Below are 66133 nucleotides of genomic sequence, written 5' to 3'. Positions count from 1 at the left end.
ACATCTACACACACAAGCATGCCACACAGTGCACATACACACATCTACACACACAAGCATGCCACACAGTGCACATACACACATCTACCCACACAAGCATGCCACACAGTGCACACAGACACATCTACACACACAAGCATGCCACACAGTGCACATACACACATCTACACACACAATCATGCCACACAGTGCACATACAGACATCTACACACACAAGCATGCCACACAGTGCACATACACACATCTACACACACAAGCGTGTCACACAAGTGCACATACACACATCTACACACACAAGCATGCCACACAGTGCACACAGACACATCTACATGCACAAGCATGCCACACAGTGCACATACAGACATCTACACACACAAGCATGCCACACAGTGCACATACACACATCTACACACACAAGCATGTCACACAGTGCACATACACACATCTACACACACAAGCATGCCACACAGTGCACACAGACATCTACACACACAAGTGTGTCACACAGTGCACACAGACACATCTACACACACAAGCATGTCCCACAGTGCACACAGACACATCTACACACACAAGCATGCCACACAGTGCACATACAGACATCTACACACACAAGCATGCCACACATGTGTACACAGACACATCTACACACACAAGCATGCCACACAGTGCACATACAGACATCTACACACACAAGCATGCCACACAGTGCACACAGACATCTACACACACAAGCATGCCACACAGTGCACATACAGACATCTACACACACAAGCATGCCACACAGTGCACACAGACACATCTACACACACAAGCATGCCACACAGTGCACATACAGACATCTACACACACAAGCATGCCACACAGTGCACACAGACACATCTACACACACAAGCATGCCACACAGTGCACATACACACATCTACACACACAAGCATGCCACACAGTGCACACAGACACATCTACACACACAAGCATGCCACACAGTGCACATACAGACATCTACACAGACAAGCATGCCACACAGTGCACACAGACACATCTACACACACAAGCATGCCACACAGTGCACATACAGACATCTACACACACAAGCATGCCACACAGTACACACAGACATCTACACACACAAGCATGCCACACAGTGCACACAGACATCTACACACACAAGCATGCCACACAGTGCACATACAGACATCTACACACACAAGCATGCCACACAGTGCACATACACACATCTACACACACAAGCATGCCACACAGTGCACATACAGACATCTACACACACAAGCATGCCACACAGTGCACATACACACATCTACACACACAAGCATGCCACACAGTGCACATACAGACATCTACACACACAAGCATGCCACACAGTGCACACAGACATCTACACACACAAGCATGCCACACAGTGCACACAGACACATCTACACACACAAGCATGTCACACAGTGCACATACAGACATCTACACACACAAGCATGCCACACAGTGCACACAGACATCTACACACACAAGCATGCCACACAGTGCACACAGACACATCTACACACACAAGCATGCCACACAGTGCACATACAGACATCTACACACACAAGCATGCCACACAGTGCACATACAGACATCTACACACACAAGCATGCCACACAGTGCACATACACACATCTACACACACAAGCGTGTCACACAGTGCACATACACACATCTACACACACAAGCATGCCACACAGTGCACATACAGACATCTACACACACAAGCATGCCACACAGTGCACATACACACATCTACACACACAAGCATGCCACACAGTGCACATACACACATCTACACACACAAGCATGCCACACAGTGCACACAGACACATCTACACACACAAGCATGCCACACAGTGCACATACAGACATCTACACACACAAGCATGCCACACAGTGCACACAGACACATCTACACACACAAGCATGCCACACAGTGCACATACACACATCTACACACACAAGCATGCCACACAGTGCACATACACACATCTACACACACAAGTATGCCACACAGTGCACATACACACATCTACACACACAAGCATGCCACACAGTGCACATACACACATCTACACACACAAGCATGCCACACAGTGCACATACACACATCTACACACACAAGCATGTCACACAGTGCACATACACACATCTACACACACAAGCATGCCACACAGTGCACACAGACACATCTACACACACAAGCATGCCACACAGTGCACACAGACACATCTACACACACAAGCATGCCACACAGTGCACATACAGACATCTACACACACAAGCATGCCACACAGTGCACACAGACACATCTACACACACAAGCATGCCACACAGTGCACATACAGACATCTACACACACAAGCATGCCACACAGTGCACATACAGACATCTACACACACAAGCATGCCACACAGTGCACATACAGACATCTACACACACAAGCATGCCACACAGTGCACATACAGACATCTACACACACAAGCATGCCACACAGTGCACATACAGACATCTACACACACAAGCATGTCACACAGTGCACATACACACATCTACACACACAAGCATGCCACACAGTGCACACAGACACATCTACACACACAAGCATGCCACACAGTGCACACAGACATCTACACACACAAGCATGCCACACAGTGCACACAGACACATCTACACACACAAGCATGCCACACAGTGCACATACAGACATCTACACACACAAGCATGCCACACAGTGCACACAGACACATCTACACACACAAGCATGCCACACAGTGCACACAGACACATCTACACACACAAGCATGCCACACAGTGCACATACAGACATCTACACACACAAGCATGCCACACAGTGCACACAGACACATCTACACACACAAGCATGCCACACAGTGCACACAGACACATCTACACACACAAGCATGCCACACAGTGCACACAGACATCTACACACACAAGCATGCCACACAGTGCACACAGACACATCTACACACACAAGCATGCCACACAGTGCACACAGACATCTACACACACAAGCATGCCACACAGTGCACACAGACACATCTACACACACAAGCATGCCACACAGTGCACACAGAGATCTACACACACAAGCATGCCACACAGTGCACATACAGACATCTACACACACAAGCATGCCACACAGTGCACACAGACACATCTACATACACAAGCATGCCACACAGTGCACACAGACACATCTACACACACAAGCATGCCACACAGTGCACATACAGACATCTACACACACAAGCATGTCACACAGTGCACATACACACATCTACACACACAAGCGTGTCACACAGTGCACATACACACATCTACACACACAAGCATGCCACACAGTGCACATACACACATCTACACACACAAGCATGTCACACAGTGCACATACACACATCTACACACACAAGCATGCCACACAGTGCACATACACACATCTACACACACAAGCATGCCACACAGTGCACACAGACACATCTACACACACAAGCATGTCACACAGTGCACATACACACATCTACACACACAAGCATGCCACACAGTGCACATACACACATCTACACACACAAGCATGCCACACAGTGCACATACACACATCTACACACACAAGCATGCCACACAGTGCACACAGACATCTACACACACAAGCATGCCACACAGTGCACACAGACACATCTACACACACAAGCATGCCACACAGTGCACATACAGACATCTACACACACAAGCATGCCACACAGTGCACATACACACATCTACACACACAAGCATGCCACACAGTGCACACAGACACATCTACACACACAAGCATGCCACACAGTGCACATACAGACATCTACACACACAAGCATGCCACACAGTGCACACAGACACATCTACACACACAAGCATGCCACACAGTGCACATACAGACATCTACACACACAAGCATGCCACACAGTGCACATACAGACATCTTCACACACAAGCATGCCACACAGTGCACATAGACACATCTACACACACAAGCATGCCACACAGTGCACATACAGACATCTACACACACAAGCATGCCACACAGTGCACACAGACACATCTACACACACAAGCATGCCACACAGTGCACACAGACACATCTACACACACAAGCATGTCACACAGTGCACACAGACACATCTACACACACAAGCATGCCACACAGTGCACATACACACATCTACACACACAAGCATGCCACACAGTGCACACAGACACATCTACACACACAAGCATGCCACACAGTGCACATACAGACATCTACACACACAAGCATGCCACACAGTGCACACAGTCATCTACACGCACAAGCATGTCACACAGTGCACATACACACATGTATTAGGTAAAAGAATTTGCTCATAAAACGTCCTACTTTGTTGTTGTTTCCATCAACTTGACACACATGAGAGTTACCTGGGAAGAGGGAACATCAGCTGAGAAAATGTCTCCATCACATTGGGACGTTTTCTTGATTGAGAAAAGATGTTTGAAGGCCCAGTCCACCGTGGGTGGTACCATCCCTACAACAGGTGGTCCTGGCTGTATAAGGAAACTAGCTGAACAGGCTAGGAGGAGCACACGCTCCAGTAAGCAACACTCCCAGTGGTCTCTGCTTCAGGTTCCACCTCCAGGTTCCTGTCGAGTTCCTGCCCAGGCTTCCCCTGATGATGGATCACATGTAACCTATAACCCCAATCAAATCCTTTCCTCCCCATGTTGCTTTTGGTCGTGGACATTATCACAGCAATGGAGAGCAAAGTAAGGCATAAAACCACCCCCAAAAGACAAGTATGCGAGACGGTAGATCGGGGTGCAAGAGCTCACACTCAGCATCTGGCTGATGGGGCAGCTTCTGCTTTCCGGTAGGCCATGTCATCGAGGTCTAGTGAACCCTCTCTCTGGGGCTTTTCTTCATCTGTGCTGGGAGGGTTCCCCAGAGCTCACACACAGGCTTCTTCTGTGGGATCAAAATAATATAAGAATTTGACGGTCCAGTCCTAAAACACAGTGTATGGCTGCCTGTCTCCTAAGCAGACCCTTGAGGGATTTTTAATCACTCCTTGGGGTTTAATGGAAAGTAACCTTTGACCTGGAGATTTCCTGCCTCTCTTACTGGGAATCTAGGTCATGTTTCTCAAGTGATGCCTCACATCAATGAAGGTTTCAAGCCAGGGAGGGTGAAGGGCAGGGCAGGGCACAGGTTTTCTGACCCCTTGGTGGCCCTGCCTGTCCCGCTTTCATCACAATCTGCCCTTCATCTACTCAGTGTTCACATCACCCTGTCTCAGGAGCCCTGACTTCCGCATTCTGGCCCTGAAGATCCATTTGCCTGCTGACTGGGTCCTCCTGAGCCAGTTTTTGGCATAACCTCAAACCAAAACTGAATTTAAGAACTTATGTAGCATCTCTGGAACTGTCCTCTGCTGGGGAACCCTGAACACCCTGCTTTCAGGTACCTCTTGAACTGTGCTAGGGGTTCAGGAGGAGTGGAGGAAGCATGCATGTCCCACGATCTGTGCATCTCACGTCGTCTATTGGCAGGGGCAGGGCGCTGAGCGCGTTAACAGATCCAGCCTACATCTGTCGGACGTGGGCCATGGCCAGGTCATTGTGGACATTGCAATACTTGTCACATCACCAAGTGACTTTTCTTCTCATTGCTCTGGCCTTGGCCATCTTGGGCTACTGGCACCAGAAGAGTCAGATTCACAAGACTGAGCTAATCAGGGCAGTCGTGGCTGAGAGAGAACAGTATTGGCTGCAAGATAAACCATTACCAAAACTGATATATCCCCAGCCAAGTGCACTGAAACCCGCTAGGAGAGATGTCCTTGTGTTGACCAGTTGGCTCGCCCTGATTGTGTGGACATTCAATGTTGACATCTTAAACGAACAGTTCCAACTCCGGAATGCTACCATTGGGTTGACTGTGTTTGCTTCTCAAAACTACATGGCGTACCTGGAGCAGTTCCTAAGGTCCGCGGAGACATTCTTCATGGTGGGACACAGGGTGAACTAGTACATCTTTACTGACCAACCTGGCGCGGTTTCTCGGATCCCCCTCCAGAGCGGAAGAAAAGTGATCACCTTCCAGATCCCGAGTTTTGAGCACCAGAAGGACATCTCCAGGCAGCACCTGGAGTTCATCAGCATCCATTCCAAACAGCATTTTCACAAGGAGGTGGCTTATCTGGTGTGTTCCGATGTGGACGTCACCTTCCAGCACGACGTGGGTGTGGAGATTCTCTCTCCTCTGTTTGCCGCCCTCCACCTTCTACGTGGCCAGCCGGGAGGCATTACCCTACGGACGGCGGCCTAAGTCACAAGTTTACATCCCAAACGATGAGGGGGACTTTTACCACACAGGGTCCTTGTTTGGGGGATCAGTGGCAGAGATACACAGGCTCACTGCGGCCTGTCACCAGATGATCGTAACAGATCAGTCCAATGACATTGACACCCTGGGGCACGGCGAGAGTCACCTGAACAAGTACCTGCTTTACCACAAACCCACCAAGATCCTCTCTTTAGAGTACATGTTCAATAAGAAGACGGCTTTTGAGAGGTGGGTGGGTGAACACGTCAATTTGTTCAGCCTCGTTAAGCATGTTAAAATTCTGGAGTTGCCCAAGGATTATATGCAGACACATAATAAAGACATTGTCACAAACTATTCAGAGAGAGAGAGAGAGATAGGCTGGTCACCTCTACACTCTAACCATCCTCTTAGTATGCTCTCTCTCTCTTTAAAGATTTATTTTATGTGTAGGAGTGTTGGAATATACATACCTGCACCACATGTGTGTAATGTCCACAGAGACCAGAAGAGGGCGTCTGACCCCACGGAACTGGAGTTAAGGATGCCTGAGCAGCCATGTGAGTGCCTGGGAACAAACTCTGCTTATTTGCAGGGACCGCGAATGCTCCGACCACCAAACCATCTCTCCAGTCCCCACCCTCAGCACACTCTCTTCATTTAAAACAAGCTTGACAGAAAGGGTAGCCCCACTTTTCCCTGCACGCTGAGAAAAGTTGTCAACAAAGTCCCAAATGTGGCAGAGCACAATAACACACAGACACACACCACATACACATAGACCACACACAGACACACACACAAACACACAGACACACACCACATACACATACATAACCACACACCAACACACACACAAACACACAGACACACACACCACATACACATACATAACCACACACCAACACACACACAAACACACAGACACACACACCACATACACATACATAACCACACACCAACACACACACAAACACACAGACACACACCACATACACATACATAACCACACACCAACACACACACAAACACATAGACACACACCACATACACATACATAACCACACACCAACACACACACAAACACACAGACACACACACCACATACACATACATAACCACACACCAACACACACACAAACACACAGACACACACACCACATACACATACATAACCACACACCAACACACACACAAACACACAGACACACACACCACATACACATACATAACCACACACCAACACACACACAAACACACACACCACATACACATACATAACCACACACCAACACACACACAAACACACAGACACACACACCACATACACATACATAACCACACACCAACACACACACAAACACACAGACACACACACCACATACACATACATAACCACACACCAACACACACACAAACACACAGACACACACACCACATACACATACATAACCACACACCAACACACACACAGATACACAGACACACAATACACACAACCACACACAGATATACAGACATACAATACACACAAACACACACAGACACGTAGACACACACCTCATACACACACATACATCACACACCAACACACACAGACTCACACAGACATACATACACATAGACCACACACCACCACCACACACACACTCAGGGAGGCCAGTCTCCAAGCTCAGTTGTAAGTTCTTGCCCTGCCCTCATCGAGTTTCTCTAAAGACCCTAAAGAGAGAAGAGTGCCATCTCCGCTTGACGGAAGGTACCAGGCATCAGAGAAGACATTGCTCAGGGATTAGGGGGAAAGTCTCCTAGACACAGACTCTTGGTTCCTTCGTCCTGTTTTGTGCCACCTCCCTCCCCTTGGACAAACAAATGAGCACACTTTTATTTTTAGATTCTGTCTGAAGTGGAAAGATTCTATCAGCATGTGGAAGAGCATGATTCCAAAGGAAGGCTGCTGAGCCCTTGGCTGCCTCTCCGTCCCTGCGCAGTGTCCACAGTGCCAGGAGCCTCTGTCCAGAGTGCAGCCTGTCTCCCAGCCTTCTGCCAGGCTATGTCTGTCACCGTCAATGTCATGATTTGTCTGTTTCCCACCAGCAGGAAAATCGTACTTGTAGCAAATAGGAAGTTTATTGCCATGAAAGCCTGTCTCAGAGTTAAATATGATTTTTAATGGGGCAGCAGAAGTGGCTCAGGCAGTAAACTGCTGCACAGATGTGAGGACACGAGCATAAATGAACAGGTGTGTAGGCAGCCAGGTTATTGAGATTTCATGGGTGTGGCTTCTGGTCATATGTAGAAGGATACATTTTCAAAGTAGATGTTCAGGTCTTCTGACTCTTAGTTTTTCTGCCTCCTTTTCAGTGATGTTCCCTGGGCATTAAGGTGTTGTCTTGTAGATGTATCAAATGGATCTAACCACAACACCACCATCACCATTACCACCACCTACACCACATCCACCACCTCCAACCACCATCTCCACCACCTCCACCTCCACCACCACCTCCACCACGTCCACCTCCACCATCACCACCACCACCTCCACCATCACCACCTCCACCACCACCATCACCACCTCCACCTCCACCACCACCACCACCACCACCTCCACCTCCACCACCACCACCACCTCCACCATCACCTCCACCATCACCACCTCCACCATCACCACCTCCACCACCACCACCACCACCACCTCCACCTCCACCACCACCTCCACCACCACCTCCACCACCACCTCCACCACCACCACCTCCACCACCTCCACCTCCACCACCACCACCTCCACCACCACCACCTCCACCATCACCACCTCCACCACCACCACCACCTCCACCACCACCACCTCCACCACCACCACCTCCACCACCACCACCTCCACCACCACCATCACCTCCACCACCACCACCTCCACCACCACCACCTCCACCACCACCACCTCCACCACCACCATCACCACCTCCACCTCCACCACCACCACCACCACCTCCACCTCCACCACCACCTCCACCATCACCTCCACCACCACCACCTCCACCATCACCACCACCACCTCCACCATCACCACCTCCACCACCACCACCTCCACCTCCACCACCACCACCTCCACCACCTCCACCACCACCACCTCCACCACCACCACCTCCACCACCACCACCTCCACCACCACCACCTCCACCACCTCCACCATCACCACCTCCACCATCACCACCACCACCACCATCACCACCACCACCACCTCCACCACCTCCAACTCCATCTCCACCACCTCCACCACCATCACCACCACCTCCATCACTATCACCACCATCAACTCTATCACCTCCACCATCACCACCACCACCACCTCCACCTCTATCACCTCCACCACCACCACCTCCACCATCACCACCTCCACCATCACCACCTCCACCACCACCTCCACCACCACCACCTCCACCATCACCACCTCCACCACCACCACCTCCACCACCTCCACCATCACCACCTCCACCTCCACCATTACCACCACCACCTCCTCCACCACCACCTCCACCATCACCACCTCCACCACCTCCACCTCCACCTCCACCACCTCCACCTCCACCTCCACCACCTCCACCTTCACCACCACCACCTCCCCCACTGTAGTAATATGAGCGGCGGCGGGGCTGCGTCCCCAAACACCCCAGCCGCCTGCCCTGCCCGGCTAGCTTATGCCCCGAAATAATTACACAGACACTGTATTCATTTAAACACTGCTTTGGCCCTTAGCTCTAGCCCTTACTAGCTAATTCTCACATATTAATTTAGCCCATTTCTAATCATCTGTGTAGCGCCCCTAGGTGCGCTTACCGGGAAGATTCTAGCCTAAGTCCATCCTGGGTTGGAGCTTCATAGCGTGCGTCTTCCCTGGAGCGGGCAGCATGGTGTCTCTCTGAAGTGTCTGCTCCGGAGAGGAGAGCTGCGGAGTCTGACCTCACTTCCTCTTCCTCCCGGCATTCTGTTCTGTTTACTCCACCCACCTAAGGGTGGGCCTATCCAATGGGCCTAGCAGTTTCTTTATTGCTTAGCTAATGAAATCAACAGATTGATATATGACACTCCCACATCACTTCCCCTTTTTCTGTTTAAACAAAAAAAGGAAGGCTTTAACCTTAACATAGCAAAATTACATATAACAAAACAGTTATCAAGTAAAAGTTACATCAGAAACATTTATACATATAACAAAATTGACCGTAAATCTCTATCAATATAGCAAAATCTATACTAATGCAAATTATTCATGTCTATATCATATCCCCCTTTAAATGTAAAAGAACATTTATAAACTATATTTGGGAACATGGGCGCAGTTTTTTCTCTCCAAACTGCTTCCTGCTGAATGGGGACGTCGTTAATTAGGTCTTTCATGGTATTTCATGTGTGCTAGTTTCATCTCAGTTGGCAGTTGAGCAAAGCAATTTTCTGAAGATGTTCACAGCAACCCTTCAGGAGGACGTGGTCCATCATACCAAATCGGAATAGAAGAAATCCATAGAGTCTCATCCTCTGTGAAAACAAAAGAAGACTCTCTCCAAAGCATCATATCCTTAGACCCAAATTCCGAAATCATAATACCCTTATATCCATTCTGGTTTAGCTTGACAGCCCATGTAATGAAATGTCTCTCTGTACTTAGCTCCTTCACAGTCAAAAATTTTAAAGAAAACACAATGTACATAATCCAGACTCTCTGTGAATTTTTCATTTTTACGCGGCTTATTTTTTTTTATAACTATCTGTACTCTGTCTCTTTAAAGACTTTACTTTTACTTTTTTCTTTTTAAACCATTAACTTTATTCTCTATATTCTTTTTCTTCTCTCTCCCAAGCCTACGTACATTCAACCAACAGTGTGACTCGTTTAGCGGTCTGAATCTGTCCTATTGTGAATCTGCAATTTTTTACTATCCAGGAGCACTTTTGATTTGCGCCTTTAAATCATTAGGCGCTTAAGAATCTAAGCTGAGACATTTCTAGGTTAACTTTTTGCTTTTTGAGCTTATATCTTTGACCTGGAATAACCCTGTAGACCAGGCTGTCTTTGAACTCTCAGAGATCCGCCTGTCTCTGCCTCCCAGGCATTGGGATTAAAGGTGTTTGCTACTACACCTTGAACTCACAGAGATCTGTTTGTCTCTGCCTTCTAGGCACTGGGATTAAAGGCGTGTGCTACCACACCTTGAAGTCACAGAGGTCTATCTCCCTCTGCCTCCCAAGTGTTGGGATTAAAGGTGTGTACACACAACAACTCTCTTCCTTTTTTTTTAAGAACTTCAACTTTTAGCTTGCATATATTTTTAACACACAGTAAACCATTTAGAAATTTTCTCTGTCTTTGAATCTCTCTTTACTGTATATCTCTCTTTTTCTGACCACAAGAGCCTTTAATTTACCAAGCAATATCAGTAGGACTAAAGGCGTGGCTTTGCCAGCTAGATCCAGTCCATTCCTTAGCTTTCCAGCCTCATGGCGGAAATACTGGCTGTAGCCATGTTTATAACATTTCAAGGTCCCTGCCAGCCAGCAAGCTACAACAGACAACACTCAAGTCCTCTCTCGGTAGCCGGCCCTCCTGCCTCAAACAGTCAGAGTTTGCCCTGGCAGGATGGCCCAGAAAGCCGGCATTTTTAAATGGCACAGCTTTTTTCCTGCTACGGCTGAAAACCGAAAAGCATGCGTTCGGCTTTTCATCAACACCGTTTAAGTGTTTTGTGGCAGGACCTCTTAATGAGCCGCAGGGTTTTGCAGCTAAAGCTGAGTCAGGAAGCCTCTTGGGGCTACCAGGTAGGAGCGGCACTCAGCACTTTAATTCTGAGACTGAGCGTGCAGCACAGAAATTCTTTTCATCCAAGTAACATCCAAATCTGACAGGCAGAGCACTGCGCAGTCTGAAAACACGTCTCTGTATGGCGGCAGGAATCCGCCATGCTCTTCCGCCTGCCTAAACCTGATTCTGCCTTCTGCCCAGGAGCAGGCGGGGAGCTCTGAGTCATCGTCACGGTCTCAGAGCACTCTCCTTCAGATCCCAAGCGGGAACACAAACATAAAGCCAGAGTTTGCACTGGCGGCACAGCCCCAGGAAGCCACGCTTTGAAATGACACAGCGTTTTTTCTGCTGCTGTTGCCGAATCAGGAAATCTCTCTACAGCACACCACCAACAAACAGCAAAAATCTGTGTTAAACTCTCTCTCCCTTATTTTTAAGCCTTCTCAGGTTTTTTAAGTGGGTTTAGTCCATCACGTCGGGCGCCAATTGTAGTAATATGAGCGGCGGCGGGGCTGCGTCCCCAAACACCCCAGCCGCCTGCCCTGCCCGGCTAGCTTATGCCCCGAAATAATTACGCAGACACTGTATTCATTTAAACACTGCTTTGGCCCTTAGCTCTAGCCCTTACTAGCTAATTCTCACATATTAATTTAGCCCATTTCTAATCATCTGTGTAGCGCCCCTAGGTGCGCTTACCGGGAAGATTCTAGCCTAAGTCCATCCTGGGTTGGAGCTTCATAGCATGCGTCTTCCCTGGAGCGGGCAGCATGGTGTCTCTCTGAAGTGTCTGCTCCGGAGAGGAGAGCTGCGGAGTCTGACCTCACTTCCTCTTCCTCCCGGCATTCTGTTCTGTTTACTCCACCCACCTAAGGGTGGGCCTATCCAATGGGCCTAGCAGTTTCTTTATTGCTTAGCTAATGAAATCAACAGATTGATATATGACACTCCCACATCACCCCCACCACCACCATCTCCACCACCACAACCTCCACCACCTCCACCACCTCCACCATCACCACCTCCACCTCCACCTCCACCATTACCACCACCACCTCCTCCACCACCACCTCCACCATCACCACCTCCACCACCTCCACCTCCACCTCCACCACCTCCACCTCCACCTCCACCACCTCCACCTTCACCACCACCACCTCCCCCACCACCACCATCTCCACCACCACAACCTCCACCACCACCACCACCTCCACCATCACCACCTCCACCTCCACCACCTCCACCATCACCATCACCACCTCCACCTCCATCACCTCCACCACCACCACCTCCATCTCCACCACCTCCACCACCACCACCTCCACCTCCACCACCACCATCACCTCCACCACCATCACTCTGCACCATGGTGAATTATTTGTAAGTAGAGTCTGCACGGTGGTTTCTCAGCTGCCCAGACCTGAATAATCACACAGAAACTATATTAATTACAACAGTTTGGCTGATCTCAGGCATATTTCTAGCTAGCTATAAGATTCTTATATCTTAAATTAACACATTTCTATTAATTTATGTATCATCACCAGAATGGTTCCAGCATCGTTCTCCTTCAGCAGCTACTCCTCAACTCCACCTACTCTCTCTCTCTACATCTCTGTTCAGATTTTCTGCCTGACTTTGCTAAGCCATTGGCCAAACAGCTTTTTTTATTAACTAATGGTAATAAAACATATTCCCAGCATACAGACGGGAATCCCACATCAATTATTCTCTGTAATGGTCTGTATCTGCTGCTTAAAGAAACTTCTTTAAGGAGAGGAGAGAGCTGCTCTTGGAAGTGGATATAAAGCTAGTATCCAGTACGCAGACTTTCCCTGCTTTAGGAAAGTGGCCGTAGTAGGTCCCCCTCTAGGTTCCATGACCTCACTGTCCAGGTAGTTGTAGGCTTATGGTACCAGGCATGAATTTCCATATTGTGTGTAGGTTGGAAGTCCAATTGGAGAGCTGTTAGGTGCCACCAAGATACAAGGCCACTATTGCTTCTTTGTAGACATCTTTCCAGGACAGTTGTAGTTGTGATTTGCTGGTATCACTGGGTAGACTAGGGATTTTGCTTTTCTCCCATGGTGGCTTGCATAGCATCTGCTGGTACTATGAAAACACATCCTTAGGGAGGGGGCTTCTGGGCCTAGGTTGATTCCTCCAAGTCCTGTGTCCATCGTGCATGGTGTCTTCAGCAAAAGGTATTCACCCTTGAGTTCTGGGAGGCAACTAGTGGACGCCACCTGACCAACAACCCAAAAGTGAGTTTCCCATGCCTGGGAGTGGGGTTGCGTTAGTCTGTGCTATTATAAGGAAGCATTGTAGTGTGACTTCCTTTAAACTCTACACATATGCATACCCACACACCTATATATTACATGTAGCCTTAGGTAAACACAAAGAAATATGCCCTGTGGCTTTTCCAAACAGACTTGGTGTTGCTTATTTCTCTTCTATCCCTCTCCTTTACTGTTATATTCCTCCCCCCCCCACATTTAAAGCACCCCTTGTTTGCACGTTTCAACTTCCACAGCACCCCTGCTCCTCCCTGCCTCCCACCATGGTCCTTTCTTTACTTTCCTGGTTTCTGTGGTTCCTTCAGGTTATAGACCCGCATCTGAAGAATTGGAGCTGGGAACCTCAGATATGACAGAACATGCAGTCTTTGTCTTCCTGGGTCTGAGTTACCTCACTCAGTGCCTATGTGAATTGGCAAAACCTTACCAGGCCCCAGATGAGGATGCACAGGCAAATAATGCCTCCTGAGAGAGGGAGAAGCAGTCTTCCCCAGGGGTGAATCCCCTTGTTGCTTGTCCAACACCCCAAGTGACCATCCCTAAAAGCAAAACATATAAACAACACTAAATGGACTCAGCAGGTTGGGTTTACATATTAATTAATTTATATATATAAGTGTGTGTGTGTGCGTGCACACAAGCATGCATGTGTGTGTGTGTAACAGTAACAACTAAACCAAAGGAGGCCATGAGTTACAGGGGGGAGGGACACGGTAGGAGTTGGAGGGGGAGGTGTTGTAAACACAATATACATACATGGAATCTGCAAGAACTGCGTGTTGCAGCCTGCTAACACTGCAGAGCGGAGCAAGACGGTCCTGGGGCTTAATGGCCAGCCCAGTCTAGCTGAATCTGTGGGGTCCAGGCTTAGTAAGAGACCCTGACAGAAACTAAAGTGGAGACTGATAGGGAAAGACTCACACATGTGCAAAACACACACATATGCGCACATACACATATGCACACTCACACACACTTTAATGTGAAACACGTCATATTGACTTACACACACACATACACACACACACACACACACACACACACACTTTTATGTAAGCCCCTTGTCATACTAGCTGTACAAAGCCTGCAGAGAAGTCAGTTATTCTCTTAGGTGGCTGATAGATTTAACAACTCAGGACCCTTTTAAATTTTTTAAAAAATATTTTATACATTGAATGTTTAAACCTGCATTATATCTGCATGCCACATGTGTGGCCTCCTGCCTGTGAAGGTCAGAAGAGAGCATCAGAACCGCTGGAACTGGAGTTACAGATGGTTGTGAACCTCCATCTGCGTTCTGGGAATTTGACCTGGGTCCTCTTAACTGCTGAGCCGTTTTGCCAGCCCCCAGATTTTTACTTTAACGACCACCAAAATTGTCAACCTTCTCTCTTAGGCATCCTCACTGCTTTCGGTGTCTTATCTGAAAGGTGACTCTCTAAGTCCAATATCACTTGAGTATCTCCTATATATTACTTCAAGACGTTTACATGGTTTTGTTTTGCTTCACATTTATGCTTTTATGCATTTTGAGGTTTTTTTTGTTTTTGTTTTGCAAGACAGTGTTTCTCTGTAGATTTAGAGCCTGTCCTGGAACTAGCTCTTGTAGACCGGCCTGCTGGGCTCTGCCTCCCAAGTTCTAGGATTAAAGGCATGCACCACCACCATCCAGTGAGTTAATTTTTCTTAAAAAAAAAGTAATATCTGTGACCAATTAAAAACTTTTAGGTCAGGCAGTGCTGGCATATGCCTTTAAGCCCAGCATTTGGGAGACAGAGGCAGATGGATCTCTGTGAGTTTGAGGCCAGCCTGATCTACAAAGTGAGTCCCAGGACAGCCAGGGCTGTTACACAGAGAAATCCTATCTCAAAACAACAACAACAACAATTTAGTTTTATTTTTTCTATGTGTATGTCTCTGTATGGGTTTGTGCTCACGAGTGCAATGCCTACAGGGGGCAGAACAGTGCAGAAGACCCTGGAGCTGAGGTTCCAGAGGGTTATGAGCCTCCTGACCTTGGCTGTGAGAACTACTCAGGTCCTCTGGGAGAACAGCAGGAGCTCTTGTCTGCTGGGCACTGTCCCTCCTCCACCTCTATTCTTGATGCCTGCCCGCATCTTTCCTAATGTACACTGTGCTGGCCTCAAAGAATGCTCTGCTTCGTTTTATCTTTGTGCCTCTGTGCCTGTTCTTTGTGCTTTTTGCTGTTGTTGTTTTTGTATAAGGGTATCCAGTTCTTTTAGCATTATTGTCAAAATTCTGTTTAATATACTTAAGGAAGTTCATTCCCAAACTTTGTATTTTGTTTATTGAGTGCTTTGTCTATTATTCCACCAATGCCACATCATTTCGATTAATGTGGCTTTATTGTATATCTTGGATTAGATGGAAAAAAAATCTCCAGCTTCCCTTTCAACATTGCAGATATTGTACAAATTTTAGAATTAGGGTTGACTGTTTGAGTCACTAGCCTGAGTTTATTTTGAGATTAGGAACTGTCAGCCAAGTGTGGTGGCCTACACCTTTAATCCCACCACTCAGGAAGTAGGTAGAGGCAGGAGGATCTCAGCACAATCAAAGTCACACAGGAAAAACTCCGTCTCAAACCCCCACAAAATTAAAAAGGATTAGAAGCAATCTTGTACAAGGTCAAAATAAGTTCACTTTCTGTAAGACTTGGATTTGACCATGTCTTGACCCATTTTTTGGGAGGGGGAATTTGACATGTCCCATATCCTATAACCTGACCTCCACTCTGATAATACAAGATGTTCTGCCAAATATTTTGAGATGTTCTGCCAAGTTCCTATGTAACCAAAACCCCTTGGGAACCCTCTAGTCTTGCAGTTTGGGGGCTGACAGAAACCCTACTTTCTCCTGTGTTCGATACTATTTTTCTCAAATCCCTTTTTATTTTTATTTAATTTTTTTCAAGTCCCTTTTTAGGGAGATAGCTCTGTCTGGCAGAAAACAAAGTTTGTTTAATTCGACTAAAAGAATTTTGGTAATGATCTTTACTCTCATTTGGTGGGATGAACACCACAAAACGGTTAACACATTCATACGTTCTGCTGTACTTCAGGACAGCAAGTAAATTTCAATCCAATTTGAGACTAAAGAGTGGAAGTATCGTCCTACTGAGTTGTTGTGAATGAGCCCGATATGGGAAATAACCAGGCCAGCTTAAGGATAACAATTATATTTTCAATGGTTACAATGGGAAACTCACAGCACAAGAATGGGGAGTCCGACTTCCTCTGTGTCCGGCAGGAATGGCGCAGAGAGAGCGTGCACCTGGTCCCTTTCAGTTTTTCTTCTTCAGTTCCAGGTAGCCACGCCTTAACTGGATGTAACTGGTTAACAGAGCTTCCCCACCATTGAGTCAAGGCCAGCTTGGGCTATATAAGATAATGTCTTAATAAATAATAATAAGCAAACAAAAACTATTTTGTGAAACATTCATCAAAACCACATGTGCACACCAGTGTATACTGAGCTGGCCTCTAAGAATACCCAATTTTGTTTTTTTTTTTTATCATTTTTATTAGAGGAATATGTTTACAGTACCATATTCTACATTTTGAGATGAATACCCTTTGCAGATGCAATTACCAATTTAAAACTTTTAGGTCAGATGTTTCTCTATTAAAGACACTTTGCACATATTAAGCACAGACTACATATAGTTGAGGCAACCGAGCTAATGGTTACTCTGGGTTATGATCTCACTAGCAATGTCAGCAGGGACACACTTTTGTTAAGAGTGCACCCAGCTGGGCAGACACAACGAATGGCAACCAAAAGCAGGATCTGCAGGTGTACCAGCCCGAGCTGAGGACTGCCGGCAGGGCTTGGGAATGGGAGAGGAAACGGTGGAGGAGGCGGGATGGAGGTTGGGATGGAGTTGAGTGTAGGAAATGATCATAGAAACAGCACTGGCGTGGGAGATCTGCCCGAGGAAATGGCCCATGAGGAGCTATTTGTGCGCTGGCAGCGCTCAGGTGAGTGGGAATCTCAGAGGCTATTCTGGCCGGGACCTCTTCTACCCGCCATGGTTGGGACACGTGACTAGAGGGAGTACCAGGAAATGGAAGGCAAACTGAGGTGCAGCTGCTAAACCCCAGCCTGACTGCCGAGAGTTTCTGGCTTCCCAAATATTGTACATGCAGGGTATGGTCCCCATGTGGTCAAGTGAGCACCACACCACTTGGGGATTATTCTACCCAGGATGGAAGGCAAACCATGATAATGTTATGCCCAGATCTGCGGAGTTCCCCCAAAACCAACAAGGACACCTAGTTCTATATGTAAAAGCAAAGATCCTTTATTCTACACAAGTTTTGCAAACTTGGTCTCTCCGTGTGTCCAATGTATTGGAGTTATTGGAGAGCCTCGATCTCAGTTAGAGTTGGGTTTTTATAGTAGTAAATATGGGGGTGAGGGATATCTAAAGTTCAGGGCCCCTGATTGGCTGACATTTGTCTAGGGACATCTTGGTGAATGTGTGCTGGCAGGTGATCCTATCTACAGTGGTTAGAACATTAGCCATTTCCTTTGGATGGTCTGTGCCTAGGTGGTGCCTGGGCAGTCTTGTGGTCCTTTCTGCAACCAGGTATTGCCTTAGGATAAACTACAGAGACTCAGGCCTCCATCAGGCTTATCAGGGCTGGATCCTATACTGGAAGGCGATACTGGTTGGAATGTTAAGAAATTTCTTTAGACGATCTGTTCCTATTAAGTTTATCATGGTTGGGTCCTACAGTCCAACTGCTAAACCCCAGCCTGACTGCCCAGAGTTTCTGGCTTCCCAAATAGGGTAGGTGCAAGGTGTGTGTAATGGTCTGTCCTGTCTCTTTAAGAGACAAGCCCTGCCCACTCCCTCCCCCTTATGATTCCAGAAGAGGTAGCTTCTGCCTCTCTTCCTTCTCCCCACTTCTCCCCATCCCCCCTCTCTCTCCCACCTCTCTTTCTGCTCCTTCTCCCCTTCCCCCTTTCTTTTTACCCTCCATTCCCCATTAAATAAATACCCACTTTCGCTGCATGGCATGCCTATTAGGTCTCTGCCTCTCACCCTGGGACCGGCTGTCTTTGTGGCCCACCACAGTCTCGTGGCCCACTGCCCACTGCAGCCACTTGGGGACCTGTGGCATTTTATTTCTACCATAACACAAGGTGTTGACAAAGTGTGGTCAGGTCAGCACCACCCGACTTGGGGATTATTCAGATACACAGGCTCCTTGCTGACTGCTCACTTGTGGGTGAGGGGGAGATGTTTTTTGTGTAGCGGCGTAAACGAATGCAAACAGATTGTAAAATATATATATAGCTTTAATGGAGAAACAGACTTACAGAACCACCGTTCCCGCGGAGACCAGGAAAGCAGAAGCAGTAGCTGGGAGCATGCTCGCCAAATTTGTAGGCAAACATTAGCCCGAGGCGAACACGCCCCCTAAGGGGCGGGACTTATCCCTACATCTCCCCTTTTTGTCTAAATAAGACAGAACTAAACCAGATACAACTATATACAATAATAACAAATAATAAATATAACAAACAATATTGAGAACAAAAGTTTTGCTAAACATTCTATCTCAAGGAGTCTAAACAATGTAGAGAGTAACTACAATTATATAATCTTCAACTCCGTCAAAGATCTGAGAAGGGAATAAATATTACTTAACAGACGAGATATATCCAAAATGTGCAACAACTGACAGAGACAACTGACTACCTAGGCAATCACCCAAAGTCTCATTTGCAATGTTGAGTCAACCAACTTTGGCTAAGGCCTAACATAACTGACATATCATTATTAAAGGAAGGAACTTTTCAAAACTATCTTACCCTGTCTTGGCAGGATTTGACAGTCCTGTTTTATCCATTGATGCACGCTCTGTATCTCTGTCAGTGGTTGAGGTATGGGCATTTCTTTGCCCAAAGGCCAGTTCTGCCAAATAGAAAGGCTCCAGGTGGAGTGTCTTTGGTGCTCAACATTCTCTCGGGAATAGAGCAGTGTTGCCAGGAGCAATTGTGTCTCACTATCACGAAACTCTGAGTTAGATTAAAGGCCATTTTCTACAGCTCTTTGAAGAGGTTGAAGATTATCTATCTATACTGAGTATAATCTCTATATATTTAGAGAACCTGATTAGTCTAATTATAAATGACAAACTTAGATGACTATTTATCTATATAATTCTCAATATCTATCTAACTTAAAGACTAAGACAATAAACAACTGTGTAACAAATGAGGATAATTACCTCCAAATATAAACACTGTACAAATATACATTGCAATATGGTAAATATATATCAATACACAAACATTATATAAGTATCTTAATCAGAGGTAGAAATGTACACTGCAATATGGTAAATATATACAATATATATTTATCAATACAATATATGTCAATACATAAAAAATGTTTTAAACAGAGATAGAAACATGCATGCATACAATAGTCAATATAATTTAACTTTGTATCAATATACAAGAATCGATACCAATATATTTGTCTAAAAGCAGTAACTCACAATTACAAATCTATTATCCCATCATTCCCTCTTTTTTTTTTCAAAATGATCCCTGAGCTTATAAAATTCCTCCCCCAACCTCCCAACCCCTAAACGATGTCCCTAAACCCAGGGATAAACTTTACTGGGAGAGGGGACGTTGTCCTCTAGAATTACTTCCAGCTGTCATGGGGGCGACGTTCTTTCTGGGGGATCTGATGGAGGAAGGTCATTGGTTAAATAAAAAGAAGCTGCTTGGCTCTCATTGGTTAGGAGATAGGTGGGAGGAGTAAACAGAACAAAACGCTGGAAGAGGAAGTGAGGTCAGACCCAACAGCTCTCCTCTCCGGAGCAGACGTAGGAGAGATGCCATGCTGCCCGCTCCAGGGAAGATGCACGCTATGAAGCTCCGACCCAGGATGGACATAGGCTAGAATCTTCCCGGTAAGCGCACCTAGGGGCGCTACACAAATGATTAGAAATGGGCTAAATTAATATGTGAGAATTAGCCTAGAAGAGGCTAGATAGGAATGGGCCAAAGCAGTGTTTAAAAGAACACAATTTCCGTGTAATTATTTCGGGGCATAAGCTAGCCGGGCAGGCAGCTGGGTGTTGGGGACACAGCCCCACCGCCGCTCCTTATTACTACAGGGATCCTGTGAAAGTAAAATGATGGTTAAATTTCAAGATCAATATCTTTTAAAATTGCAAATAGTCTCTGAGTATTTTGTGGAGGTCTGGCCAGAATGTTGTACAAGATGTGCACCATTTCAGCTAACTAAGTTGGGATCGTCTTGTGCAGCTGGTATCCAAAAACAGGTCTTGTAGTAGCGCTATCAGTATCATGACATCATATCAACCAGGTAGAGTTGTTGTTGTGGGGCCCCATCTTCTTCCTGGAAACTTCAAATGCCACTTCAGGAAAAACTCATTGTTCATTGTGAAAAACTTAAACATTAATCATATATATATATATATATATATATATATATATATATATATATATATATATACACACACACACATATATATATATACATATTCAATGAAAGGCATGATAGATATATTCAATAAAAAGTATGATAGATATGAAGAAAAGCAAAGATGTTTTCTAAACTCATATTTGTTTCTGTCCCATATCATGGCTCTTGACATGAGACAGAAACTCCAGAAACTCTGGGTTTTTCTCTTACTAACAGGCTTGGAATTGGAGAGGGACTGAGCCAGAGTCCAACTTCAAAACCAGCTCTACATATTTATAAAGAAATGTTTAATAAGACACACACACACACACACATATATATATAAATTAATACTTACAAAATGTGTCTATCCATCAGTAATTAAATATTCAGGGTCCCTTAATTTCTTTGAAGATGAGTATTTTCCTGTGGAGATAAGAAAAGAACCCTGCCTCCAACCTATCTGTATTTCTTACCATCAGTATGCTCGACATCCTTATGGAAGAATTGTTATTTATCTTTTCCAAGTGGCTTCTCTTCTTCAAACTAAACCTTTATTAATTTTGACGGTATCCACAATTTTTCCTCACCTGTGGAGATAAGAGCAAAACCCCTTCCCCAACGTAGCACATCTCCTGGCTTCCATTGTGAGGTCAGCAGATCCTTGAAATAAACTGGTTGATTTAGTTCAGAAGACTTTTCCATTATCCAATGTCTTTCTGCAGCCGTTGTTCCCTTCTCATTAGCGTTGAGAAAATTCAAGGTTAACAAAGCATTATGTAACCTATTTCTGGGGGGTGTTTTCCACCCCTTTCTGTTTGTTCAACATATCCTTTATAGTTCGATATGATCTTTCTATGACTGCTTGACCTGTAGGATTGTATGGTATACCTGTAACATGCTTGATATTGTAAAAAACCGTTTCATTTTCCTAGAAACGCAAGCAGGACCATTATCCGTCTTTACTTGTGTAGGTATACCCATGATAGCCATGACTTCTAGTAAATGAGTGATTACTGAATCAGCTTTTTCTGAACTTAAAGCAGTTGCCTACTGAAAGCCTGAATAAGTGTCAATGGTGTGATGAACATATTTTAATTTGCCAAATTCTGCAAAGTGGAACACATCCATCTGCCAGATTTCATTCCTTTGGGTGCCCTTTGGATTAGCCCCTGCAGGCAGTGGCATTTGGTTATAGAAAGAGCAAGTAGGGCATTTCTTTACAATCTCCTTAGCTTGTTGCCATGTAATTGAAAACTCTTTCTTCAAACCTTTGCTATTAACATGATGTTTTTATGAAATTCAGAGGCTTGTAGCACACTACCAATCAATAATTGATCAATTTCTGCATTACCTTGTGCTAGAGGACCTGGAAGACCGGTATGGGATCGGATGTGTGTTATGTACATAGGGCAAAGCCTGTTCCTGATCAAATCTTGAACCTGGAGAAACAATGAGGTTAGTTCTGTATCATCAGGTATAAATTCAGCAGTTTTAATATGTAAAATAACTCTTTCTGCGTATTGTGAATCTGTAAATATATTAATAGGTTCTTTAAAATCCCTTAGCACCATAAGAATGGCATATAACTCCACCTTCTGGACAGAATTATAAGGACTTTGTTCCACCTTACCCAAGTCTTCTGATTTGTAACCTGCCTTCCCTGATTTATTGGCATCAGTATAGAATGTACGGGCTCCAGTTATTGGAGCATCACGGACGATTCAAGGAAGAATCCAAGAAGTTCTCTTTATGAAGTTAAGCCTCTTGCTTTTTGGATAGTTGTTATTAATGTCTCCCAAAAAATTAGCACAAGCTCTTTGCCATGGTTCATTATCTTCCCATAATTTCTTTAGTTCATCAGCAGTGAAAGGCACTATAATTTCTGCTGGGTCTATGCCTGCTAGTTGACGAAGTCTCAGCTTGCCTTTTATAATTAACTCAGAGACTTTTTCCACATAAGTTTTCAGTTTCTTACTTGGTTTATGTGGTAAAAAGATCCATTTCAAAATGATATCATCTCTCTGCATTAAAATTCCTGTAGGTGAAATTTTTGATGGTAGTATGACGAGAATACAATCAAGCTCTGGATTCACCCTGTCCACATGTGCCTTTGTAATTTTTCCTCAATCATTGTCAGTTCCTTTTCTGCTTCAGCTGTTAATTCTCTGGGACTGTTTAAATCTTTATCACCATCCAAGGTTTTGTTCAAATGAATTATTAGATCAGGTGTTATTCCAATAGCTGGTCGTAGACTGGAAATGTCTCCTAACAGTCTTTGAAAGTCATTAAGAGTCCGTAGGTGATCTCTCCTAATTTGTGCTTTTTGTGTCTTAATGTTTTTTGCAAACCTATTTTATAACCTAAATAATTAACAGAATCTCCCTTCTGAATCTTTTCAGGAGCTATTTGCAATCCCCATTTAGGTAAAAGTATCTTTATTTCTTCAAACAGTCTGTTGAAGGTATCCATGTTTGAATCGGATAACAAAATGTCGTCCATGTAATGGTATACTATAGATTTGGGAAATTTCTTGCATATTATTAGCAATGGTTGGTTCACAAAATATTGGCAGAGGGAGGGGCTATTTAACATACCCTGGGGGAGGATGGTCCAGTGGTACCTCCTTGAAGGTTGAGAATTGTTATAAGTAGGCACTGTGAAGGCAAATTTTTCTCTATCTTCTTTTTGCAATCCTTTAAATCAATAACTATGAGAGGCCATCCTTTTGGTAATAAAGAGGGCAAAGGAATTCCAGATTGCAGAGGGCCCATAGGTTGAATAACCTTGTTGATGGCCCTGAGATCTGTCACAATTCTCCATTTACCTGATTTTTTCTTAACCACAAATACAGGAGAATTCCAAGGGCTGGTAGATTCTTCTATATGTCCAGCATCTAATTGTTCTTGTACCAGCTGTTCTAAAGCCTGTAACTTTTCCTCAGCTAAAGGCCATTGCTTTGTCCATATTGGTTTCTCAGTCAACCATTTTAGAGGCAAGGCTGTTGGTATCTCTGAAGGGACATCAATTGCTTGTTCTTGTACAGCCTGAATATCTGGTTTTTTCTGTTTGTAATATCTTTTAATATTATTTTCAGAAATATAGACTCTAGAAGTAGCAGGAATGTTAATTTCGGTATTCCATTGTTGTAATAGGTCACAACCCCATAAATTCATTGCGATATTGGCTACATATGGCCTTAATTTTTCTATTTGTCCCTCTGGCCCTATACATTCAACCCATCTCGTGCTCTGCCTTACTCGAGATAGGGTTCTAATTCCCAGGAGCTGAACATTTACATTCTGAAGAGGCCAATACGGATGCCAAGATTCTGGGGTAATGATACTTACATCAGCACCTGTGTCCAGCAGGCCAGTAATAAAAATGCCATTTACACACACTCTCAGTTTAGGTCTTTGATCATTTATAGAAGTTTGCCAAAACACACGTAACTTATCTTTCTGATCATTATTGCTTGTAACAGTAGGCATGGGGCTTCCTAATTGTCCTGACGAGGCATGTTCTCTGCAGAAACTGGAAATGACTGAACCATGTTTGCCATGGGGGCCTGTGAGACCCCCCTCTCACATTTCCCATCTGTATCAGATTGCCTTGTCTATCTCTTGTAGACCTGCATTCATTCGTCCAATGTCTGCCTTTTCCACATCTTCTACATAAACCTGAAGGCTGAGTCCTCCTATTTCTGTTATTTCTAGAAGATGCATTATTATTATTATTTCTGAAAGATGCATTATTATTATTATTTCTGAAAATCCGTTGTCTACAATTCCTTTTCATATGACCCATTTTGCCACAATTAAAACATTTGGTATTCTGGTGTCTCCTTTTACCATTGGAAATTGCTTCTTCTACCCATGCTTCAGTGCCATAATCAAATGTATCAACATTGAGTGTATGCAAGACCCATTCTTCCAAGGGCGCTGACCTGAGCTTTAAAGGGCCCAAAATCCTTTTGCATTCCACATTTGCATTTTCATAAGCCAAAGACTCAATCATTATACGTCTTGCTTCTGGGTCAGATATCCCTATTTGTACAGCCTTAGTTAATCTTTGTAAAAAGTCACCAAAGGGTTCTCTCTGACCCTGTTTAACTCTGACAAATGATTCCATTCTCTGTCCTGGGTCTTGTACCCTGTCCCAAGCCCTTAAGGCTGCTGTAGTACAAATGGAGAGTGTGTTTTCATCCAAATTAGCTGAGGGTCGGAAAAGAGTCCTTCACCTAGAATTTTATCTAGGGAAATGTCAATTCCCTTCGCTTTTTCCTGCTGTTCTAAGAGTCTAGCCTCTTGCCTGAATAAGCATTTCCATTTCAATTGCAGTCCACTCTCAAGTACCGCAGAGCTCAGCTGGAGCCAGTCCAAGGGGGTTGCTCTGTTTGTTGTGGCCCAAGATCTTAGCATCTCTTTAACAAAAGCGACTTGCATCCCAAAAGTCATGACAGCCTGTTTTATTTCCTTGAGATCATTCATATGGACAGGCTCCCATGTATCCTCCTTGATGACCCTAGGGTTTCTGGAACCAATCACCTTCTCTGTTGTTATTACTGGAAAGGCAGGTAGAGCTGTAGGTAGAGCTTTGTGGAAATTGTCCCGGAGAGATTTACCCATAGATGTAGTTAAAATTTGCCTTTCTTCCCTTTGCTCTTCTTCATCAGAATTTAGAAATTCCTCAATCTTTTCAATTCTATTCACCATTGCCTTCTGCAATATCTGAATCTCCCATCCAGAATTATGTTCCAAAGCCTTCATTGAGGATTCTAAAGTATGAAGTTTGTCCGTTAGAGATAACATCTCATCTTTGGACATAATTTTTTTTTTTTGGTTTTTTGAGACAGGGTTTCTCTGTGGTTTTGGAGCCTGTCCTGGAACTAGCTCTTGTAGACCAGGCTGGTCTCGAACTCACAGAGATCCACCTGCCTCTGCCTCCCGAGTGCTGGGATTAAAGGCGTGCGCCACCACCGCCCAGCTTTGGACATAATTTTTATGGCATAAACCGTGCCTTCTTGTATTGGCAATCTTTCTGCCAATCTGTCATAAGCTTTAGACAAAATCTGATTGTCACATTCAGCAGTTTTGATTCTCTCAGTTAATGTTTCATTTCCTACAGAAAGGGACTGAATCTTATGGTCCAAATCAGCTGTTCCCTCTTCCATAGTAATGAATTTCTCCTTAATATCAGCCACTAATGTTTCAGTTCCTACAGAAAGGGACTGAAACTTACGATCCAAATCAGCTGCTCCCTCTTCCATAGTAATGAATTTCTCCTTAACATCAGACTGGAGAACTTCAAACTAATTCTTGAGAAGATTGTTATCAATCTGGATAACTTCAAACTGATTCTTGAGAAGATTGTTGTCATTCTCAATTGTTTTTAAGCGTTCAATCTCTGCCTTAAGAATCCTGGATTCGTCTCATAAAGACTTTATCATATTTCTATTATCAAACCATTTAGTGCCAATGAAAACTACAAATCCCAGAAGGATCCATAGATGTGGGGTGATAGACGCTTCTTGTAAAATCTCCCACATGGTACAATTAAAAAAACTGTTAAATTCTTGAATACTAACGTGTTCAGACATTTTGTTTATAAAAGAAAATTTTTTTACCTGCAATGATAGGTTCCTGCCAGTGGTGGTCTCTGTGTTTTTGGAGCCTGTCCTGGAACTAGCTCTTGTAGACCAGGCTGGCCTCAAACTCACAGAGATCTGCCTGCCTCTGCCTCCCAAGTGCTGGGATTAAAGGCGTGCGCCACCACCACCTGGCCGCCCTCGAACTCACAGAGATCCGCCTGCCTCTGCCTCCCAAGTGCTGGGATTAAAGGCATGCACCACTACCATCCGGCCAAGTCACTTTGTATCAGACCAAATCTGCCGCTATGGCTGTGGCGGCTTTTGTTGCAAAACCGCAGGTACTTGAGTTTCTGCTAATTCAGGCAGTGGGGTTCCACTGCAAACTTAGCCAAGGCAGGCAGGGAGGGGTTAATTGCTCTGGCAAGCAGGTGGGGCAGAATGGGCCTGTGTGGCCGAGTGTGTCTCGGACTCGGCACTGGGGCCCGAGTCACGAACTAAAAACAGCACCTGGGAGTGTTCTGTGTTAGTTAGCGGGCTACGTGGTTGAGTTGGGGGCAAAATAGCCCAACGTTGGGTGCCAAAATGTAGCGGCGTAAACGAATGCAAACAGATTGTAAAATATATATATATATATATATATATATATATATATATATATATATACATAGCTTTAATGGAGAAACAGACTTACAGAACCACCGTTCCTCAGAGACCAGGAAAGCAGAAGCATCGGCTGGGAGCACGCTTGCCAAATTTATAGGCAAACATTAGCCCGAGGCGAACATGCCCCCTAAGGGGCGGGACTTATCCCTACATTTTTGTTGTTGTGTTTTTTGGTTTTGCTTCTGTTTTTTACAGACACTGCCCTAGCCTGATATTCCTCACAACAGACTCTCCCAGGCTGGAGGCTAGACTTGGCTGATATTTGACCAGACTCTCTAATCCTACAGATGGCCTTTTCCTGTGTCACCCTTATCTCTGCCCTCATTTGTGTATGGAAAGGTTTTCTTTCCTTGTTACTTCAACTCAAATGCTGACCACCTGCCTTCATGGAGTCTTGATCTCTTTAGGAATGCCAGCATCTTGGGGCTAGAGAGATTTCTCAGCAGTTAAGAGCACTGACTGCTTTTCCTAGAGGTCCTGAGTTCAATTCCCAGCACCTACATGGTGGCTCACAACCATCTGTAATGAGATCTGGTGATGTGGGAGTGTCATATCAATCTGTTGTGATCTTTGGCTAAGCAATAAAGAAACTGCTAGGCCCATTTGATAGGCCCACCCTTAGGTGGGTGGAGTAAACAGAACAGAACGCTGGGAGGAAGAGGAAGTGAGGTCAGACTCCACAGCTCTGCTCTCCGGAGCAGACGCCTCAGGAGAGACGCCATGCTACCTGCTCCAGGGAAGACGCACACCATGCCCCAGCTCCGACCCAGGATGGACTTAGGCTAGAATCTTCCCGGTAAGCGCACCTAGGGGCGCTACACAGATGATTAGAAATGGCCAGAGCAGTGTTTAAAAGAATACAGTGTCCGTGTAATTATTTGGGGCATAAGCGAGCCAGGCAGGCGGCTGGGGTGTTTGGGGACGCAACCCTGCCGCCGCCCATATTACTACAAATGACGCCCAGACGTGTGGCTAACTGAGTCCACAGAAAGCCTGAGAAAGCTTGGAAAAGAATAGAGTAAAGCGTGTTTCTTGTGGCAATTTCTCAGGTCTACTCTGCTTGCTAGAGGCAAGCAAGCGCCTCATCTAAGAGAGGCTTCCTGACTCAGCTTTAGCTGCAAAGCCTGCAGCTCATTAAGAGGTCCTGCCACGAAACACTTAAACGGTGTTGATGAAAAGCTGAATGCATGCTTTTCGGTTTTCAGCCGTAGCAGGAAAAAAGCTGTGCCGTTTAAAAATGCCGGGTTTCTGGGCCATCCTGCCAGGGCAAACTCTGACTGTTTGAGGCAGGAGGGCCGGCTACCGAGAGAGTACTTGAGTGTTGTCTGTTGTAGCTCTCTGGTTGGCAAGGACCTTGAAATGCCAGTTGTGGCTATAAACATGGCTACAGCCAGTACCTCAGCCATGAGGCTGGAAAGCTAAGGATCCAGCTGTCAAAGCCACGCCTTTAGTCCTACTGATATTGCTTGGTAAAGTAAAGGCTCTTGTGGTCAGAAAAAGAGAGATATACAGTAAAGAGAGATTCAAAGACAGAGAAAATTTCTGAATGGTTTAAAGTGTGTTAAAAATATATGCAGACTAAAAGTTAAAATTCTTAAAGTAAACCTCTGTGACTTCAAGGTGTGGTAGCACACGCCTTTAATCCCAGTGCCTAGAAGGCAGAGACAAACAGATCTCTGTGAGTTCAAGGTGTAGTAGTGTACGCCTTTAATCCCAATGCCTGGAAGGCAGAGACAGGCGAATCTCTGAGAGTTCAAAGACAGCCTGGTCTACAGGGTTATTCCAGGTCAAAGATATGCGCTCAAAAAGCAAAAAGTTAACCTAGAAATGTCGCAGCTTAGCGCCTAGTGATTTAAAGGTGTAAATCAAAAGTGCTCCTGGATAGTAAAAAATTGCAGATTCACAATAGGACAGATTCAGACCACTAAACGAGTCACACTGTTGGATGAATGTACGTAGGCTTGAGAGAGAGAAGAAAAGGAATATAGAGAATAAAGTTAATGGTTAAAAAAAAAAGGTAAAGTCTTTAAAGAGACAGAGTACAGATAGTTAAGAGATTAAAAGAAATAAAGAAAAATAAGCTACGTAAAAGATGGAAAATTCACAGAGAGTCTGGATTATGTACATTGTGTTTTCTTTAAAATTTTTGACTGTAAAGGAGCTAAGTACAGACAGACATTTCATTACATGGCCTGCCAAGCTAAACCAGAATGGATATAAGGGTATTATGATTTCAGAATTTGGGTCTAAGGATATGATGCTTTGGAGAGAGTCTTCTTTTGTTTTCACAGAGGATGAGACTCTATGGATTTCTTCTATTCCGATTTGGTATGATGGACCACGTCCTCCTGAAGGGTTGCTGTGAACATCTTCAGAAAATTGCCTTGCTCAACTGCCAACTGAGATAAACCTGGCACACAGGTTACACCCTAAAATCATTAACGACGCCCCCATTCAGCAGGAAGCAGTTTGGAGAGAAAAAACTGCGCCCATGTTCCCAAATATAGTTTATAAATGTTCTTTTACATTTAAAGGGGGAAATGATATAGGTATGAATAATTTGCATTGGTATGGATTTTAAGGTCAATTTTGTTATATGTATAAATGTTTCTGATGTAACTTTTACTTGATAACTGTTATATGTAATTTTGCTATGTTAAGGTTAAAGCCTTCGTTTTTTTTTTTTGTTTAAACAGAAAAAGGGGAAGTGATGTGGGAGTGTCATATCAATCTGTTGTGATCTTTGGCTAAGCAATAAAGAAACTGCTAGGCCCATTTGATAGGCCCACCCTTAGGTGGGTGGAGTAAACAGAACAGAACGCTGGGAGGAAGAGGAAGTGAGGTCAGACTCCACAGCTCTGCTCTCCGGAGCAGACGCCTCAGGAGAGACGCCATGCTACCTGCTCCAGGGAAGACGCACACCATGCCCCAGCTCCGACCCAGGATGGACTTAGGCTAGAATCTTCCCGGTAAGCGCACCTAGGGGCGCTACACAGATGATTAGAAATGGCCAGAGCAGTGTTTAAAAGAATACAGTGTCCGTGTAATTATTTGGGGCATAAGCTAGCCGAGCGGGTGGCTGGGGTATTGGGGAACGCAGCCCCGCCGCCCCATATTACTACAATCTGGTGCCCTCTTCTGGCCTGCAGGCATATGTGCAGGCAGAACTCTATACATATAAACAAATAAATCTTAAAAAAAATATCAGTATCTTTTCAAATTGCATTTTTTTTCTCCCTGAGTCAGGTTTCTCTTTGTAACCCCATCTTGAACTTGCTCTGTAGACCAGGCTGGCTTCAAACTCACAGAGATCCACCTGTCTCTGCCTGTACCACCACCACTTGGCTTGCAAAGATTATATTTCAATATCCTGACCAAATTAGGCAATTTATCAAATATTCATTTTTTTTTTAGTACAGAGCCACGATAGACCATTGTCTCCATAACTTTAGTTCTTTTCACTGTTTCTCTCAGGAACATTTTGTAAGAGTCAGCTAACTATGGCCTATGGGTGACTTTAGTTCCAGATGTGCATGTATACATGCTTGTGTGTGTGTATATACTGATTTATATATTTTATGTATATGGGTACTTTGCATTTACATCTGCATAGCAAAAGAGGGCATCAGACAGTCGTGAGTTGTCATGTGGGTTGCTGGGAATTGAACTTAGGACCTTTGGAAGAGCAGCAGGTGCTCTTAAACCAGTGAGCCATCTCTCCAGTGCTTGTGTGCATATATCCATGCCAAAACATTTTCCATAAAATGATTTTTTTTTTCGAGACAGGGTTTCTCTGTAGCTTTGGAGCCAATCCCGGAACTAGCTCTTGTAGACCAGGCTGGCCTCGAACTCCCAGAGATCTGCCTGCCTCTGCCTCCCGAGTGCTGGGATTAAAGGCGTGCGCCACCACCACCCGGCTTCCATAAAATGATTTTTAATCATTCATATTTGAGACTGGGTTTGTCACAGAGCCTGACTGGCTAGACTGGCTGGCCAGGACCCTCCTGTGCTGTGGGATAATGAAAATTCATCAGTAGTATTAGTTTAAGAAAATACTGATTGACTAGTATCCATGCAGGAAATATAGGTGGGATGATCAGACTAAGAGAATTCTGGGAAGAGTAAAGTCTGCACCATGTGCATGCAGTTCCTACAGAGACCAGCAGAGCGCGCTGAATCCACTGGAACTGGGGTTACAGATGCTTGTGAACCTCCACGTGGGTGCTGGAAAACTAACCTGGGTCCCCTGGAAGAGCAGCCAGTGCTTTTAACTGCTGAGCCATCTCTCCAGACTCACTATCTGGCTTTCTAAGAGGAATTCTGCAAGCATTATACTGTTACTTCCTGCATTTTTTAGAGTTCTTCCTGATTTATTCCCAAATAGGAGTTTTGTAGATAATATATTCCAAGTAGGACAGAGAAAGGGGTCAAGACAGGCTAACAGGGTAAATAGTTAAAGTGTATCATGTACATGTAAGACTATCCTAACAAAACCCCTCCTCTTTTTTGGAGATGGAGTCTTGTGTAGTCCAGGCTAGCCTTCAACTTAGTATATAGCTAAGGATGCTCCTTGAAGTCCTGATTCTCCTGCCCCCCATCTCTTGAATGCTGGTATTTCAGGCATGCACCACGATGTCTGGCTTATAAAAGGGATGAAGACTAAACCTGGGGTCTTGTCCTCACTAGGCAAGCACTCTACCAACTGAGCTACAGCCCTGGCCCCAAACCCATTCTTTGGTACAATTAAGACGTATGAAAAAAGGAAAACATTCATGAATAAAAATGGCAAGACAGGGCATGGTGGCTACACCCGGGAAGCAAGGGTAGGTAGATCTCTATGAGTTCAAGGCTAGCCTGGGCAGCATAGTGAGTTCCAGACTAGCCAGGGATACAGACTGAGACTATGCCTCAAAAACAAAAACCAAAAAATAAAACAAACTTTGAAATTTTACTCATCAAGTATTCATTGACGGTGTATAGTAAATACATATAAACATATGTATTGATTTGAATGCTGAGGTGCTTGCCATGTAGTTTTACACACACACACACACACACACGCACACACGCACACACACACACACACACCAGTGCTTTCTTGAACTGTGTTTATATGGCTGATGTGTCTTAATTTCTGCTTTAACCAGCAGGACTTTTTCTTATCATTTTGCATTTACACTTGCAGGGACTGTCAGCATAGTACCATCAGATCTCTGTCTCTCAAGGTAACTTTGCTGTCAGCTACAAACCCAGCTATGGGCGATCTTTTCCCAGGCAACAAGGGCAGGAAATCCCACTCCAAAGCTCTATACTGATGGCAAGTGTATCTCTTGCAGCAATTCCATAAAGCAGGATCCAGGAGGAAGTGGAAAACTTACAAGTATGAATTTTAAACAAATTAGCAATATATGAATTTTAAGGTTTTTTTCTTTTTAATTTTCTGTTGCACCAAGGGCATGCCTGTACAGGTCGCTTGGAGCATCAGATTTCCTGGAATTGAAGCTACAGGTAGTTGTGAGCCACCATGTGGGTGCCAGGAATCTAAGCCCTGTCTTTTGCAAGAGCAGCCAGTATCTTTTCCCACTGAGCCATCTTTCTAGCCCCAAGGATGCTGAATTTTGACAATTTGCTCAAAGCTGTTGAAATAACAACATAGCTTTACTTACTAATGTTTATGCATGGTGGGCTATACCAATCAATTTTTCTAACAGCTTTGTGGAGTTATAATCTGTGTGCTATTCACGAAAAAGTGCAGGACTCACCATGACTGAGAAAACTCAGAGAGAGAAATTGGGGTTCAGCTGAAGACCTGAAAGGCAAAACAGCCAGTCACTGGCTCTTACCTCTACCTCAGTCTGAAAATGGCGATCCTGCCTCCAGGAATCTCAGAATGAGACTGTGTCTGAGAACTGTCTCCTCCCGTTTTATATTCCTCTCTAGTGCTAGGATTAAGGGCGTGTACCACTACTGCCTGGTTTCTGTGGCAAACTAGTGTGTGTACTGGGATTAAAGGTGTGTGTTATTGCTACCTGGTCTATAAGGCTGGCCACTGTGGTTGTTTTACTTTTCTGATCCTCAGGCAAGTTTTATTCATTAAAATACAAGTGAAATGCCCCTACATCACAGGCTGTTAGTGTATGCGTTGAAACACACAGCTGTTGACAGAATTTCAGAACACTTTGTCCACATCCCAAAAGCCCCTTAGGTACTCTTCTGACTGATGGCTGAAGCCACAGCAGAACGTAGTGGCTGCTCACGGCACTCTCTTCGAGTCCGTGTACTGACGTCTGATGTGCCTCTTTTAGACTCTTTCCCTGCAACATACACAAAACCCCTAGAGATGCTGCCTCCCAACTCACTGTAAGAGGACCGGGAGCAGGTGCTTGACTGTAACCACAAGGGGCCGAGCCTCTTTCAGGATGGGCGGTGGCACCTACTGCCAGTTCTAGACAAATGCTTTGCTTCTTAGCTGCTAGATCCTGCTACTTCTATTAGAGCAGAGTGAGCGGTCGGAAGATCCCAAGTTTCCAGCTTAATGAAGGCCTAAGCAGGTGACAACCGGCTTAACTGGTACGCCAGGCTGGTGTTTGCTATGCCCACCGTCAAGGTGCGTTTCTCCTGAAACGTGAGTGCTTTCTCAGTGTGGCTGGGTTCTTGAAAGTTGAAATTTGCCTGCCTGAGAGCCAGAGCAGAGGTGTCCTCGGAATATGAGCAGTGTTCTCACTAAAACAGATGTGCTCTCTCTGGTGTGAGCAACCCAGGTGACCCGCACATGCTTTGGCATGGAGGTGTCCCCAGGCACCGATATGGTATGTCCTCCTTTAATTGTGCTAACCTCTGCCTTAGGCCTGTGAACCTCCGACTCTGTTCATGAACAATAGCTCACACCTTTAATCCCAGCACTCTGGAGGCAAAGGCAGGTGGATCTCTGTGAGTTCTAGGCCGGCCTGGTTTATAGAGCAAGTTCCAGGACTGGATCAAAAGCTGCAGAGAAACCCTGTCTCAAAACAAAACAAAAAAATAATAATAAAATAAAAGCAATAGCGTTTGCCCCATTTGGTCCCCTGAGAGTCTGAATGTAGGGACAGAAAAATCTCAGTGCTCATGTTCCTTGGACCAGATGGGTCCCAAGACTCCTTCATAACACCTTTGTTTTGAACAAGTTGAACATGACTGCTTTGCAGGTTGGAACAAAAGGGTCTAGAACCTTTGGTGCTTCAGATGTAGTCTAGTCAGGAGGCATGCACCTTTTTCCAGGGAGATATAAAGAAACATCTGTGTACCCCAGGTAAGGGGGTACCCCGATACTGGCGGACCAAAGAAATGAGTCTGACCAAATTTGGCTTGGAGAGCCAATGAGTGGGAATGGGTTACTCTTGGGCAGCCATGACACCAGGAGGTTCCCAGGGTGACTTATAAATGGCCTAAGAAGTCCCATTTGGCCAATTGTTTACCTCTGAGAGAGCAGCAACTGCAATATCAGGGAGGGGAGGGACCCCAAGAGGGTCTCCCGAATATCACCCTCCTTCCCCTCCCCCCACAAAGGAGAATTTGAAAGTCCCATCTCATGGGAGTCTAGTATGGGTCATCACAGCTGGTCTACGGCTAGACGAAAATTGTGATGATAAAATGGTGCAGGTCCCTGAGGGGCAGCAGCAGCGGGCCACCAGAAGCAGCCAGGTCCCATCGCCAGAGGCCTCTGTGGGTCCCAGGTGGGTGGGAGGCGGGTGAGAGACCTCGAGGAGGAGGAGCCACGGCCAGTGAGAGGCAGAGACTGATAGGAAGGCCATGCAGAATGAGTTTAGATATAGTTCATTTAGTAAATGGGAAGGAAACGGAAGCGGGAGGGAGAGAGAAATGGAAGGAGGTGGGGAAAGGAGAGGAAAAGGGAAGGGAGGAGAGGAAAGGGAAGGAGAGAAGAGGAGGGAAGAGAAGGAGAGGGGAGGGAAGGGGGAGGGGAGGGAAAGAAGAGGAGAGAAGGCTTGGCAGCAGCCACCTCTTCCAAGAGAGACAGGACAGAGAGAGTGCAGGCTGGAAGCAAAGTGGAAGAAAGATCTCCTTGCCTCAGCTGAAGTGTATGTGTGTGTGTGTGTGGGGGGGAAGTGAGGGGGGTGCTTGTCTCTTAAAGGGACAGGACAGACCATTACAGTAATGGCAAGTACAACCTGGAGGAGACAGCTTCTCCAGGTCAGGTGTGCCTGAGGCAGTGTGGTGGTTTAAAAGAAAATGGCCCCCCAAAGGGGGTGGCATTATTAGGAAGGGTGGCCTTGTTGGAATAGGTGTGGTCTTGTTGGAGGAAGCGTGTCACTGTGGAGGTAGGCTCTGAGGTCTCATATATGCACAAACCATGCCCAGTGAGATCAGATCACTTCCTGTTGTACGTGAGTTAAGATGTAAGAACTCTCAGCTCCTTCTCCAGCACCACGTCTGCCTGCACGCTGCCATGCTTGCTGCCATGAGGATAATGGACTAATCCTCTGAACTGTAAATATTTTCCTTTATAAGAGTTGCCGTGGTCATGGTGTCTCTTCATAGCAAGAGAAATCCTAAGAAAGGTGGCCCACCTGTTGACCGGGACAGAGGTCTCCCCAGAACAGTGGGGAGCTTGGCCCTACCCAGTGTGCCCTAGCTGGATGGGCAGGACGGGACCCAACAGTCAAGAGAAGTGGGTGTGTCTCCTCCAGTCTTCTCTCAGTCATGCCGAGTCCTCTTGGAACAGATGGATCTTCAGTTGGGTGGGCCTTCTAGGCCGTCTGCACAAGAGGACAGCGACTGTGACCGTCTTCCAGGACAGATTCCCCAGTGCTCCTCACTGGCCTCCACTTGGAACCAGTGAGTGACTGGCTGGCAGATGCACAAATCTAAGTTTTAGTATGGAACCCTGCTTCTGGGTGTTCCTTTAGCGCCCTTCTCCAAAGCTGGGTGCATCTGATATGGAGTCGGGACTTTCTCCGAGAAGACACATGGCCACCAATATGTCACTTATATAGACATATTTAACCCCTCCCACTGCTTGGGGGCCCTTTAACTTTTCCATTGACACTGTTCAAGCACCCAGCTCTGTACAGTCCCATTTCTGTGAGCTCCTAGGGTCGGTCTCTCTCTCTCTCTCTCTCTCTCTCTCTCTCTCTCTCTCTCTCTCTCTCTTAGCAAGGGTGTGGAGAGTTGTTGGATGGGCCAAGGCACATGGAGGCAACTGCTTAGGTAGCACAGGAAGACAGCCACTCTGGCCGTAGAGCAGAAGTCTTTACTTCTCTTAGTGGCTACACACCTCTCAGATGCATGAACTCTGTGCCACCTTTCATTTGTGACACCAAGGGAAAGAGGACGTCCACGCCCTCACACACTCGCCAATAAGCACGGAGCTTGCTCACAGCAGTAATGGAAACTCTGAGACTGAGCACATGGACCACTATGTGACCCCCTGGGATCAGGACTGAGGGGCCATTCACTTGCTGCAGGGAGACCTTCACCAGAAGCGGGGACCTAGGAACACAAGGAACAGAGTGGACGAGGAAGAAAATGAACAGAGGAGGCAGTTGGAGCTGTCCCAGAGGGGTGGTTTGTGTGTTGTCTGCATCCGACACTGTAGTGAGACATTAGAAGAGCCTTCCGAGTCCCAAGTCCCAGGCGAGATGCACTCTTCTGAAGGACTCTTGCAACTCTTGGTTGATTGGTTAGACAAGGTGTACCAGGGAAGGGAGGGATGGAGGGAAAGGACGTCAAAGAGCGAAAGAGTGAGAGCCCAGGCACTCAGCCGCAGGATTGCCTAATGCTTATTTATAGCCCTGTTGCTCTTTGCAGGAGGGTGGCACTTGGGGACAGTTCAAGATGGCAGATTCCAGGGGAGCCTGAATTACTGTTACCACCAACCCCCATCATCAGGTCCACACTCTCCTCAGCACCTAAACTCACTATTCTAACAGAGAGTTCCAGGCCAGCCAGGACTAGACTTCTACTCTTGTGGCTGGGTAAGCATTAGCCCTACAGGTCCTCCTCCACCTTTGCAGAAGCCACCACAATACTGAGCTACGCAGAGGAGTCAGCCTCCCCAGGAAGTAGCAGACAATGGCAAATGCCACCAGATAGAAAGGTCTTGAGATAAGCTGACCTAGGTCATCTCCAGAAACCCCTGAATTGCGGGATGGCCTGCGGAGAAATAAAAGCCCTTTCCCTGCCTGTGGCCACTCACTGTTCACATTACTTCTACCTTTCGGAACTGGTAAAGTCTGGTTTTACACGTCTGTTATGTAACTCTTGGGCTAGATGTGCAGTTACATGGAAAGAGTGCTCACCTAGCATGCGCATGACCCTGGGCCTCATCTTCAGCACTGCACAAAACTGGTGGCTTCGCCTGAGTAATCAGCCCTAGGGAGGTGGAGGCAGAAGGATTGGAAGTTCAAAGTCATCCTCAGACACAAAGCAAGTTTGAGGCCAGCCTGACTCCTAAAAACAATATTCTTAAAAAGCCCACTTTGTGGAGTTGGAGAGATGGATTAATGGTTATTAGCACTGACTGATCTTCCAGAGGACCCAGGTTTGATTCTCACCACCCACATGGCAGCTCACAAACATCTGTAACTCCAGTTCTGGGGAAACTGATGCCCTCTTCTGACCTCCAAGGGAACACAGCATGCAAAAGGTGCCCAGACATATATGCAGGGAAAAATCCATACACATAAAATAAATAAATTAAAAAATAATAAAGATTAAAATGCAGAAGCCTACTTTAGAAATGAGTGAACAACCCTAGACAGTTCCAGCGTGATCTCTAGTTTCATCTTTCTCCTACAAATGAGATCATTTTCTTCTATGCGGTTATGCAGAATGTATGTATGTATGTATGCCACAGGTTATCAATTTATAAACCAGACTCAGAAAGACAAATGCTGAACGTGCTTGCTCATGCGTAGAACCTTGCTATTACAAACACACATATATACCACACACATGCACACACACACACCACAGAAAGGTAGGAAGACTTGAGGGGATGACTTAGGCTCTGGGGAGTCATGAAAGAAGCAGGTAACAATGGGAAAATACTGTCAAAATCTGTGATGCTATTGAATGTAAATACCACGTGACTATTATGTATATCACCATGCTGAGAATCATCCTGGCTTTGACTCCAACCCCATGCTCAGTTCAACCACACACGCCACCTTTCAGCATCTCCCCAGACCTCTGGCCGGACAGTGCACATCCTCTACACAACATACAGACTCTGGATACCAAGGGCTGAGCCACGGCTGCTTTATTAGAATTGCTGTGATAAAGACTAGTTTTAGCTGTAGTTTTTGATTATTATTAAAACACAATAAAGCATGAAGAAGCGTCACTGCAAAGATTCCTCTCCCTCAGCAGTTTGGTTCCAAGTGGACTCAACATAGCTTATCCCTCATGTTACCCTGGAACCCTGGAAGACAGGAAGATGGGCATTAGAGTTCAGATCCAAAATACCCCACTTTACCCTGACTTATGCCAAGCCAACAAAACTTGTGTGTTGCAAGCTTGGTCTTCAAAGCTGCAATGGTCAAAGGTGGTAAAATGACTGGATTCTGAAGGCTCTGGCGCCAGTGGCAGATTCACAACAGAGTGGGCTGTTAGAGGGTGATGTAGATGTCAGGAGGCAGGGCCCAGGGGGAAGAAGAAGGCCGTTGGGGACAAAGTGCCTTTGGAGGATAATTTTGTCTCCATAGCCTTGCCCCCTCTCTCCTGGTCTTTGCTTCCTGTTGGCTAGCATTTGAGAGGCTCTCCCTCCACCACGGCCACAGGCCTGAAGCAACGAGGCCAAGTAATGATGGGCCAAAATCCCCCACTATGAGCCAAAAGAAGTTGTTTTTTCCAGGTATTTTGTCAAAGTGATAGAAAGATAATGAGGATTGGGGTGGCCTCACTATAGGTGCTGGGCTTATGGGAGGACTTCTCAATCCCCTTAGAAGTGCAGACATAGCTCCTTGACCCACCTCCTAACTCTCCTGTCCCTGAGACTTCAACATGACTTTGGCCTCATAGGCAATGACATACAGAATGTTATCCCAGTGAGAAGCATGATAAAGGTAAGTCACATCTGTACGGGTCACACTCATTTTAAACAGGGAGTGCGCCTTTTTTTCTCTCCGTGGTACCAGGAATTGAACACATGCTGGGAAAGTGTTGTAGGAAGGACCTACACTTTCTAGCAGCAAACAGTCTGCCCCTGGGAGCCCAGCATGCTTTACAGGCTCACTGCAGGAGTGTAATGCCACGGAAGACCCAACACGAGGATCTAGAAATGGCACGAAGTGCACATCTGTCTTCTTGCAGCTGAACTGTAAGGGCAGAGATGGCTCCTGTCTGAGGAGCCAGTCCTAGGACAGCCATGACGTCATAGCTGAGACTCAAATGATGGATGGAAAGGGGATGGTTTGACCTCAGGGCCTGCTCTGCTGCTGTGACTGGTCACGGAGCCCTTGGGAACACTACTAGTATATTTTCACTTTCCATTCAGGAGACAACGTTTTGCTGAATTGTTTCGTTGTAAAAACAGCTTCTCAGCCGGTTGTGGTGGCGCACGCCGGTAGGATTTGCTGAAGGAGGCAGAGGCAGGAGGATCACGAGTTCGAGGCCAGCCTGGGCTACACATTTAAAAAAAAACAAAAAAACAAAAAACAAAAACAGCTTCTCAGTATTGACATGAAGTGTGTGTGTGTGTGTGTGTGTGTGTGTGTGTGTGTATATAATTGTTGGAACACTATCCAATAATAGAGTCATGTAAAGAGATTCCTGAATGTGTATGTGTGAAAATCCCAAGAAAACAAGATAAGAATCTTGTGACCTTAGTTTTTTCAAAACATGGAACTGTTCTTGGACTATGCTTTTGTGTTCTTCCCAGGTGTAGTGGACAGGAATGATCTTCCGATTATTCATTACACCTGGCTATTGTTATTAGTTTTATGCCTCCATGAAAAAACACGTTTTGTCATGTGCAGCTTGCCCTTAAGTTCGTGCCCTTTACTCACGCGAGTCTCCTTGACCCTCAGAGTATAAACTGTCTGATGCTCTGAATATAGCTGGCTAGTATATAAGATTTCAGCCCTCTTCATTCATTGGCGCCATTCTCCCAGGTCCCACTGCCTCTAGAACAGTAAACAGCCTACAAGCCTGAACATGGTGGTGTATACCCTTAATCCCAGAGCTCTGTAGGCAGAGGTAGGAGGATCTCTCTGAGTTCGAGGCTCTACATAGCAAGTTCCAGGCCTACACAGTGAGACCTTGTATTAAACAACAACAAAACCAAATCTTAAATTTGGAGCCTCAAAAGAGAAGGTTCCAGTAACTAAGACAGTTTTCATGCACAGAAGGAAGCCAAAGGCTGCTACGGGGTAACCCTCTGCCCCTCTGCACCGTATAGAGAAAAGAAAGAGAAAGAACTAAAACAGAACCACGGAAATCTAAGATTTCTGCAGTAACTACCGCTGCCGGAGAGCACGGAAAGGATCTCTAAGTAAAAGAGAGACAAAAGCTTTCTGTTCTCAGGAAATCATCTTCAACTACTTGGTAAATCATGAAGCTGAACTCAGGGCAATCCATCACTGCTCTCAGTCAAAAACTGACTGTGTTTTGAGATGGACAGAAGCCAGGCATGAGGAAATGGGGTCCCGGTCTGATATCACATCACCTCTGAGCAAGCATTCAGGGGAACTCACCCACTGACACGAAGGATTTGGAGAGGGCTGGGCTCTGGTGGCGCTATCTTTAATCCCAGCACTCGGGACATAGAGGCAATCTGTGAGTTTGAGGCCAGTCTGGTCTACAGAGCCAGTTCCAGGACAACCAGGGCTACAGAGAAACCCTGTTTTGAAAAAAACAAAACAAAACAAAACATAAAAACAAAAAACCAAAACCAAAACCAACCAACCAATCAACCAACCAACCAAGCAAAGAATTTGAAGAGGAAGTGATTTGGCTTACAGCTCACCTTGGCCAAAGATCAAAGCAGGCCCTGTGTGACAGTTGCCCTGAAAGGCAGGTGTGTGACTAGACCTCCCGTCTTCTGGAAAGGTGTTGTCATGATACTCTGCTTATCAGGACAAGACGATACTACCTGGCCTTGTTCAGCCCGAAGGGCTGTTAAGGAAGAGGAGGCCAAGTGGGCCTAACCTAAGAAATCAGCCCGCCTAAATGTGTGTTGGGGTGGGGGTACCTTTGTGTCTGATAACGTTGACATTGAGCGTGGTGTCATAGCTTCAGCCGTCAACTTCCCATAGGAAGAGAGGACCTCAACCGAGGAACTGTCTCCATCAGACTTTTATCCACCAGTAAAATTGTCTCGTCAGTTATGGCTTTTCCTTAACTGATGATTGATGTGGGAGGGCCCAGACCACCGTGGGCGGCGGCACTTGGACAAGTAGTCCTAGGCTATATGAGACAGGAAACCGAACAAGCCAATGGGAGCAATCTCGCAAGCTGCGTTCCTCCATGGTCTCCACTTGAGTTCCTGCCTCCTGGTTCTTGCCTGAGTTTCTGCCCTGGCTTCCCTCAGTGATGGAGTATTATATCCCGTAAGCTGTACAAACCCTTTCATCCCGACTAGGTTTAGGTCAACATTTTATCACAGCAAGGGAAAGCAAACCACGCCAGGCGGGGTGCAGGTGCAATTATTCCTGAGCATCCTTTTCAACCAATTGGAAATGTGAAGCCTGTGCTCACACTAGGAAAAACTGGTTCTGAGCCGGGCGGTGGTGGCACACACCTTGACTCCCTGCACTTGGGAGGCAGAGGCATGCAGATCTTTGTGAGATCGAGGCCAGCCTGGTCTACAAAGTGAGTTCCAGGACAGCAGCCAGGGCTACACAGAGAAGCCCTGTCTGGAAAAACTGAAAAATTAAAAAAAAATTGCTTCTGATCTCAGATAGTATGTTAGCAGACTGAACATCCTTGTCACTGACCCTGTTTGGGATCTCCCTGGAAGTCTTGGTGAGTGTAAGTCCAGGGGTATTTGCTGATTCGTACAAACATTTCCCCGTTTATCAACTCTTCTTGAAAACGTCTGTTCAGAAGTTCCTTATTCCACATGTACTCGGGAGAGAGGACCTTGGTGGGTTTGTTGTAAAGGAGATATTTGTTCAGATAGCTTTCATCAGGCCGCACGACCTGGATGTGAGCGGCTTGGTCCAGCATCATCGCCTGGTAACACAGCTTGGTGAGCCTGTAAACTTCCAGTACCTTTCCCCCAAAGAAGGCCCCTGAGTAGTAAAAATCTCCCTCGTCCTCAGAAATGTAGGCTTGTGACTGAGGTTGCCTTTCATAGGCCAACATTTGTCTTGGCAATCCAAAGAACAGAGGGTGCAGGGTGCCAAACAAGGAGGACAGGATCTCCACGCCAACGCTGTTGCAGAAAACCATGTTCACATGAGCACAGACCAGGTAATCCACCTCCTTCGCAAAGCGCTGCTGGGAAAAATGGCAGATCACCTCCATCCTGTAGATGTAGGTGTTCAGGGGATGCGCAGAAGCCTGGGCTTCCAGAATTATCATCTGCCTCCCCTTAGAGGTCTTCAGGAGTGGCACGCTAGCTGGCTGATCAGTGAAAATGTAGTACTTCACCCTGTGTCCCTCCATGAAGTACATCTCCGCGGTATGCAGGAACACTTTTAGGAAGGCTACATATTCTCCGGTGGCAAACACGACTAACCCAATGGAGACATTCTGGAGCCGGAATTGCTGGTTCAGGATTTTAATATGGAAAGTCCCGTCCCACACGATGGGAGCCAGCCAAGGCGTCTGTATGGCTATGTTTTCACTACTGGGCACTAGTAGTTTCGACTGATAATACCACATCCTGGACACATTCACTATTTTCAGGTGGTCCACTTCCCTAACTGTTACGTTCTCCTCGGCTAGAATATATTTTGGCTTCTGTTTTCCCAGGACCAGGAAAGCATAGACAAAGAAAGTCAATGAGAGGGCGAGTAGAAAAACAAAGATCACAGAAAGAAGTGAGTGATATTTTGATTTCTCAGATTTTGGCAGCAGGTGGGTCTCGGCTGTTGGGGTCTCCTCCATGACGTGAGGGCAACTTGTGCTGGGTAGGATGGGCCAAATCCAAGGGGCTCAGGTTTCCAAGTCTCCCATTGCACAGCCCACTCATTCAGCAGCCCTCCAAACTCCACACAACTGACCCAAGTGCCAGGTACCACGTGGTTCAAATGGAGGGAGTCTCGAAATCCCGACAGAACTTCAGCAAAGTCAGTGTCTCTTTATGGGCATCAAAGCAATGGCATGGCAGGATAGGGCAGAACTCAGGATCCCGGACACATGCACAGGAGACTAGCTGAGGACATCACTGAGCAGGCCAAGAGGAGAGATTGTGATGAAATCAGGGCAGGGCAGACACCATCACAAGTGGCCTGACCCTCAGGACACTCATGCTCCACCTTGTCCTTGGTGATCACGATGTGGGAAACTGTAAGCAGAAGCTATTTCCTTGGGACCAGACTGTCTCTCACATCACTCTAGGTGGGTTGCTGGGGCGGGGGTCCTTCCCACTTGGAAGGACCCATTGAGTAGCCACGGTAAAGAAGGTGATGTAGGTGAAAAGTTTCGGCACCCCATGAACCTCTCCGCCAACGCAATAATCCAAATCAGACCAAATCAAACCGAATTGGAAAAAGCCCAGGTTTAATGGATACCATTGCTCCCAGGTGGCCATCCATCCCCCTAGAGAGGAGTCAGGGAAGGAAGACCCGACAAACGATGTGTTTGTTCTCTGGGGTACAATTTAAATAGCCCGTGGAAGTGGTCTTGAGCACCTCTGGGGAGGGGTCATTATTTGGTCGGCTTTCTCAGAGGTGGAGTCTGGACTGAGACAACTCCCAGGGGCAGGGACTTGGAAAGGAACATCTATCCACATTCCAGACTCTGGATATATGGATGCCAGGGGCTGGGTGACACTTCCACCCAAACATCAAGCATCAATGTTTGTTTTCCCTTTATTTTCCTAGTATCACAGAGAACCCATTCAGGATTTTTTTTCGAGGTGGCAGGCTTTACATTGTTAGAGCTGGGTTGCTAACTCTAGTTAGCATTATCTTGTTCAATCATCACCCTAAGTGAATGCAGCCCTGTTGGAAAACCTGTCCGTGAAAGGTCCAGGCTCAGGATTGGCTTCAACCTTGAACAACGTTAAAAAAACAAGAGATTCCAAATTCGGTGGGCAACCCCTTCATCATAGTTTACTTTCTATTGCAGCGATAAAGACCACAACAAAAAGCAACTTGGGGATGAAAGGGTTCATTTCACCTTACAGCTGGCTCACAGTCTATCATGAAAGGAGGTCAGGGCAGGAACTAAAGCAGAGACCATGGGCGAGCAGTAGTTTATGGCTTGCTCCCCATAGCTTGCTCAGCCTGCTTTCTTATACACCCTTGGGACCACCTGCCTCAGGGTGGCATCACCCACAGGGAGCTCGGCCCACCTTCATCAATAATTTATCAAAAAAAAATCCCAGTTGAAGAGGCTCTCTTTCTCCAGTGTGCACTTTGGACATCGTTATTAAAGATGCAGTGGCTATAGCCGTGTGAGCTTCTGACCTGTCCTGTCTCACCACCCTCCATGTCTGTTTCGCCGACAGTACCATGCTGTTGTTGTCACTATGGCTCTAGTGTATATGTGAGGTCAAGGATAGTGACACCTCCTGCATTATCACTATTTCTCAGGATTTCTTTGTCTTTTACATTTCCATTTGAATTTTTTTCCAAGATAGGTTTTCTCTGTGTAGGCTGGCTGTTCTGGAACTCATTTTGTTGACCAGGCTGGCCTCAAACTCACAGCCTCTGCCTCCAAAGTGCTGGGATTAAAGTTGGGCACCACCACTGCCTAGCTCCATTTGACTTTCAAGGTGGCCTTTTCTTTTTCTGTGGAGAAGAGTACAGGAATCTGGTGATGTGTGCATCGACTCTGTAGATTAGTAAGAGCCTTTTTCACAATATTTGTTCTTTGAATCCCTGAGCATGCTAAGTCTTTTCATATTCTACTGTCTTCCTCAATTTCCTTCTTCCAGTGTTTTAAAGCTTGTATGCAGACAACTTTCACTTCCTTGGTTAAGTTTACTCCAAGACATTTTATCAGTCTTGAGGCGATTTTGAATATGAGCACCTCCTCAGTATGCTATATATATATATATATAGCATGCTATATATATATATATATATGCACACACACACACACACACATATATATAACTATGAAAGCTATTGATTTTTGTAGGTTGGTTTGTATCCTGCCACTTTTAAAAGTGTTTATCATCTCCGAGAGTTTCCTGGTGGAGTCTTTATGGTCCCTAATGTGTAGAATCACATCACCTGAGAGTAAAGGCACTTAGGTTTCTTCCTTTCTGTTTGTATCCACTCTGTTTTCCTCTCTTGTCTGCTATAGTTAAGACTTCACGTGTGACGTTGAAGAGGAGGTGAGAGTGGATCTGCTTGTCTTATCTTTGATCTCAGTGGAAATGTTTTGTTTTTCTGCACTGAGAGTGAGGTTGGCTGTATGTTTGTCTCAAATATATAATATATATATTATATTATTGAGATATAGTTGCTCCATTCCTCAACCTTTCAGATGTTTTTGTCATGACATTGGATTTTAACAGAAGGCTTTCCTGCAACCGATGCGCATGTGGATTCTGCCTTTGAGTCTGTGATGATGATGTTCAGTGATTTACTTATGTTGATTCACATCTGCATCTCTGGGACAATGTCAACCTGGTGCGTTCTTGAATTCAGTCCACAATGACTTTAGTGAACATCTTTCTGTCTATGTTTATCAGTGAGACCAGCCTATAATTTTCTTTTTATGTTGTGGCTTTGTCTGACTTTAATATCAGGGCAATACTGGCTTTACCATGGCCTTGAATGATGGGAAGAGTTGGGTTCTCAGGATCTGAAGCCAATAGGCTGGGCCCTCCCCCATTAATCATTATAGTAATATGATGTTAAGCTCTTTGAACTCTTTTGGGGGGCTCACCACCCAGCTCCTAAATGAATCATACACGGAGGCTTATTCTTAGTTATAAACATCCGGTCTTAGCTTGGCTTGTTTCTTGCCAACTTTCTTTTATATTATTCTATCTATGTTTTGTCTCTGGGCTTTTCTTGTTCTTTTACTTCTGTAAATCTTACTCTTACTCCGTGGATTGCTGTGTAGCTAGATAGCTGGCCCCTGATGTCCTCCTCTTTCTTGGGCTACTTCTCCAAAATCCCCTTTCAGATTTCTCCTTGTATGTATCCTCTCTACCTGTCAGCCCCACCCATCCTTTCTTCTGCCTCACTATCGGCAGTTCAGGTCTTTATTAGACCATAGGGTATTCAAGACAGGCAAAGCCTCGCAGCTTCACAGAGGTAAAAACAGATTCACCATTAACAAAAGTAACACACCTTAGCGTATAATTCCCAACAAATCAGTAATTTTTGTTGCCTCCTTTCCAGTGACTCTAGCTGTGTCAAGTAGACATAAGACTATCCAGCACAGTACTTTAGCTGTACTATGACATGGGTTTCTTTTCTGGTCCTGCCTCTTTGGGGTGTTCTGTGTGCCTCTTGTGCTTGTGCAGGTCCTCTTTCTCTAGATTTGGGAAATTGCCTGCCATGATTTTATTGAAAATATTTTCTATGCTTTTAAAATGTAGTATTTCTCATCTATGCGCAGAATTCATAGATTTGGTCTTTCCAAGATGTCCCAGAGACCTTGCATGTTATGTTTATATGTTTTAAAATGTATTGTTTTCCTTGACTTGCACCAGCTCTTCTAACTTGTCTTCAGGACCTGGTGTTGTGATCAACTTTATTCTGACAATAAAGTTTGCTTTCAATCAGAGGGCCAGCCAAAATTAACTGTAGTAATAGGCGGCGGGCTGCGTCCCGCCACCCGGCTAGCTTTACACCCGAAATAATTACACGGAAACTGTATTCTTTTAAACACTGCCTGACCCATTAGTTCCAGCCTCTTATTGGCTAGCTCTTACACATTGACCTAACCCATTTCTAATAATCTGTGTAGCCCACGAGCTGGCTTACCAGGAATGATCTTAACCTGCTTCTGCCTGGAGTGGGAGAATCATGGCGACTCCCTGACTCAGCTTCTTTCTACAGCATTCTGTTCTGTTTACTCTGCCTACCTAATTTTATGTCCTATTAAAGGGCCAAGGCAGTTTCTTTATTTAACCAATGAAACAACAGATAGAAAGATGACCCTCCTCCATCAATTAACAATAGAGGTTTTGGAGAACTGAGGAGAGATAGAGAGACAGAAAGTAGTAGTTTGGTGCATAGACAAGAAATATGGGTCAATTTTAGTGTAAGAGTTAGTTAGTAATAAGCTTTAACTATCACTTTCAGCCAAGCATTTATACTTTATCTTAAGCCTCCCAATCAATTATGTTGGAACATGCAGTTGGGATAGGAAAATTCTGCCCCCCCCCACACGTATGTATGTATGTGTATATATATTACCATTCCAAAACGGAGTCAGGGAAGAATAGTGAGGAAATACTGGAACAATTCAAGGCCAAAAACCAGTTAGGAAAACTCCAAACTCTGCATCCCCATGTCTGACATCAAAAAAAAATGCTCTTCAGATCTTCAACTCCCTTCTGCTCTCTTGACTGCAACACACACTTCTTTCTCTCAGGCTGGCTCCACTCCCTGTTAGCAGCTTTCCTCTGCAGGAATCAAACGACTCCGGCATTTCCAATATTTTGGGTTCTCCAGGACACTCCAGGCTTCACCTTCACAGCATCTTTACACAATGGCCTCTCAGGTCCTCATGCAACGACCCTGCCACGTGCCTGGTCTCAGCGGCTTTCCTTATTTGCAAAGCAAGATTGCGTAGCCCTCTCTTCTCTCCTTGACTCTAAAGCCAGAACCACATGACCGAAACTGCCATGTTCTGCAGCTCACTGGGACTGGACCATGGCCCTCTCATTCAATTACCTCTTCACCAGCTTTCTGTTTTCCATGGTTCCTTCACTGCCTAAGCTTGGCTATCCTGACACGCCATCTGTAGAGCAGGCTGACCTCAAACTCAGAGATCTGCCAGCCTTTGCCTTCTGAGTAATGGGATTAAAGGTGTTCACTGCCAAACCTGGATCTAAACTGTTCTTTGATTCCTTTTCACAAATTGGAAGTTTAGCTGGGTGGGTTCTTGCCTTGAGGTCACCATTCCCTTTATTTGATTTCTTAATCTGTTTGCATCTCTTTGAACACAGTTTAGATCCATTCCACTTCCTGGTGTCCCTTTTATCTTCATTCTGTACATTTCGTAGTTTTACTTGCTTAGTGAACCCCTTTTCATTATTAATCAATAGGAGTAACCACACAGCAGAGTCTATACTAGGCTGTTTTGAGATTTCCTCTGCAATGCAATTAATCCAAAACTTTAGCCTCTGGCAGATTTTTTTAGACAAGGGCAAAAACCAGCCACATTCTTCAGCAAAATATCACAAGAATGATATCTAGGCAACATACTAAAATTCTCTTCTGAAACATTTTGATCCAGCCCCCCCACATAGTTCAAATCACCCTTGGCACCACTGTCTTCTGTGCTCCTACTTGTATGGGATTAAGCCTCACTTAAAGCATTCAACTGTTTTTCTAATCCAAACTCCCAAAGTCTACATTTCTCCAAACAAAAACATGGTCAGGTCTATCAAAACAATACCCCAGTCCCTGGTACCAACTTCGGTCTTAGGGTTCCTGTAATGGTCTGCTCTGTCCCTTTAAGAGACAAGCAATGCCCATTCCCTCCCCCATCTGCTGATGGAGAGCTGATATTCAGCTTCCAGCCTGAGTCCCTTCTCTTTTTCTTCTCTTCCCAAAAGAGGTAGCTTCTGCCTTGCTCCTTTCTCCCTACTTCTCCTATTCTCCCTTCTATGTTTTCTCTCTGTCTCTCTGCTCTTCCCCCTTTCTCCTTACCCCCTATCCTCTTCCCTTCCATAGCCCACTAAATAAATATCCAACCTCACTCTGCATGGTGTACCTATCCATATCTCTGTTTCTCACCCACCACGCCTCTCTTCCCCCGGACCAGATGCCTTTGGAGACCTGCGGCATGGTCTCGTGGCATGCCCATCTGTCTGTCTCTCCTGGTGGGACTGGCTGCCCCATCGAAGTCTCTCACCCACCACACAGCTCCCTCCCTGCCTGGGACTCGTGGCCCCTGCAGCCACTTGGGGAACTGCGCCATCCCTGCCTGGGACTGGCTGCTCTCAGGCTGCCCACTGCCTGCTGCTGCTCAGGGAACCTGCAGGACCTGCAGTATGGCCTTGGGACCCTGCCCGCTGCAGCCACTAGGGGATCTGCAGCATTTTTTACTTAATCCATTATAGTTCCTATTGCTGTGAAGAGACATCATGACCTCACCAACTCTTATAAAAGAAAACATTTAATGGGCTGGCTTACAGTTTCAAAGGTTTATTATTATGGCAGAACATGGTGCAAGAGAAGGATCTAAGAGGTCTACATTTTGTTCTATAATTGGTAGAAGCAACTATGTCCCACACTGGGCATAACTTGGATACATATGACCTCAAAGCTTGCTCCCAAGGTGACACATTTCCTCCAAAAAGGCCACACCTCCTAATAGTGCCACTCCCTATAGGCCAAGCATTCATGCATACAGTCTATGTTGGCACTCCTGTTCAAACCACCTCACATACCTCAAGATCCTAGGGGGGAAAAGCCATATACAAAATCAGTAAGTGGAAAGTATTAATGAAACACCCCAAAACAATAAAATCAGTAATACAAAGAATCAGTGCAACAAAGAGTTGATTCTTTGAAAAGATAAAATCAACAGTCTTAGCCAAACTAACCAAAGTAAGGAAAAGGGCCAAATGAATAAAAGTTAGAGACCAAAAGGAGATGTTACAACTGATACCAATAAAGTTCAGGGGATCATTAGGGAATGCTTCGTAAAATCATGCTAAATTAAATAAGCCAGGGCTTTGCCCACCCACGCCTTCACTGGACCCCTGAAAGGCTTTTGGTGAAGTGACAGGCTTGGCTGATCCCTCATACAACCACATCAGCTCCTAGGATGTGGGAACATGGCTCTTGCAGAGGATCTTGGGCCTGGTGGATCCCACAGGACTGAGTGTGGCTCAACCAACCCATGCCTAGTGATGGAAACAAAGAGGGGCAGTGCCAACACCAGATGACAGCAGCCGCCCTGCCACCCTTACCCCAGACGCTTCGGAAACTGACCCTGGAGCGCTTCTCCTGGGGCCTTAAAGTATTCCTAATAATATTTGTACTGTAGGAACCAGCCATGATGAGCTAAATAGAAACAGACCAACCAAAGGAAGTTCTTTACTTCCAATCATTATCACCTGCCAGTGTAGGACTCAGCCATCGATAAGTTTAATGGAGGCCTGAGTCTCAGTAGTTTACCCTGAGGTTGCAGGAAGAATCACACACTGAGACTGCCCAGGCACCATCCAGAAACAGACCATCCAAAGGAAATGCCTAAAGTTCCAACAGTTGTAGATAGGATCACCTCCCAGCACATTCACCAGAACACCCCTAGACAAATGTCAGCCAACTAGGGGTCCTGAATCTTAGAAATCACTCACCCCTACCTTTACTACTATAAAAACACAACTCTAATTGAGCTTGGGGTTCTCTGATTATTCCAATACATTAGATATGTGGAGAGATTGAGCTTGCAAACTTGCATAAAATAAAGGCTCTTTGCTTTTACAAAGGGGATTTGGTCTCTGTTGCTTTTGGGGGAACTTGGTGGATCTGGACATAACAGTACTATTGGGGGAGGAGGCTGATCACACAACTAAAATTACTTGGCACAAGTGAGAAGGAAGCACAAAACATGCAACAAACCCACTTAGGAGTTTATTAGAGGAGATGTGTAAGGCCTGGTAAAGTCTGTGTGCAGAATGTGTGAGAGGGCTGAAGATGGCGTGTCCAGCTTTTACGTGCTGGCTAGTGCTTGCGCACGGGGGGGGGGGGGTGATGTAGCTACGTCATAAGCAGATGACAGAGCTCATGCATGCCTGCAAGGGCTTACATAGCTGTGTCATAGTAGGTGATGCAACCATGCTGCACACGGGTCACACAGGGCCTTTTAAGGTCCCCGGGGTGGCTAAGTATTCTGTCTGAGGGCTTGTCTGCACATGCGTGGCCCTGGAACCTGGATGTGCCAGCCGTGCTGGTTGGCTAGAATCATAACTGTTGGCCAAAAGACCCAAAATGGATAAAATAGTGGAACCAGGCATATTCTGGGAAACTTGTGTGTAACCAAATAGCCATGTCTAACCTTACTAGAGGGAGTAATCAAAGGTGTTCGGTGTTAAACTACATTCCTCTAAGATGTTTCCTATGATGTTGAAATCAACACTGAGCAGAAGGTGGTCATTTTTTTGTGGATGGTCTTTACAGAGAGTATTCAAGTTTAAATGAGGTCATTGGGTTTTGACCAAAAGGGGAGAGGGGTGTCTTAAGACATGAAGACAGAGAAGGAGACAATTTAAAGATATTAGGAGAGAAGACTACCTGGAATTACCGGGCACGAGCAAGAACAGATCAGGAGACACACAAGGAAACCCACTTTAAGAGGACTACTGAGAACTCAAGAACAATGGCAATGGGTTCTGATCCTACTGCATGCACTGGCTTTGTGGGAGCCTAGGCAGTTTGGATGCTCACCTGGATGGAGGTGGGTGGTCCTTGGACTTCCCACAGGGCAGAACCCTGATCGCTCTTTGGGCTGACGAGAGAGGGGGACTTGATTGGGGGAGGGGGAGAGAAATGGGAGGCTGCGGCGGGGAAGAGACACAAATCTTTAATAAATAAATAAATTATTTTTTTTATTGAGAAAAGAAAAAAAAAAGTATCCGCCTCCTCCCAGCCTCCCATTTCCCTCCCCTTCCTCCCACCCTTCTCCCCCTCTCCCAAACTCCTCTCCCCCTCCCTCTCCAGTCCATAGAGCAGTCAGGGTTCCCTGCCCTGTGGAAAGTCCAAGGTCTGCCCTCCTCTGTCCATGTCTAGGAAGGTGAACAACCAAACTGGCTAGGCTCCCACAAAGCCAGTGCATGAAGTAGGGTCAAAACCCCGTGCCATTGTCCTTGGCTTCTCATCAGCCCTCATTGTTCGCCATGTTCAGAGAGTCCGGTTTTATCCCATGCTTTTTCAGTCCCAGTCCAGCTGGCCTTGGTGAGCTCCCAATAGATCAGCCCCCTTGTCTCAGTGGGTGGGTGCACCCCTCATGGTCCTGACTTCCTTGCTCATCTTCTCCCTCCCTCTGCTCCTCATTGGGACCTTGGGAGCTCAGACCAGTGCTCCTGTGTGGGTCTCTGTCTCTATCTCCATCCATCACCAGATGAAGGTTCTATGGTGGTATGCAAGATATTCGTCAGTATTGCTATAGGATAGGGTCATTTCAGGTTCCCTATCCTCAGCTGCCCAAGGGACTAACTGGGGACATCACCATGGGCTCCTGGGAGCCACTCTAGGGTCAAGTCTCTTGCCAACCCTAAAGTGGCTCCCTTAACTAAGAATTGTGGTTCCGTGCTCCCCTGTCCAACCTTCCTTTATCCCAATCCTCCTGTTTCCCCAAGTTCCTCCCTCCTTCCCTTCTAACTTTTCTCTCCCCATCTCCCCTTACCCCCATCCCACCCCACCCCCAAGATCCCAATTTTCTCCCTGGCAATTTTGTCTACTTCCCATAGGCAAGAGGATAACTATATGTTTTTCCTTGGGTTCACCTTCTTATTTAGTTTCTTTATGTTCACCAATTGTAGTCTCCGTGACCCTTATTTATGGCTAGAAACCAATTATGAGTGAGTACATCCCATGTTCATCTTTTTGGGTCTGGGATACTTCACTCAGGATAGTGTTTTCTATTTCCATCCATTTGCATGCAAAATTCGAGAAGTCATTGTTTTTTACCGCAGCGTAGTACTCTAATGTGTAAAAAAATAAATTAAAAAATAATAGAAAGGCATTTAGGAATTAATGAGGAAAATTGTATAATCTAGTTTCATGCTATCATTAGAACCAAGGGGGACTGTAATTGAGTCACCTAGTCATACATGGAAACAGCATCAGGAAAAACACATTCAAGACTTTAATGTGTTAAACAGTAACTCTTCCATAATTAATAAAGGAAAGTTCAACACCGAAAAAAAAAAGTTTATTAAGCGAGAAAAACACACGTATGCAGGTCTGAGGAAGTTCGTGCATGAAGAGTGTGTGGACAGGGGTCGTGTCCAGCTCTGTGTCCAGACTGCGTAGAGGGACGCACAGTGGGAAGCGTAGATCACGTGACCACGCTGCCTGTAGGTCACATAGGGCTTGGGTGGCTGTGTAATTTGCCTGAGCGCTTGATGGCGCCTGCACAGCCCTGGAACCCGGAAGTGCCAGCGCTTGGGGTGGCTTGATATTTTGCCAAAGCACTTAGTGATGGTAACGATAACACTACCAAGTGTCAGGAAAGACCCTTCTACACAAGTGCTTCCTTCATAAAGCACACTGTTTTACAGCGAATAGGAAGTGCGTTCCAAGTGCCGTTGGGGGCGGGGGGGGGGGGGGGGGTGAAGATTGAAGAAAGACTACATTTCCCAGAAGGCAGAGCCGCGGTCTGGGAAATGACGCACTGAGTAATGGGCGTTCCTGGGAACCGCGGCGGCTGGACTTCCGACGTTTGGTCCCGTGGTTCCCGTCCCGCCTCCCCAGCGGTTCACTGCTTTGGGCAGAAGCGGGCTGCGTTGAATTGAGAAGAGCGCAGGAGAAGGAGCCCGAAGACAGAGGATCCACTTCTACATTCCGCGCGGAGCGCGTCCTCCTTCGCGGCCGAATAGCACTCCCCGCCGCACGCTTTTCGGGGCCTCACTACAAGTGGTCCCCATGGCGACGCCCGCACAGGTGAGTGTACGGCCCTGCTCTCGGGCCATCTGCTTGGGTACTTGATCCTGGAACTTCCGACCCTTCCCGCGTTAGTGCTCTGGATCTGGAAGCAGCGGGAGCCTCAGGGGGCTCCCGTGTCGGGCTCAAGTCTTGAACCCTGCTCTTCCTCGCCCTTGGCGTCCGTCCTCTGGGTCTGTAATGGAATGTCCGTAATAATTCCGTCCTGAGAGAACTGGAGCCAGTACGCGTGTGGTTTGGGTCTTGTACTCAGCAGGACCCAAGCAGCATCACTCTGTGGGTGTGGCTTCGGGAGCATCCGTGTTGCCGGCAAGGTGGTCTGCTGGCAGGCAAAGAGACTGGGTTTATCTTCATAGCGAATTTGGCTTGCCCCTGAACAGCACTGAATCCGTACTGCAAAGGAAACCCGTTAAAATATTCGTTAATGACTGTGCTTTGGGGATTCACATGCCCAGCGGACCCACAGTTATTTTCCAGCATGCCACACTGTTCACCGTCAGCTAGGTTGCTTGGTGTCTCCATCAGGGATTATTACATAAGAAATATAGTCCTTCTCATCACTGCCATTCAGTCATTGTCCCACAGCCCCACAGATAGGGGGACCAGCTCAGCAGGGTTGAGTGAGATGTCTTCACAGTCTAGCCAGCAGGGCCCATCAGGATGGGACCCAAGACCCCCCCCCCCCCAGTGTGTGTGTGTGTGTGTGTGTGTGTGTGTGTGTGTGTGTGTGTGTGTGTATGAATAAGTGATGCCTCAGGCTGATGTCTGGCATCAGCTGCTCTACACCCTGATCTACTGAGGCCGTGTCTCCCAGTTGGATACAGAGCTGACTTTCCGGCTCATCAAGCTAGCCATCTTGCTCTGGAGATCCTTTGCCACCCGGCATATCCATGGGCACTGGGAATCTGAAATCCTGTCCTTATGCCACAAGCACTTCCCCACAGCCATCTTCCCAGCCTGTTGGAACACGGCCCAAGAATGGAGTCATGCGAAGAGGATTCTGAGTGTTCGCGAGGAAACTCCAAGAAGACAAGTTCTTGTGACCTCAGTTTGTTCAAAACAGAGACTTGTCCTTGGACTGTGTTTTTGTGCTCCTTCCAGGTGCAGTGGATAGGAGAGTTTACTTCAGCTGTATTCATTAGCCTCTATGGAAAACATGTTTTTGCTGCATGCAGCTTGTCCTTGGAATTATACACATTACTCAGGTGACGCTTCTTAACCCTTGGAGTATAAATTGTCTGATGCTCTGAATAAAGTTGGCTGTCACATGAGTTTTAGGCCCTGCTCTCCCAGATCTACGCCACCAACTAGAGCAATAAACACATGCCCATGCCCTGGCTTCAGGTTTTTTTTTTTTTTTTTTTTGAGACAGGGTTTCTCAGTGTGTAGCCTGACTGTCCTGGCTACTAGTCTATGCCGGGCAGACCAGTGAGGTTCAGCAGCTGAGGTGGTGATCATTGTTTGAATTACAGTGTCCTCGTCCCCTCCCTAAGCCCGTGGTGATATTTTGTTTGTGCTTTAACAAACAAAGCTTTCCTGATGATGAGTGCGGAGCTAGCCACACTAGATAGCCATAGAGGCCAGGCAGTGGTGGCACACACCTTTAATCCCAGCACTAGGGAGGTGGAGACAGGAAGTGATATGGCTGGGCAGAGAGAGGAATACAAGGCTGGAGGAGACAGGAGCTCAGATTTCAGTCTGAGGTTTCATAGAGATGACATTTAGTCTGGGGACTTATAGAGACGGGATCTTCCATTCAGTCTGAGGATTTCATAGAGGTAAGAACTAGTGACTGGCTGCTCTGCTTCTCTGATCTGTCAGCTTTTACCCCCTAATATCTGACTCTGGGTTTTTATTATTAAGACCAATTAGAATCAGTGCTACATTTGGTGACTAACATGGGGCTTGAACTCACGACCCTGAGATTAAGAGTCTTATGCTCTACTGACTGAGCTAGCCAGGCTGGGCTCTTCTAACATCACAGGTTATTGTCTGTGCCGGGCCAGGTCCTTAAGATCTGCAGTCAGACTTTGTTCCTGCATTCTTGCCCAGAACCACGGAACAGGGTCCAGTTTTGCATGTGGTCTACATAGCCACCCAACTACCTCTGTTTATATTTCCAGGCCTTGGTTTCATTTGAAGATGTGGCCGTAACCTTCACTGTGGAGGAATGGGGACAGCTGGACCCTACTCAGAGAGCACTGTACCAGGAGGTGATGATGGAGACCTATGGGCTTCTGGTCTCCCTGGGTAAGGACCCATTTCTCTTCTGGGTGCAGAACTTAAAGCTGCCTTCATTGCACCCTGTGTAGGCATTGCTGGTTGAGGTCACCACCTATGTTCCTGCAGCCTCAGCTTACTGTGATATGACAGCTTCCTGCTCAGCTTCTCAGTGTCTACATCAGGGATCATATTGTCAGTCAGGCAGTCAGATGTCATTGTTCCACATCCCCACAGCAGAGCTGAGTGAGCCAGCAGGGCCCACCAGCATGGGGCTCTCCAGGAGGTTGATCCAGTTATGATGCAGACAAATGAGAGGCCAGGGTGCAATGATCAAAAGCTCAAGGGCAGCTTGGGGACAGATAATAAGGTGTTTTGTTCCCTGTGCTGCTGGTGTCTCACAGCAGCACAGCCCTAGCCAAGTGACTTCTTTAGCTCCTGCCACCTCCTAAGGCCTGTGCCAAGTAGCACCTTAGTGTTGAGTCCTCTGCTCTTGTTGGCTAGCCTCTGCAGAAAAGAAATCACCTCCCAGGCCCAACCTTGAGTATGGCTTATTATCGAGATGGTTTCATGTTTAGTGCAGCCCTTTAGTAACACCTACAAAGAAAGTGAGCCAATATCCAGAGTGCCTAGAGCAGAACGTGGAGCACCTCAGGGCTGCCGTAGTCTACATAACAGACAGACCCACGTGTCTTCCACGGAAGCCACTTTACCTTCAGTGTGAAGTCGGAACTGAGGGGAAGCGCAAGTCTCCCTTCCCCCAGATACTCAAATGGTTTGGGGTTCTGCCAGCCTTGTGTCCACAGTGGACTAAACATGTTGGTTTGTGCGTTAGTGTTGGGCTTGTTCCAGGACTAACATTCTGGATGTGGGAACCAGACAAGCAGAGTCCCTGAGAGCAGGGAGCTCAATGAAGGGAGGTTCAGTGCTCCGCCCCCAAGGTCCCACCACCAAGCTCAGTGCCAGGCATGTGGTAGCTGTCAGTGAGCCTTTGCCCAGCGAATCCTGACTCTTTTGTCTGCTATGTGGGATTTTCAGTGATTTTCCTATGGCTGCCTCAGCCCGATTTCTGTCCATAAGCCTTCGTGTTTGACTGAAAGTAAAGGAGTTTTGCCATACTAGATTCATCCTGCAAGCCAGGCGTGTGATTCCATCTGTGTAAATGCCAGAGGTGTGGCTGGCTACTGCTAGACAGCAGCTAGCACCGTTCTCCTGTCATCTTCCTCCTGCTCTAAGTCCTCAGGCTGTCCCTGAGGGATGCAGGATGATGCAGCAGCTGGAGCAGTAGGCCTGCCTCAAACAGCTGTCGGTAGACGCCCATCCTCAGTTCCAGGGTCCCCTGTTTCTCAGTCATCGTTAAACACCACAGTTACTTGGGAGCTCTGAAACCCACATGCTGGGTGCTTATGGCCAGAAATGTCCTCTGCTTTCATTGGGTTTGAAACAGGCACTGCTAGGGAACTGTGCTCTCCAAGCAGGTCGGATGCTTCCTACTCAAACTGACAGAGAATGCCTTCCAAGGCCAGGACACCCCCCCCCCCCCCGGCTGTGGTTTCCTGGCAATGTGCCAATACATGCATACTGTAAACATGAGGTTGTAATTCTGTCCTTACCTATAAATGCTGCTTTCTGTATTTCTCATGCCAGGGTATCGTGTTCCTATGCCAGAGCTGATCTACCTCCAAGAGCATCAGCAGGGTGTATGGACAGTGAAGAGAGGTCTCTTCCAAAGCCCCTGCACAGGTAAGCAGCTGAGAGTGGCCCTGGGCACCAAGGGGCATGACTGAGAGTGGCCGTGGGAACCAAGGGGCATGGCTGAGAGTGGCCGTGGGCACCAAGGGGCAGCTGTGCTGAGATTCCTCAGCCTGGTAGATCTCAACTGCTCAGAACATGGAGCCCTGTGGTCCCCTGACGTCATACCCCACCCTACACTCTGCCCTTACTCAGACAACTTAGCTGTGTGAATAGTGCTCCAGACATGGCTGTGCAGGTGTCTACCTCTGTGCTGTGTGGATTTAGTCACCTTTGGGTAAAGCCAGGAGTGGTGTAATGATGTAGGAGTGTCATATATCAATCTGTTGATTTCATTGGTTAAGCAATAAAGAAACTGCTTGGCCCTGATAGGTTAAAACATAGGTGGGAGGAGTAAACAGAACAGAATGCTGGGAGGAAGAGGAAGTGAGCTCAGAGAGGCCATGCTCCCCTCTCCCAGGCAGATACACGTGATGAAGCTCCGACCCAGGATGGACGTAGGCTAGAATCTTCCTGGTAAGCGCACCTAGCAGTGCTACACAGAGGATTAGAAACGGGCTAAATTAATATGTGAGAATTAGCCTAGAAGAGGCTAGATAGAAATGGGCCAAGCAGTGTTTAAATGAATACAGTTTGTGTGTTGTTATTTCGGGGCATGAGCTAGCCAGGGGGCCGGGGTGCTGGGGACGCAGCCCCGCCACTCCTAATACTACAGTGTAACTGGATCATATGTCAATCCTGTTCTTAGTGTTTTTGAGAAACCTCCGATATAATTTCCATCTCAACCAGCAGTGTGTTGACCTGCTAGCTGATAGCTATTCTGGGGAGGGGAGATGGAATTAATATTGCATTTGTAGATGAATTTTGGGAGAATTAGCATTGTATTTTTAACTTCTTTTCCTATAGATCCTTACTGTTGTTCCTAATGTTGATTTGCCTGTGTTATGTCACTGATCTTATGTAAGTGCTATTGGCTTTGCGTGTGTTCTGTTCCCTTAGTCCTTACTCATGGCAGCAGACCCAGTATGTCTGAGCTTCTCACCCTCTTTCACTCCTGCACGTCCAGAATCCTGACAATGTGTGTTTTCTGTCCCTACCTGTCTCCTTCCTCATTTCCACAGTTCTCGCCTTCTTCACCTTTTGCTTGGTAGTCTGGATTCTGTCAAACCTTTGTACTCTGTTCTCACTACAGTGTCTGTCTCCCCGACCACACCCCTCATTTCTTCTGCTTGGTAACTCTTACTCTTCCTGAGAAATAGGATGACATACCAGTGTTTCTGCATATCCTCTGCTGATCTCTTTTGGCCTTCCATCCAGGCCAAATTAGGCCCAACTTCTCTCGTTTTAGCGTCATGATACTTCCTTACACCACACTGACTGCACACATTATACCCATTGCTCTGCCCGCCACCCCTATTCTGGAGTTTGGAGTGACCTCTCTGCTCTTGGTTCTCTCTCCCCATCCCACCTTTCCCTTTTATGTTTCCACTGAAAGATGTTAAGAGTGAATGAAAAAGAACTTGCAGACATGGTTTTAGGACATGAGTGCAGTAGTAGCCTTTAGAGGCAATATTTCATCTTCTGCTTCATTGGCACTTGATTCTGTTTACTAGTAAACAGATACCTTTTCTTGTTGGATTTCCTTTAGGTGAAGAAGCAAAGTCCACTGACTCCTCAAAACCCATTGCTTCTCCACGGACTTTCTATTTCCAAGAACAACTGTCACAGAGAGCCTCAGAGGACTTCAAGGTAGGGCAGACCAAGGATAATGAAACATGGTCAGAAATGCCAGGTGGGACCACAGGGACAACTGACTCTTCCAAGGAGACATGCCCTGGAGAGCTGGCTTATAATCATGAGGCTTTGGAGACAGATGATGGTCTCTGTTTACAAGTCTTACAGGAGCAAGCTACTCCACGAGATTCTTACCATGAACATGATTCTCAAGGACCAGAAAAAGAGCCTGTGGTTGATGTTGGGAGCCTTTATCAGTGTAAAGGCTGTGGAAAAGTGTTTAGGAACAATCGGACCTTAGTATGGCATCAGCAGATTCATGCTGGAGCAAAGCCTTATGAATGCAGTGAGTGCGGGAAAATGTGTCGTTCCATGGCTGGCTTTGTTCAGCATATGAGGATTCACACTGGGAAGAAGCTACATCAGTGCATCGAGTGCGGGAAGGCCTTCAAGCGCAGTTCTCACCTCACTGAGCACCAGCGGCTGCACACTGGAGACAAACCCTACGAGTGCACCGAATGTGGGAAGACCTTCTCCCATCGCTCCGCTTTTCTCCAGCACAAGGTGACGCACTCTGCAGAGAAGCCTTTCCTGTGCAAAGAATGTGGGAAAGCTTTTTGCTACAGCTCTTCGTTTGTTCAGCATATGAAGATTCACACCGGAAAGAAGCTGTACGAGTGCGGCCAGTGCGGGAAGTCCTTTATTCACTCCTCCACATTGGTGAAACACAAGAGAACCCATACTGGAGAGAAGCCCTATGAGTGCAAGGACTGTGGTAAAACCTTCACTCACCACTCCACATTTCTCCACCACAGCATGACCCACACAGGGGAAAAACCCTTCGTGTGCAAAGAATGTGGGAAAGCTTTTTGTGTCAGCTCATCCTTCATGCAGCACATGAGGATCCACACTGGCGAGAAGCCATACGAGTGCAGTGAGTGCAGAAAGGCCTTTACCCAGCGCTCCACTTTTATCAGGCATAAGAGGACACACACTGGAGTGAAACCCTTTGAGTGCAAAGACTGTGGAAGGGCCTTTTGTGACAACTCTTCTCTGATTCAACACACGAGGCTTCACACTGGCGAGAAGCCCTATGAATGTGATGAATGTGGCAAGGCCTTCACCCACCACTCTGTTTTCATCCGACACACTAGAACCCACAGTGGAGTAAAACCCTTGGAATGCAAAGAATGCGCGAAAGCCTTTTACTATAGCTCCTCCTTCATCCGACACATGCGTATCCACACTGGAGAGAAGCCTTATGTTTGCAGGGAATGTGGGAAAGCCTTCACTCAACCTGAAAATTTTCTCCGGCATAGTAGGATACATACTGGAGAGAAACCCTTCGAATGCACAGTGTGTGAGAAGGCTTTTTATGACAACTTTTCCTTGATTAGGCACATGAGAACTCACACTGGAGAAAAGCCCTTTGAGTGCAGTGAATGTGGGAAGACCTTCAGCCATAATTCATCCTTTATTCAACACCGAAAGATTCATACCAGCGTTTAAAAGATAGGGGCAGTGTTTCCATCCATCCATTTGAACAAGCACATGCTAGAAAAATACTTTTCAATGTCAGTATCAGGGAAAATCCTATGGCCAGAGAAATAATTTAGTTTCTGGAAAATTATACTGAAGAGACACTTGATTGTCATTCCTATAACAAGTTTTTGTCACAGTTCATCACTTGCCATCTAAAGAATCATATATTAAAAAATAGGCCAGCCTAAGCTCTGCACAGTATGTGAGAATTATCTGGTGTAAAACCCAGTTTTGCTAGCATTTGGTTAAATGCCAGAAATAATTATCCTTTTATTTATTCATCAAGTCTAACGAGTATTTTAAAGCAACAAGGAACAATAGAGGGGGAGATAGATGAACAAAGATGAAAAAGAAATATTTGCATGACCTCTGATTTTCCTAGGAAGCAATGAAATTGTCATGGTAACACAAGAGATCTAAAAGACCTCAATCCCATGTGTTTTCACACTGCCAAAAGAATTGCACCATTAAGGGCTTTGTGTCAACATTTCTTTTTATTTTTAATTTTTTTTAAAAATTTTTTCAAGACAGGGTTTCTCTGTTTAACAGTGCCCTAGCTGTCCTGGAACTCACTTTGTAGATCAGGCTGACCTCAAACTAACAAATATCCACCTGGCTCTGCATCCCAGGTGCTGGGATTAATGGTGTGCACCACCACTGCCTGGCTCTTTTTCTTTTTTAGTTGAAAAATTTTTATACAATATATTTCAATCATATTCTTAACCCCCAAACACTTTTTTCTTCAATGGTTTGGGTTATAGGGGTGTAAGACCCTCACCCTCTGGTCTTAGTTCCAGGGAGAAGTCCCACGACTCAATTAGCCAGTCCAGCAGATGCAACGAGCAAGAGGATTTATTAACAATTGTGCAACCAGGTGCTTCTGGTCTCCCAGGAGGCAGAGCACCCTGAGCAACAATTCCAGCAAGCTTTTATAGGCAAACCCCACAACATTAGCTTATCAGATATGTGTTACAATCTGATTGGACATCACGTTTTTATTTTGCGCCAGGTGAAAGCGTAAGTCGCAAACAATGCCACACCAGTTTGGAATTATGATTAATAGAGTGATATTTATTTAAAGGGGAAAAAACTTACAGATAACCATCCCAGACAACAGCCCTCTGTGCAATCAAGAAGGAGTCTAGTAGCCGGGGAAACGGAGCAGGAAGCGAAAAGGGGCAAGAAAAAAAAAGTAGCCGCTTTTTTAAAGGGAGAGAGACCACGCCCCAATGGGCTGGTATCTCAGCGGCTATAGGCTGGAGGAGCAGAAGGACCTCCCGCGACAACATTAGCATAAGGGTCAACCTTAGGACATAGTTGTTTGTTCCAACCAGTTCTCAGGAAAACCCCAAGACTTTGTTTTTCGAGCCAGGCAGGATGTGCGTGGGTGGGTTGTTTTTCAAGCTAGGCAGGATATGCATAGGTGGGGGAATGAGGAACCTGTCCAGGTGCTTGGGGCTCAAGGGAAATTCTCCTTTTCCCAATTTATTTTCTTCATTCCCTCCTTTTCTTATGTCCCTAGTTTTAATCTTAAAACTTAGGGTTCTGACTCCTGCTGTTTCAACATCTGATATTGTTGTGTAAGCACTAAAGTCTGAACTATAGACAAGCGATCTTTAATGAATTGCAGCAAGCGATTTAAAATACAAGGCCTAAAAGTAAACAGAAGTAAAAGTATTAATAAAGGCCCCATGACGGTAGAGATTAGGGTGGTCATCCAGGTTGACCTACTGTACCATCTTTCAAACCAGTTCTGTTGTGCTGCCCTATCCTTTTGACGTTGGTTTAGCCTCTCTCTTAATTTTGTCATGGAGTCTGTTATTACTCCAGCATGGTCAGCATAAAAACAACATTCTTCCCCCAGTGCAGCACAAAGGCCTTTCTCCTTTAAAAATAATAAATCTAAACCCCTTCTATTTTGGAGCACGACTTCAGACAAGGAGGCGAGGGATTCTTCAAGCAAGGATATAGAGTTCTCGATTGCCTGGAGGTCTGTATCTATAGCGAGTTGTAACTGGGTTAATTGTTGGTTCCCTTGTATAAGGGCAGTTGTTCTGTTCCTATCCCCGCCGCTGCCCCTCCCAGTCCCAGCAGAACAGCCAGGGTTAGGGACACGGGTTCTCTTTTCTGTCTATGCCTCCCCTTGAGGGTTTCTAGCAGGTCATCCTCCAAATGGTAGAGGATATGAGGCTTTACCTGGGTTAACACACAGAAGTCCTTAGTTAGGTTCATGACTGTAGCTGACACACAGGGAGTAAGCCCGGTATTCCATGCCCACCATGTGTTATTAGGGGGAACCAGATAGTAGTTCCTGGGACTTATTGAAATGGTTTGGTTGCATAGAGGCTGGTGACTACTTGGAACTGTTCCTATAATTTGGCCTCCTACCTGTGGTAAAGTGAGCTTGTGTAAGCTGAGGTTTTTACATATCTCTGGGAGAGTGGTCGAATTAGTAATCTCTCCAGATGTGGCTGGTCCTTCATAATAAGGGGAACTAGAGGCTAGGCATAGCCAACAAGCCCGAGTAGCTTCTGGGTTAGTCCCATTGAGAGCCGTGAAAGCTCCCTCTATCAGATGCATTAGCCTGTCTCCCGAACCCAGTAGGGGTAAAGGTTATGAATGGGGATGACGCAGGTGTTAGAGGGATTTGCCTGGACGCCTGGGGGGCCTTGTTCTGGATTTTTGTTGGTCCTTTTAAATTGGGCAGGACTGGGTTGGGGCCAATGGCTTGGGTACTAATGGTGGCTATATTAAGTCTTATCTGGAAGGTAAATCCTTTATCCCATCCTGTCATGTAAAATCAAAGCCCCCATGTCCGACCTGTGGGCCAATTTGCAAACTTTCATCCTTGTTGGGTAAAAGTTATGTTAAAGGAATCTTCTCCCTTGTTTTCTCTAGTTAAAGTGATTAGGCCCCATGAGGATGAAGGATGCCAATAGGCGTCCCCAGTAGTTTCACAGGACCATTGTTTGCAATAGAGACTCTCTGGTCCTCCACAACGATATGCCTGATTTTTGTTTCTCCCATCTCGGGGACATACATAGAAAGATGTCTGTTGTAGTTTTCTTTTGACCAGTTTGTCTTTACAACCAGGATCTGCTATAACATATTGGCCTTGGGAGGTGACGCCCTGATCTAGGAAGCATTTCATGACATGTAATGCATCATCTGAGGTTGGTCTGTCATGTTAGACTGGGAATGTCCCATGTCTCTAATCATGTCATCAGGTCACAAATTTTGGGGTATAGGTGAGGCCACCAAGTGTTAGGAGGGTATGAGCCTGTAATGGACCAGACGATATCTCCCGTTTGGAGAGGACCTGCCAGGTAAGTTGTTTAGGGGTGTGTGGGCTATTTCCCTTGGTCTTACAGATCAAAGGCATCAAGAATAAAAGTATGAATATAAGGTTTACACGATTCGCATGAGTCTTAGCTTTAGGGGGTTTTGAGTGTGTTGAAGTCTCCATATCTGCTCTGATGTCTCTCCGCGTTCTGGGCTAGGTGCAGTGTTCACATGGGAACCATGTATCCACATAGCAACCCTGTCCACCTTCAACGCGGTTGAAGTCATCAGGAGTACGGTGTAGGGTCCTTTCCAGCGAGGTTCGAGGGTCTTGGTCTGGTGTCTTCGCACCAGGACTGAGTCGCCAATCTTGAAGGGGTGGGGGCAAGAAGGAAGGTTGTTCTCGCAATAAGCGTCAGAAAGGGGCTTCCAAATTTCCTGTTGCACCAGCTGCAGAA

General features: G+C 46.1%; 1 protein-coding gene and 2 pseudogenes across 1 annotated transcript; 2 read left to right on the top strand and 1 right to left on the bottom strand.

Moving 5' to 3' along the window:
• The first annotated feature begins 5584 nt into the window (after positions 1 to 5584).
• Positions 5585 to 41123, top strand: LOC142852976 (histo-blood group ABO system transferase pseudogene; annotated as a pseudogene).
• Positions 41124 to 43152: 2029 nt separating this feature from the next.
• On the bottom strand, positions 43153 to 44277 carry LOC142852879 (histo-blood group ABO system transferase pseudogene; annotated as a pseudogene).
• Positions 44278 to 54889: 10612 nt separating this feature from the next.
• LOC142857098 (uncharacterized) lies at positions 54890 to 63050 on the top strand. The gene is made up of 4 exons (XM_075984739.1): positions 54890 to 55145; positions 57269 to 57395; positions 59013 to 59108; positions 60766 to 63050. The coding sequence occupies exons 1-4, from the start codon at positions 55128 to 55130 to the stop codon at positions 62358 to 62360; spliced, it is 1836 nt and encodes a 611-aa protein (XP_075840854.1). The 5' UTR covers positions 54890 to 55127; the 3' UTR covers positions 62361 to 63050.
• The last annotated feature ends 3083 nt before the right edge of the window (positions 63051 to 66133 follow it).

Source organism: Microtus pennsylvanicus, chromosome 1, assembly GCF_037038515.1.
Source record: "Microtus pennsylvanicus isolate mMicPen1 chromosome 1, mMicPen1.hap1, whole genome shotgun sequence".
Classification (NCBI taxonomy): Eukaryota; Metazoa; Chordata; class Mammalia; order Rodentia; family Cricetidae; genus Microtus; species Microtus pennsylvanicus.
Note: the sequence above shows the minus strand (reverse complement) of the source record. Positions and strands in the feature narration are given on the sequence as shown.

Bases quoted from the DNA above. Each gene is read 5' to 3' on its own strand.
- LOC142857098 (XM_075984739.1), top strand. The intron at 57,396-59,012 runs GTAAGGACCCAT...TTCTCATGCCAG, and splicing joins TGGGCTTCTGGTCTCCCTGG to GGTATCGTGTTCCTATGCCA. The intron at 59,109-60,765 runs GTAAGCAGCTGA...GATTTCCTTTAG, and splicing joins CTTCCAAAGCCCCTGCACAG to GTGAAGAAGCAAAGTCCACT.